This window comes from Amblyomma maculatum, chromosome 4 (genome assembly GCF_055883805.1).
Source record: "Amblyomma maculatum isolate TAMU_Amacu chromosome 4, ASM5588380v1, whole genome shotgun sequence".
In the NCBI taxonomy this organism is placed as follows: Eukaryota; Metazoa; Arthropoda; class Arachnida; order Ixodida; family Ixodidae; genus Amblyomma; species Amblyomma maculatum.
Window position 1 is genome coordinate 10,746,506 of NC_139347.1, and position 60,948 is coordinate 10,807,453.

The following is a 60,948-nucleotide window of genomic DNA, read 5'->3' on the forward strand; positions in this document are numbered from 1 at the left end:
GCTACGAGGATGGTTTGTTGTGTCATATTAATTGAGACCACGTCCTCTCTCATGAATACCTTGAGGTCGACTCCAGCTTCTTGCGCTAGCGCGCCAGCAACTTCTGCTTCTTCTATGTTTCCCCAATTCGCCGTAATGCCGCCCCTCGGTCTGAGGAGCAGCTTTATAGCGCCGCTTGGTAGATTAATCATTTTCCTCTCCACCGCTCTCTTCGCCAGCCTTTTTCCCAGTTTGGGCTTGAACTTGCCTTGACTCGTTAGCCCTTGCGTTCCATCTTCCTCCGACACGTATCTTTTGCCTTCACGTCGAAACCAGCCGGTTTGAAAGACCGGCTTATCAGCCTCATCTTCTGGCGCCGTCATATCGACGCATTCCAGTTCTTGTTCCTTTTCTTCTGTGACCATCTTGGCCGGTCTCGGCGTCTAACGCGCGTCGGGTAGCCCCGACCACGTTGCGACGTTAGGCCTAGCGCTAGGCTTAGCGCTCGGCTCCCACGAGGCGACTCAAGGGTGGCGATAAAATCCAAAAATTGGGCCTACCGTTGAAAAACCGGTATTTCACAGAAGCTCCGTAGCCCAGGAAATCGCCTTGCAAAGTCTGAGCGCCGCACGGCAGCTGCGTCCCTGTCTGTTGACTGCGTCGTGGTCAGACTCATGCAGAGCACGTCCGCCGGCGTCCGATCGCAGCACTCAAGTCCCTCTCAAAAAGCGGCGTCAGAGCTTAGCGGTGACGTCATCGAACGGCGGGCATAAGCAAAAATTATAAAAAATAATAATTATTCTCTGAAAACCAAACACCTGATTGGTCGACAGGGAAGTGACGTCACCAACCGCCAAATTCGAAGCGACCAACCAGGAGTCTCATCTTGTCTAGCGTTCCTGCCATCTGCAATCCCACAATTGAACGCGCGCCAAGGAACGCCACTACAGCACTCCTTTATCTCTTTCCACTCTCCCTCCTTCCCACCTTCCTTCCTTTTTTGATGGCGCGGTTCAGGTGTGCACAGAAACAAGTGTAACAGATACTGCGTCTTTCCCTTCCTGTAAACCAATTATTATTATTATTATTATTCTAACTTGCAAATTGGTTTAATAGAAGGAAAGGCGTCGTATATCCTGAGGGAAGGGAGGAAGATGGGAGTGAAAGGTAAAAGAGGTCCCGTAGTGGAGGGCTAGGGCATTATATCGGCCACAAGACAAGGTTTCGAGTCTGCGTCGTTATCGTGTGTGTCGCTATCTCCCCGACCTCGAGTCACCTGATTGGTGAAACGCTGGAAAATGATGTTGCCACCTCTTCCAGTTCCGCAGTGGCAACACCCAGTTCCGGCGTTTGGACCAATCAAATGATTGGTCCCAGGTGGTCGAAATGACTCCGTAGCCCTCCACTACGGCTCCTCTTTCTCTCTTTCCACTTTCACTTCCACCTTCCTACCTTCCCTGACGGAGTGGTTGCGGTGTCCACAGAAAACAAGTGAGACAGTTACTGCGCCTTTCCCTTCCTATAAATAAATCAGTAGCAAGTCGAGCGCACTAACCATTGCGCCACCCCGGCGGGGCGGAGCCACTATCATGCTGGCGGTGCCTGGCGGCCTGGAAAGAAATTACCGCCGGTAAAAGGTCTCATCTTGTCTACCGTTCCTGCCACCTGCAATCCCTCACTTGAACGTGTGCCAAGGAACACCATGCGACAGGAGGTGTAAGCATAACCGACGTTTAAAAATTCGGCTAACCCGGCTTGAAAAAGAAATCGAGGCTTACTCGTGGGAACTTAGCCGAGAACAGTGGCATCAGACTTGCGACCGCCTTAATGGGCAACTGGGCAACAAGAACACGTGGTTTTTACTTAGACATTTACTGGATCCTACGAGAACTAAGGCAGATTCCCACAAGAACCTACATAGGATCTCGCAATCTTTCCAAGGCACCGACGAAGAGCTCATGACCACTTTAAAAGATAAATACATTAACACCTCCCAGGATATACCCACGCCAGATGGGTACTCAGGATTGGATAATCCTCGCATGGATAGCGTCTTTACCGTAGCAGAGATTAGGGCTGCTCTTAACAAAATTAACACCACCTCGGCACCGGGGGAAGATTGCATCACCAATAAGATGTTGCGCAATTTAGAAGACCAGTCAGTAGAGGCTCTTACGGACCTCTTCAACAGGTACTGGACAGAGGGCAGCGTCCCTGAGGAATGGAAGCACGCTAAAATTATTTTCATACCTAAACCGGGCAAAAGACTCGAGATGGGGAACCTCCGCCCAATCTCGCTAACGTCATGTCTCGGGAAGGTAATGGAACACGTTGTCTTAAACAGGCTCCTTATGCACACCGATGCGGAAGGCACGTTTCCCCCGTCCATGATTGGGTTTCGAGCAGGTCTTTCGACTCAGGACATTATGTGGCAAATTCAACAAGACATTCTAGATACAAATCGCATAAGAGCCACGCGAACCATCCTGGGACTCGATGTGAGTAAGGCCTTCGACAATGTGTCACACGCTTCCATCCTCAATCACCTCTCACAGTTACACGTAGGCAAACGGACATACGACTACATCGCTGCCTTTCTGAATGCGCGTACGGCTACGCTCCATTTCGTTGACAAAGTTAGCGACAAAATTACACTAGGGACGAGAGGAACACCGCAAGGCGCCGTACTTTCACCTTTTCTCTTCAACATCGTTATGAGCGGCCTCCCGCGTCTGTTAGATGATATCCCACACATACATCATTCCATATATGCCGACGACATCACCATATGGACCAATTCTGGCTCCGATGGAGATATTACAGATTCATTACAACGAGCTATCGACACGGTACAGTCTTATGTGCAGGAAAACGGCCTTACCTGTTCACCGGCTAAATCAGAACTATTAGTTATAAGGAACAAACAAGCTTCACAGGTAAAGCCAGATTCTCGAGAACCTATCCAGTTACACATTGACAACCATCCGATACCCCCGGTAGCCACGATCAGAGTTCTTGGAATGTTGATTCAGAATAATACGCAGAACACAGAAGCTATACGCCGGCTACGCGTCACGGCGCACCAGATAGGTGGGCTGGTGAGACGCATTGCCACACGTCGCAGGGGTATGAGAGAAGCCGACCTGTGCAGGATTATCCAAGCCTTTATGATAAGCAGAATCATGTACGCTTGCCCGTACTATCATCTGCGTCGTAGGGACGAACATGCACTTAATAGCATAATTAGAACAGCATACAAAGCGGCCCTTAGCTTACCAGTATACGCTAACTCAGATCGACTACTGCAGTTAGGAATTTTTAACACACTATCTGAACTAATTGAAGCCCATAAGACAGCACAAGTGACCCGCCTGTCACGCAGCCTTGCGGGACGCGTAATTCTCGACAAGCTCCACATCCACCCCACTGAGGAGGTGTGCGCAACATCCCATTTATCGGCTGACATAACTAGTAGACTAGTTGTTAAACCAATAGCCAAAAACATGCTACCAGGTAGACATGATGCCCGCAGGAAGACAAAGGCACAGACCCTTGAGAAACAGTACGAGGACGATCCACAAGCAGTGTACGTGGATGCAGCTCAGCATATCAAAAACGGAGCATACGTGGCATGTATGGCCACTCCAAAGTCAACCTTCATTAACGCTATAACATTTCATGCTAGCTCCATATACGAGGCAGAGGAAGTAGCTATCGCACTGGCCATCGCGTATCCCCACACCAAAACTATTCTAAGCGACTCAAAAAGCGCTGTTCAAAATTTCGCCAAAAATTCTGTAAGCGCACTCGCGGCGCGAATTCTGCGCAACCATCTCTCAATCACAACATCAATCTCGTATGGGTTCCGGCTCACGCGGGTAACTCCGGAAACGAAGGGGTCGACCGTCTAGCCCGAGGCTTAACCAACCGGGAGACGGGAGATCTATCGGGAACGGACGCGCCTGTGGAGGCACCGCGCACATACGCAGAGGTAACAAACTTTTATCGCGAGCTAAGATGAACGTACCCCGCCCCTCACCCCGACCTCGACCGGGCGCAAGCCACGACACTCAGACGCCTACAAACAAAGGCCATTCTTAGCCCCTACCGACTATCGTTAATTACAAACGGAGAATTCAACCCTGCATGCCGGCACTGCGGTGACGGGACGCAGGCCACTCAAGACCATATACTGTGGGAATGCGCCAGCAATCCCCCTCCAAAGACACTCTTGCCAGCTCCCTCAGCGGAGGAATGGGACAAGCTGTTGGCCAGCCCAAGGAAAACTACGCAACTGGCCCTCGTCACGCGAGCTCAAGAGGTCGCTCCCGACTGGAGGCCACCCTAGACTCGCCCCAGCCCGAAATAATTCCTTTCATTTCGTGGCAATAAAAGTTGTTACCACCTACCGTCCAAACGCACACTTACTGGTGAAAGTGTGAAATATACTTCGCCTTTCCTTTCCTGTAAACCAATTATAATTTAATGTAGCACTGCAACGAACGCCAATAAAAGGCAAACAGTGAGAGACAAATGATTCTCCTTTTAAGAGGAGGTCACCGCCGCTTGCGGCGGGGGCTAGCCTGCGACTGATTATTATCTGTTGTAGGCCGTCATTGCACCCGCCACCGCATCGGTGGTGGTGGACTACGGCTGTTGTTGCGGCGCGCGCCTTTCTCTCCCTGTTCTTTTATTGCGAAAGCAATACTACTTTAACTTTTCAGCCCTTCGCGTAGCGAGGCGGTAGCTACCACTGACCTTTAGCGTGACCTTTGGCGCGCCACCAAGCACAGCTGCGCAAAAACAGGGGCCCCAACTCGCGCCGTCAACTCACGCGGCGGTAACTACCAACCGCTCCTACCGTAGTTACCGCCGTGGGTGCAACGTTGGATACTACAGGAGGTGGTCTAGCGGCAGGTGGAACCAACGCAATCTCCAGGGATGCTTTCATTTCTGCTGGCGTAAAGAATGTCGTTGCAGCCGGTGCCGGAGCGGCAGTTGTACATTCTGCTTTAACCTCACCCACAACCAAGCATATTGTTGCAGCCACGGCACTCCTTGCTTCGCTACTAGTTATACATAAAATAACCAGGTAGCACCCAGTAATAGACAATAGTTGAACCATATGTCATGGCCAGAGTGAATCACTGCATAACAATAACCACAAGCACCACAACCAGCTACACCACCAGCTGAACCTAGGTGTAGCCATAGCTATTGCTTTCGCAATTACCAGGCTTAACCAAGCTAAGCCACAGTCAATTTTTTCTTTCTTGTTTTTTCTTCTGTCCGCACGAGGCAGCGGAGGTGGCTCAGCTACAGAGCCAGTAGCAGGCCCGTGCAGTTTCTTTTCTTTCTTCCTACAGCCACAACAACAACAACAACCATTCAAGAGACATCTAAGAGACCCTCTAAATTTTTTTTTTCGCTGCGGCTTCTACGACGCGCCGCATGCCGCCGCCACTGCATACGGCCCCGTCATGCTCCGTGCCGTCGGCGCATACATTTGAGACCTTCTGGTCGCCCACGCTCACTCGCGCTAACGGCAGTTTCTCCTCCTAAATGGTTTCTTGTTCCGTGGTCGTATGGCTATGTCGACGAACATTTTATTTTATTTTACATTTTTGGCGCTAATTAAGTAACTATTTATCATATCGACATAATTTTCTTTGTAGCATCTTCTGTTGATAACCATTCGTTTGATCCGAACGCTTCTGAGAACAACACAAAGGCTGCGGACACGTTTTACAGAGATTGATTGATTGAATGTCCTTTATTGAATGGGAAGGCTCATGGCCATGGATGGGGATAAAGGGGAGTAGACATAATCTTCATTGTTTATTTAGGTCGTCACTCGAATCACATTGCTCTAACCAGGCCACTAAGCGAGCCATACTTGGCAAATATCATCTGTGTGTTTGCATCAGTTTCTAGAAGGGAACGGTAGTTCAGGCGGTAGGGTTCGATCTCGGGGCGTCCAGTAGAAAAAGCAGGGCATTCCCAAAGTAAATGAGATATGCCGCCGCAGGTTAGAGTCGTACAGTGGGGGCACGTAATCATTTTCTCTTTATACTGACGCCAGCGGGCCATAATACGTGGCGTGTAAGCCGCATGGGCGATGAGCTTATTCAAAAAGACTTCTTGACTTCGGGTGAGGTGGGTTCTTCTCGTAAAAGGTGGGTCTGGTGTGGCCACCTGCATGCGATGCTGACTGAGGCTACGAAGACTGGTCCGAGTATAGTGCATAAGGGCAAGATAAGGGGTGAGTTGCCCGCCCAAGGTCGAATAAGGATGAAGCAAGGGGGGTGGGGAAGTAAATGTGGACATCCCACCTGCCAAGGCAGCCGCGGCGTGTGCCGCCGCATTGCCCCCTGATTCGTCCGAGTGACCTGGGGTCCAGTGAATAGCGACAGTTCTGGTCGCGAGTTGGTGGCGTTTAAGGAGGCGCTGTGACATAGCCATTTTCGCATTATTAATAATTGGTTCATAGGAAAGAAAAGGCGTGGTATCTGTCACACTTGTTTTGTGGACACCTGACCACGCTGCAACACACCACACTTACGGATGGATGGATGGACTAAACTTTGATGTCCAACAGATAAGGTGATCTACCCACCCCCCGACACGCAGGTCACGGGGCGGGTGCCGCCGCCTCAGAGGCAGGCCGGGAGGTCTTGGGTCCCAGCAGCCTCTTCAGCCAGTTGGACGAGTAGGAGCTGGAGCTCAGGGACCGAGCTGCACAGCAGGGTCTCCCAGGTGTCTCTACAGCCTATATTGTTCGTCCTCCTGGGAGAATACGGGCATTCCCATATTATGTGGTCGAGGGTCCCTCTCGCCCCACAAAGATTGCACTTGTCACTCCTAGCTTCAGGGAACATGTGGTTCGCCATAACCGGGTGCGGATATGTATAAGTTTGCAGTCGCCTCCACGCCACTGCTTGTCTGCTGTTTAATTTCGGGTCTGGTGGGGGTACCAGTCTACGATCCAATCTGTAGTGCTGCGTGATCTCCCCATATTTTAGCAAGCGCTCTCCGCTTCCTCGGTCATCAAGTGGCCCTGTAGCGGCTCGGCGGTAGAGATCTCGAGCCAGCTTGTGGGCAGCCTCGTTGCCGGGGACGGCTTCGTGCGCAGGAGTCCAAATTATTTGAATTTTCCTATCCAACTTTTTCTGGCCTAGGATTCTGGCTGCTAAGGGCGAGATCCTGCCCTTGCTAAAATTTTGTATGGCAGTTTTGCTGTCACTTATGACAAACTTCGCTTCCGTTCCGACGCAAGCTAACGCGATCGCAGTTTCCTCGGCTATTTCTATGCTCCGCCCGCGCAAAGTGGCAGCTGTCACGGGATTGCCCCGGCCGCTGACGACCGTTGCTACCGTGAAACTGCCACCACCTCCCGCCGCGTCTACATAGGCCACTTCATGTTCCGAAATTTCGCCGAATCTAATTTCTAATGCTTCGGCTCGTTTTTTCCTCCTGTCTTTGTTATATTCCGGGTGCATGTTTTTTGGCAGCGGGAGAATCACCAAATTTTGTCTGACTTCTCCAGCTACCTCCACCTTGACCGTGGGACCCCTATCCGGATTTATTCCAACTTTCGTCAAAATGACTCTTCCTGTCTTCGTGGTGCTAAGTCTCTCAATTTGAGAGGTTCGCACCGCTTCCACAAGTTCTGCCCATGTGTTGTGTACCCCTAGAGCCATCAGTCTCTCTGCGGATGTGCATATGGGCAGTCCCAGCGCTCTTTTTACGCATTTTCTCATTAGAGACTCAATTTTTTTCTTTTTCCACCGCTTTCAAATCTAGACACGGCGTTGCGTAGCTCACTCGGCTGAAGATGTAGGCCTGTATCAGTTTCATCAAATTTTTTTCCTTTAACCCTCGGCCTCTGTTGGCCACCCGCCTAATTAGGCTCAGGGTCTGCATCGCGTGATTCTCCAGCCTCTTGATGGTCTCGCCATTATGTCCGTGTGACTGGAGAATCAAGCCCAAGATTCTGATTTGCTCGACTATTGGTACCTCGTTACCCGCCACTTTAATTCTGATCTCCGACGGTGCCTTGCACCTTAAGTGCTTCGGATTGTATATAAACAATTCTGATTTCTGCGGCGAACACGCTAGGCCTCTCTCTGCCGCGTAATCGACTATAATGTCGGTGGCGGCTTGGAGCAGGTTTTCGACGCACGAATCACTTCCCCGGTTGACCCAAAGGGTGATATCATCCGCATATATACTAAATTTTAATCCTTCGAGCTTTGCCAATTGCTCGGGGAGTTCCCTCATAGCCACGTTGAAGAGTAGGGGGGACAGCACTGATCCCTGGGGCGTACCCTTACTCCCTAGCTCTATTGCGGGGGATTCCAGCGTCTGGAACTTCATGCAGGCCGTTCTACCCGTCAGAAAGTCCCTGATGTACCGATATGTCCTGGTACCTACATTAATCTTGTTCAGCCCTTCCAGGACCGCCTCATGTTTTACGTTGTCGAAAGCTTTCGTGAGATCGAGCCCCAAAATTGCTTTCGCATCTTTAGATTTTGAGTCTATTATGCCATGTTTGATTTGGAGCATGACGTCCTGCGTACACAAGTGAGGACGGAACCCGACCATCTCATGTGGCCACAGATCATCCTGCTCCATGAAATTCATCAGTCTGGTCTGGACGACGTGCTCCATCAATTTCCCCACGCATGAGGTTAAGGAAATTGGTCGTAAATTTGCTAGTTGAGGAGGCTTCCCTGGTTTCGGTATTAAAATAATGCTTGCCGTCTTCCACTGTTGTGGGAGCTCGCCTTTTTCCCAACATTCCTGCATATACTCCGTTAGATACCTAATGGAGTCATCATCTAGGTTCCTGAGCATTTTGTTCGTTACTCCGTCAGGGCCTGGAGCCGACTTCGTTTTAAGTCTTACAATCTCCGCCCTCACTTCCGCTTCTGTGATGGGGGCGTCCAGCGCCTCGTTAGGCGCTCCACCATAGTCAGGAAGTGGGGTTCGTGAAGTTTCCCCCACATACGTCTCAATTAATTTGTTCATGAAATCGTTATCGTTCCCTTCGAAAGCGTGCCTCACTTTTGCCAATCTTATACCAGATTGCGTCTTCGAGTTGTCTGGGTCCAACAAGTGCCGGAGGAAGCTCCAAGTCTTGGAGAGGTTCATGCTCCCCTCCATTCCGTCACACTTGTTGTCCCAATTTTGTTCGCATAATTTGAAAGTATAGTCTTCGATTTCCTTATTATGTCGCGCAATCCTTCTTCTGAGGTTGCGGTTCCATTTCTGCTTTTTGAGACGACGCTCCATGCTCTGCTTAGCTTCCCACATATGCAGAAGACGGCTGTCCGCAATCTCCGGGGCGTTATCACCTTCGAGCAATTTTGTTGCCTCTCTAACGTCCGATTTGAGCGCCGTCGCCCATTCCTCGATGCTTCTGATGGGTTCTAGTTCCTGAGCCCTCCTCATATCTCTAAATTCATCCCACTCAACGACGGCCGGTGCGCGAGCCCGGCGTGTTTTAACGCCTTTCCTCAGTGTGGAGACAATTATGTAGTGGTCGCTGCCAAAATTTTGATCCGAATTATGCCATTCTAGACCTTTTACGTTTTTCGAGAATGTTAGGTCTGGGGATGTATCCTTACTGACGCTATTGCCCACCCTCGTTGGGCTCTCGGGGTCCGTGTGCAAAGTGAGCCATAGGTCATGCGTATCCTCCCACAGCTGTCTACCTTTTGGGCACTAGTGCGGGTACCCCCATTCCTGGTGATGTGCATTAAAGTCCCCCACTATCAACAGTGGCTGGTTGTTTGAAATTTTGAGGGCCTTGCGAAGCAGAGCTCTGAACCTCACCTTCCTTTGCCTGGGTGAGCTGTATAAATTTAGAATGAATAGACTAGGGTCTTTCTGTTTTCCAGTTAAAACTTCTATAAACACGTTCTCGATCTCTCTCGACTCTAGATCGTGTTCAATGGCTGCAATGTTTCTTTTCACGAGTGTTGTGACCGAGGATTTCTCTCCCCTGACACTATGAAATGACTGATATCCCGACAATTTTGCGGGCCCCCCGGTTTCCTGGAGAGCAATTGCCAATGGAGTCTCATCTAATAGCAAAAGGTACTGTTGCAGAATCGGCCGCTTGCGCCGGAAGCCGCGACAGTTCCACTGCCAGATTTGATTTTCATTTGCGCGCCTGGCCATTTTGCAGTTGCGAGACGACCTGTTCTATATTTTGTTGCAACTTGCCACCCGTTTATGGCGGCCATCTCATTCCTTAACCTTTGGCATTCCTCGGCCTGTTTCTGAACTGCCCCGAGGACAGCTTGAATTTGGATGTTGATATGATTCATAAATTCACTCATCTTGGCATCTAACCTTTTCAAATTTTCCATCCTTTTCTCCATAGCCTGAATAGGGTCGGTGTCTTGAATTTTGCGTTTCACCGGTGGTGGGAGGGACGGCTCTGTGACCATCTTATCCTGTCCCTGCGGCTGTTGACGTACCGCTTGGGAGGTCGTTTGTCTAATGGGTTGTTGCGGAGGAGGTGTTGCCTGCCTCTGTGATTTCTTTAAGTTTTGGATCTCGGACCGCTGCGATTCGACTATCCCCGTTAAGTTTTCGATCATTTGCTTTAATTTCTCAATTTCTTCGTCTCGTTTACCCCTGTGATTATTTTCCTGGGAGACCTTGCCCGCAAAACTCACACCCTTACGTTCCATGCTCCTACCTCGTCTCCATGCGTTGGCAGTATCCCTTGAGCTTGAGCGTCCCCTGGACTGGCTCCTGGCACAAGAATCGGAGCGGTCTCTGGGCGGCGGCGGTGGTCTGCCTTGTTTCGTTTCCAGAATCGGGAAAGAGTCCTCGCGGAATTCGAAGTCTTCTTTTACTTTCGGTTCGCTTTTTCGACTCTGATGTCCCCCACCAGTCGTCGCTGCATGGTCCATCTTCTCCCAATGTCGCTTCTTCACTTCGTAGGGAGTGCGGAAAAGTTCTCGACACTTGGGGTCTCCTAGTGCATGGCCTTTGCCGCAGAGCTGGCATGTTGGTTCACATTTGTGTTCTCTTGACGGGTTCTCGAGGCCGCAGCCACGGCACTTGACGTTCGTCGGATCCGGGCACACGTCCTCGCGATGACCGAGTCGGCCACAGGTGACGCATACTTCGTATTTTTTGCGGTACAGCTGGCACCTGTGCGGCGTCCCGTTCAGATAAATCCATCTTGGCACTTCTTTCTCCTTGAAGAGAATGAAGATCGACTTGGAATCTTTGCCCAGTCTGCGGACGCCTCGAATCTCGGGGTTGTCCTTGCGATCTAGGCGGTATAGAATTTCTTCAACAGAATATCCGAGCGGAACCCCGTGGATGACTCCCTTGCCGCAGTGCTCGGGGGTGGCCACGTAGGCAGAAGTGTCCACTTTTTCACCGTCGAACATGAGGTGTTTCACGCTCACGTACTTCAGCTTCCTCTCCGCACTTGTAGTGATGACCAGAACGGAGTGCTGCTTCATATTTGGAATTATTATATCTTCCTTCTCTTCGCGTGGATTGATCCCCGCCGACATTTTGATGATGTCAGTGAGATGTGCTGTTCCATATTTGGTAAGAGGCCTCCACGAGGTCGGAGAACAATTTTCTCGGCGCCATCTGGAATGCGCGTCTGCTGACGCTCGATCGACTTGGCCGCCATTTTCCTGCGTGCTTGCTTTTCCTTGGCTCGCTGTTTCGCAGTTTTCTGCCCGCTCTTCTCTAGCGGCACGTACCTTCCTCCTTCGCTCGTGAACCATTGTCCTGGTTCCGAAAATTCCTCCGGTGTAATCGTGGTTCCTTCCACAATATCCATGATTCACAGCTTTCGCACGACCACGAGCGGCAAACGATCCCCCGGTAGGGACGCCGTGGGCCCGGTCGGCCGTTTTAGGCTTAGCGCCGTTAAGCTCAATTCAGCTACGTGCTGCGTCGAACAAACAAAGTCAAAAAATGGCAAAATAAAGTCCCACTTGCCGAAAAAATGGTATCCTCGTGGTCCTCTTCTCTTCTGCCGTCGATTGAGCACAAAAGCCAGGAAAGCAAGATCGACAGGCTGCCGAAAAAGCCAAAAAGCCGCACTTACGGAACGACGGGTACGCATTCCAGCGCCATGGAGATGCGCCCTCCGCGTATGCCCTGTTCTCGCCAAAATGACACGATGAATATGTTGGCCGGCGCTTAGCGCGGGCGGAAGCTCTGGCACGCCATTATGGTTCTAAAACCCGGCGTTCATTATGCAGACGCCTCTGGCCCCCAATGGGGAATGGTACGCGGCCGCAGTCGTCCACGAGGCGAAAACAGCCAATGGTCCTAGCTTCAAGGCCCGTAACATCTCTCATGCGGAGGAGGTCGCCACAGCATTCGCTGCGTCCTACTCCGACTCAAATTATATAATTTCCGACTCGTGAGGGGGCTGTCGGAACGTCGAGCAGGGTTGGACCCATTATCTATAGGAAGCCTATCGAATCTTTCGAAATAGCTCCTACATTAGGGACACCGCTCACCGATATATTATTTGGTCTCCTGCTCTCCAGAGGCAGGCGGAAACGAAGCTGTCGACGCTTTCGCCTGCAGGAAGTGTCCTCCTGTTCCTCCGACCAGGACGCTTATCCTAACCCGGCTTACACATCCAAAGATATCGCAAATTGCTACCAATATGGCCACAGCTCTTACCCTCGCCCATGTAAAAGCCTTTCAAAGGCAGATGAGCGGCTCCTGCTCCGTCTCTATACCAATATATTGCCGTTCCCGGCAGCTCTGAAAAATGTTAACCCTGCTTTCTCTGGAAACTGCCCGCACTGTCGGGCGGTGTCTTCAGACATCTAACACATCGTGTGGGCCTGCCCCCCCCCCCCTAATCCCGCTATCCCACCTCACCCGAACCCACTCCGGGAGAAGTGGGAGGCGACCCTGCTCGGCTGCTCTGACCTCCAGGCCCGACGGGCCTTTTTCGGGTGATCCCGAGCGGCAGCAGACGTCACTGGAGTCCCGAACTAGAGACCTCCACCTAGTGTTTTGTTGCGAAAACAACACTACGCTAGTCGATGAGCCATTTCGCGGAGCTCTCGATGAGCCAAGGTGTGCATGCGCGAGGAGCGGGTGACGTCACACGGAGCACAGCTGAAGAGCCGGTTCGAAGCCGCCGCTGACTCCTCCACTACCTCCACTGCTCGGGTGACTCGGAGCAGTGCCTCCTTGAGTTATCCGTGCCTGCAGCGTTGGGGGTTTTGCCCCCGCCAAACCCTCTCCTCTCCCTTTCCAATAGGGTGTAATTCTGGCTCCGCCTCGAGGCCATGTCGCGAAGTTCTTATCTAGCAGCATGGCTTCCGAGATCCGGAAGCCATGCTAACCGACGCTCCTCGCGCCAGCGGAGCAGTCGCTTGCAGGAAACTTCCGCGAATTTTAATTAAGGTGCTTCAAACCAACAAAAACAATTGAAAAAGGGCTACGAATGCAAAAGCGTACATGCATATGTTTCTCGCGCGCGTAACACATGTATTGGTATAGGGCGTGACGCTAGCGCCACCACACAGTTCCTCAGCGAAACAGACAGCCAATTTCAATACTATGAAAACAGGCGCGACGCTGCAGGCATACTGCAGGCACTGTTCTCCAGGAGGCACTGCTCAGAGGTGCCGCCTGAAGTGCCGCCGCCGCCCCGCCAGCCGCGCACGCTAGATCATATAATATGGCAATGCGCCGATTCCCCAGGCGCCGGCATTAACATTGATAGTAGAGAAGCCTGGGAGGTTTGGCTGCGGAGCGGAGATCCCACCGTTCAGTGGCACGCGACCCGCCTGGTGGCTGAGGCCGTGAAGAGTGCTTGTAACCTCACCTGACCTCAGCCTGCGGGGCCCCCCTGACCCGCTCCTCGGCCTGCGTGCCGGGGGCGGGAGATGAAGGGCTCCTTTTCGGTGGAAATTGATTGATTGAATGTCCTTTATTGAATGGGAAGGCTCATGGCCATGGATGGGGATAAAGGGGAGTAGACATAATCTTCATTGTTTAGGTCGTCACTCGAATCACATTGCTCTAACCAGGCCACTAAGCGAGCCATACTTGGCAAATATCATCTGTGTGTTAGCATCAGTTTCTAGAAGGGAGCGGTAGTTCAGGCGGTAGGGTTCGATCTCGGGGCGTCCAGTAGAAAAAGCAGGGCATTCCCAAAGTAAATGAGATATGCCACCGCAGGTTAGAGTCTTAGAGTGGGGGCACGTAATCATTTTCTCCTTATACTGACGCCAGCGGGCCATAATACGTGGCGTGTAAGCCGCATGGGCGATGAGCTTATTCAAAAATACTTCTTGACTTCGGGTGAGGTGGGTTCTTCTCGTAAAAGGTGGGTCTGGTGTGGCCACCTGCATGCGATGCTGACTGAGGCTACGAAGACTGGTCCGAGTATAGTGTATAAGGGCAAGAGAAGGGGTGAGTTGCCCGCCCAAGGTCGAATAAGGATGAAGCAAGGGGGGTGGGGAAGTAAATGTGGACATCCCACCTGCCAAGGCAGCCGCGGCGTGTGCCGCTGCATTGCCCCCTGATTCGTCCGAGTGACCTGGGGTCCAGTGAATAGCGACAGTTCTGGTCGCGAGTTGGTGGCGTTTAAGGAGGCGCTGTATAGCCGTAGCTGTTGCATCTTGTGAACCCGGAGTAGCGATTTCCTTGTAAGCTTCAAAGGAATCAGTAAGAATACGTAGTGGCCCAGTTCCGGTGCAAGGCACTCCTGACAAGGCTAAAATTTTCATTCATTCATTCATTCATTCATTCATTCCACTGCGGCGGGGTGACTCGGAGGTGCCGCCGCGCCGCGCATGCGCAGTGAGGTCATTACTCTTCCGATACGCCGGAGCCACTGCGCATGCGCGGGGGTGGCACCGCGCCGGTACCGGCACAGTTCCTGGCCATACGGGGCTGCGACTGGTAGATCAACGCCGCTTGCGGCGGAAGCTAGCCTGCCAGCGAATTTTTATGTGTTGTAAGCCGTCATTGCACCCGCCACCGCTTCGGTTGTGGACGACGGCTGTTGTTGCGGCGCGCGTCTTTCTCTCCCTCTTCCTTTTCTTTCCTTCTCTACTCTATCTGTCCGCACGAGGCAGCGAAGGTGGCCCCGCCGGGGTGGTGCAGTGGTAAGACGCCCGACTACTGTGCCGGAGTACCCGGGTTCGAACCCGACCTCGGCGGCTGCGTTTCGATGGAGGCGAAACGAAGAGGCGTCGTGTGCTGTGCGATGTCAGCGCACGTTAAAGATCCCCAGGTGGTCGAAATTACTCCGTAGCCCTCCACTACGGCTCCTCTTTCTCTCTTTCCACTTTCACTCCCATCTTCCTCCCTTCTCTTACGGCGCGGTTGCGGTGTCCACAGAAAAAACAAGTGAGACAGTTACCGCGCCTTTCCCTTCCTATAAATAAATCAGCGAAGATGGCTCAGCGACAGAGCCAGTAGCAGGCCCGTGCCTTTTCGTTTCCTTCTTCCTACAGCCACAAAGAGCACTCAGCCATGGATAAGCTGAGCCGAGCAGAGGCTGATCGCCTTAGGTGAGCAAATCTTCGTAATTCGTTGCTTCCGCAATTCTACTAGGGATGGCCCTTGGTCAAACCACAGCAAATTTTGTTAGGTTGGCCTCCTCGGGGTCAGCTCGTACATAACATCCCGTATTCTGAAGCGAAAAGCTTCACCACGAGGGTCAGAGCCGAGCTTCGCGTATGCGGTATGCATACGCGAAGCGATATGCAGTGACGTCACAGCCAAGGCCAGCTGCACCACCCCCGCGCCAAGCTTTGCCGGCGCTGCAGATGCCCATAGGAACCCAAGCACTTGGAGGTCATCGTAACTATCACTAACCATCACTTACTAGTTAAGGGGTGTTTAACTAACACTAATCAGACATTAACTAGTACTCAGAAAGTGCAAGTAATGGTTAAGTATCCGTAACCAATGGTAATGGTTAGATGTTTCGCAACGTTCATAGCCGTCACATGGCGACGTCATCGGTCGTGATGTCATGATCGGGTGTGACGTCATTATCACGTCACATCCGGCCATGTATAATAACCGAAAGTAATAACTGACATCACATCCGGTCATGACGTCATGACTGGAAGTGACGTCACAAGGAGATTCACGGATACACGAATGTGGTTGCGTTCCGATGCAAGCGAGCGCTATAGCAACTTCTTCAGCCGTTTCGGCGTTGCGGCTTCTAATGGTGGCGATAGCAAAACGGCCATTTGAAATTTTGGAAAGGGTACACGGTCTCGCCGGAAGCGGCAAGGATTCTGGCCAGTAGACGATTAAACAGAAAAAATTGCCTAATTTGCACCCCTGCACATACGTCCGTTCCTGGCAAAGAAGCGGCCCGCGAGTAAGCCCGAGCTCTCTACTTCCGGGTAAATGTGGAGCCGCCCGACTGCCGGAACATGGGTCTGAAAAATTATACGGAGATTCTTCAGAATTACAGGTTAAGCAGGAGACTGGTGACACCATCGGATAAAAGTCTAAGCAATAGGGAGGCAGTCGCACGGCGGCGCCTGCAAGCTGGGAACTTTGTAAACCCTGTCTGGGCATATTATCAGACTATAGAAAAAACATTAAATGCAAGCACTGTGGGAAGAGAAGGACCCTCAACCATATAATCTGGCAATGTGCTAGCTCCCCAGGGGCTAAAACAAATATAAATTGTAGAGAAGCCTGGTATAGCCCTGCTGCGGAGCGAGGTCCCTGCTCCACAACAACAAGCCATCCGCCTGGCGGAAGAAGCCGCGAAGAGCCAAGACCTCTCTGCCTACTTCTGGAGGGATCTCTCTAGCGCGCGTAGCGAGCGGACGCATGGAACATCGGCTCCGGCGATTTTCGACCGTAGCGGTGGAACAACGCGTCGAATCCCAAAACTATTGGACCTTGAAGAGCCATCAAGTCATCCGGAACGCAGGGAGACCACTCCCAACGCGGCGGACGGAGTTTTCGACTTTTTGGAGCACTTTTGCTCCTATCCGTTGTGGAGCCGTGGCTCAGCCTATCGGCTGAACACCGGCTTCCCACGGCGGGAAGGCCGCTCCTGGCGAACATGGCAAACGCCAACCAGCAACGCGGCTACGACCCGGAAGGCATGACATGGACAACCTTGCCACAGACCAGCCGAGAGCAAGCCTGCAGTGAAAATGTGATCCGGGCTTTTGAAAAGCGAGCCCAGAAACTCCAAGCCAGCGCGCAAAGGAAGGCCACGTCAGCACACGGAGGCCGCCACGCGCAACCCGACTCAGAAGCGCAACCGGAGGCCCAACGCAAGTCAGAGCTGCATGATCGAAGCCCAAGTTTCTGGGCAGATTCAGACTAGACGACGTGGTGCTAATCATCAAACCACTAACGGCCACAAACTTGAAGAACTTGCAACACGGCGAGTTGGGCCTAGCTCTACGAGAGCGAGTCGGGGAGGCCGAAGCAGAAAATTTTTTCTTCACAGTGTCCCCGGACCAAAACCTGATCATTGTGGGCACGTCAAGCATCCATGCGGCAGATAGACTGGTCGGCGACTTTGCAATCCGAACGCAAGGGCAAGACCTCTATCTGCGTGGACACGTAAAGCAAAGTGAGGACAACGTGGTACACGGAGTCATCACTGTGGCCAATCTGGAGACCACCGAATCCCTGCGAGGGAAGGTGAGAAGCTTTCGCGGAGAGAGCAAAATCCTGGAGATCCGAAAGTTCGGCACTTCGAACAAAGCAAGGGTCCCCTTCGAAGGGAAGTACAAGCCCAGAGCTGTGCTGTATAACGCAGAAGTTATACCGGAAGCCACTTACCGTCGCACCATACCAGCGTGTAACCTGTGTGGCACGGTGGGACATAGGGCAGACGCCTGCCCGACACCGAGGCAAGAAAACTGCGCACTCTGCGGAACGCAAGCTCCGTTTGTGGAGGGGGTGCGGGCCCCTCACGAGTGCAATCCAAAATGTGCGGTATGTGGCGGCGAACACGCCACGAACTCTAAAGACTGCACTGCGAAATTCCGAAGGAACGAGCAGCAACAAACCAGTAACAAGAACAAGAAAAAGAAGAAAAACAAGAAAAAGACAAGAAGGAGCGAGAATCTCCCGCCCCCTTCGATTAACATGGAGCCAAATTCTAAACAAAACAATCAAGAGAGGAACTGGGCCAGCATGGTCAAGAACGGGAAGCAGCCGGTGAGTGAGGTCGCCCCTCCTCCTCCCAACACTACCTCTCCACCTACACCAAATTTGGTAGAAATTGAATTAAGAAAACAGATAGCAGCCCTAAAAGCTGAAATAGAGCTACTAACCAGCAAACTAGAAACTGCACTAGCTAAATCTCAGCCGCCTCAGCAAGAGGAGGCGATGGAAAGCGACGCAGAGCCTAGCATGGAAAACAAACTAGAAGCTATGATGAGGAAGATACAGGAATCCATACCCTCCATAGTATCACGACAGATAGCGAAAGCGATGACGATTCGCAAGTATGCTAACACAAGGAGACCCACGAATCCCGTAACTCACAAGATGCGTAGGGTGATCAGTGAGGGTGAGAAGCTGCAGCAGCTCTCCCTCCAGAATAACAATCTTCAGGTACAACATGGCGGGACGAGCTAAGGAGAGTCCTATAATTTTAACACAGTGGAATAGTCGAGGCTTTAAATCAAAGACTAAGAGAGCGGACCTTAGGATGTACCTTTCCACGTACGAGCATACTCCGGCAGTGGTGGCCGTACAGGAGCCAGGCGGAAACGCGAGCCTCACAAACTACAAAACGTTCCAACTCGACCCCCTAACATGCATCTTCGTGCACAAAAATTTCACGGCAAATCTGGTAGATCTGGAATTACAAGCCAGCTTTTCATACGTGATCCGCCGCTCCACATCCTGAATGTGTACTGCCCACCTAAAGCAAAAAATGTAACCTTCTCCACACTCCTGAGTAGGGCTGTCAGGGAAGCGGGACGAGAACCGTTACTAGTGTTAGGAGATTTCAATGCGCAGAGCCTCTCATGGGGCTACAACCGAGAGGACGTACGAGGACGGAAGCTAGCGGAGGCAGCGTCCACATTAGGCCTAACCCTACACACCGACCTGACGTACCCCACGCGAATTGGGAACTCGGCGCAGAGGGACACTTGTCCGGACTTAACTTTTTCAAAAAACGCTAGGCGAGTGGAGTGGACGAATACGGAGGAAACATTCGGTAGTGACCACTGTCTGATTAACATAACGATCCGCACTAAACCCCTTACCAGACCAACAGGACAGACTAGGATGCCGGACTGGGCAAAATTTAGAAAATAATATAATGTTAGTTCTATCCAGGAGCAGGGATACCAAGCCTGGACCAAACAGCTGCTGACCAGTTTCCGTTCTACGGAAACGCGGGTAAAGCTCTCTGAGGCGGTGACGGATGTGGACACCCACCTTCTCCACCTCTGGGAATCCAGACGCAGCATGGTTAAAAGATGGCGCAGACAGAAACAACCGCAAGCTAAAAACCCGGATCGCGGCGATAACAAAAGAGGCGGCAGAATACGTGGCGCAACTCGCGGACGCTAACTGGGTAGAGAGGTGCAACGCGGCAGCTAGGCAGATGTCTGGCAAAAACACATGGCGTCTCTTCCGAGCTCTCATAGATCCAAACCAGACGCGCACCGAGTCGCAGAAACACCTGCAGAGAGCAATACACGCGTTTCAAGGAAATACGGCCCAGTTAGCGCTGAAGCTCCGAGACCAGTACTTGAGCACGACCCAAGACCCAAGGGGATAAGCTTACAGGTACAGTGGAGACGAAAATGTTGAGCTAGATGAACCTTTCAAACTATACGAGCTCAAGGCAGCCCTAGCGAGAATGAAACGCGGGACCGCGCCAGGAAGGGATGGGATCACGGTAAAACTCCTAGCAAACCTACCAGACCACGCGTACCAATCCCTGCTAGAACATTTCAATTCGATCTGGACGGGCGAAGTTCCTCTTCCCACCGAATGGAAGACGGCACTCATAACTTTCATCCCAAAGGCAGGCAAAGCCATAGATACGGACAACCTCAGGCCCATTTCTCTCACGTCGTGCGTAGGCAAATTGATGGAAACAATGGTCAGAGACAGACTTTCCGAGTATCTTGAAAATAAGCGAGTCTTCGCCGACTCGATGTATGGCTTCAGGCCAAATAAATCGGCTCAGGACGTCCTGCTACAGCTTAGCAGAGAAATATTGAATCCAATAGAACATCCGAACGGGGATAAGATAGTGCTGGCCCTAGATCTGAAGGGAGCCTTCGATAATGTGACGCACGAGGCCATCCTGACACACCTTTCGGAGACGGGGTGTGGAAAGAACGCGTTCGAGTACATAAAACGCTTCCTCTCAGACAGACAGGCCTACGTGAGGATCCAGAACGCAGACCACGGTCCCTTTCTATTAGGCACGAGAGGTACACCACAGGGAGCGGTGCTATCCCCGCTTCTTTTCAACATGGCAATGAAAAATCTCTCGGTCCACCTGGAGAAAGTCTCGGGTGTGCAGTACGCGCTGTACGCGGACGACATCTCCATATGGGCCACGCAGGGCTCTCTCGGAGAAATGGAGGCCAGCTTGCGGGAGGCAGTCACCGCTGTAAATGAGTACGCGAAAAAATGCGGCCTTCAGTGCTCACCCAAAAAATCCGAATTCGTCCATATTCGTCCCTCCAAAAAATGCAGACAAGATAGAATTGCGACTTGGATCAGACCCAATACCAGAGATAGAGTACTGGGCCTTTTCATTCACCAGCGTAAGCTAGCGACGACCACGCTCGACAAGCTAAAAAAGGTGGGAGACCAGGTGGGCCGAATGGTCCGCAGAGTCTCAAACAAAAAAGGGGGACTGAGAAGCAAAGATGCTCTACGGCTGGCCAATGCCTTTGTAACAAGCAGAATCCTGTACTCGACCCCCTATCTCCACCTCAAGAAACACGACGAGAACATCCTCGAGGTGATCACGCGCAAAATAGCGAAGAAGGCCCTAGACCTCCCTATAACCACGTCGAACCTGAGACTCCAAGGTCTGGGTATGACGAACTCGTTCGAGGAGCTGAGAGAAGCCCACCTCACGAGTCAATACACGAGACTATCACAGACACCGTCGGGGCGTCGCCTATTAACCCGTCTACACATACACCACACGACTGTAACCGAGGAAAGAGTAAGGCTTCCCCAGGAGTGGCGATAGCCCTGCAAGTAAAACCACTCCCCACTAATATATCCAAGGACGACCACGAGGGTAGGCGCATGGCCAGGACAGAGGCCATAGCTCATCACTACGAAGGGAAACCCGGAGTGTACTATGTGGACGCGTCCGGCCCGCACCAAGGCGGTTGGTACACGGCGGCAGTGATTCACGAGTCCAAAACGGTAAACGGGCTCACATTTAAAGCCCGAAGCGTAACACAGGCAGAGGAAGTCGCCATCGCGTTAGCAGCAACACATTCTGATTCCAAAACAATCATAACGGACTCGCGAGGGGCGTGTAGGAACTTTCAACAGGGCTGGGTCCCGTACCTCGCCTACCGGCTACTAAAAAACAGCTCGGACCTGACCTACCGACTACTGCAAAACAGCTCGTACGTGGAAAGTCCATCCCGCCGCTTCATAGTCTGGGCTCCGGCCCATTCTGGGCTAGAAGGAAACGAGGCAGCAGATGCCGCCGCCCGCGCGCTTTTTAACCGGGCAACGTCGTCTCCTTCCTCCTCAGAAGAATTTACACCAGCCTACACTTTCAGAGAAATTACGCAGCTGTACCAAGACAGGCACAATATTTACCCCCACCCGTGTAAAGGGTTAACAAGAGCGGAGGAACGCGTGTTTCTTCGCCTCCTTACGAATACTATGATGTGCCCGGCGTCACTTAAACATTTTGACAGTGCCTTCTCCGGGGAGTGCCCACACTGCGGGGAAATGTCCTCGGACCTTTTCCACATGGTGTGAGCGTGCCCCTCCAACCCTGCCTTTGCACCTAACCAAAACACCACCCGGGAGGACTGGGAGACGACCCTACTCGCCTGCTCCGACCAGAAAGCCCAAAAGGCCTTGGTCAAAAGAGCAATGGCGGCAGCGGAAGCCACTGGGGTCCCGTACTAGGGACTCCACCTAGTATTTGTGAGGGGAAGGGCACTAAGCCTGACCCCAGAGCAACCTTCATGTAACTCCATATTTTATTAAACATTTTCACCACCACCACCACCTGCCTACTTCTGATCGCAGAGGTCTCGGCTCCCGTCCCTTAGGCCTCCGTGCCGGGGGCGGGGATTGGGGGCCTCCTTATATGGTGGAAAAATAAAGTTATCACATCACACGCATATACGAAGCTGACCCCGCCGGGCGTTCCATCCCTGTGTCCATGCGGCGCCTTTGGTTGGTTGGTTCATAGGAAGGGAAAGGCGCAGTATCTGTCACACTTGCTCTGTGGACACCTGAACCGCGCCGTAAGGGAAGGGATGAAGGTGGGAGTGAAAGTGGATAGAGAGAAAGGGGGGCCGTAGTGAAGGGCTACGGAGCAATTTCGACCACCTGGGGATCTTTTAACGTGCGCTGACATCGCACAGCACACGGACGCCTCTTCGTTTCGCCTCCATCGAAACGCAGCCGCCGAGGCCGGTCGGCGCCTTTCATTTGGCGCTTCCTCGAACGCCGCACCACAAAGCATGAAAAAATTAGCTGGGGTTTAGCGTTAGTTAAACCCGGTTGGTTGCATAAGCAAAGCCGACGTAGCTTCTCTTTCTGTTCTTTCTTTTTCTTTGAGTGACGACCTGTGCAAACCAATGAAGGTTCTGCCTACTCCCCTTTACCCCCATTCATGGCCATGAGCCTTTCTATTCAATAAACGTTCAATCAATCAATCTTCTTCTGTGGCGCGGCGTGGCTACCGACCGGATTTACCCGACGGCTTGGAGAGGGGCCCAATCTGCGTTCGCTCTAAAGGTCAAACGTGGCTACCGGCCGGGTTTACGCGACGGGCTGAAACCTGCGTAGTATGCTTACACAATAAAAACAGTTTAGTCACTGAATTAGGGCGACGTCAAGAATGTGACGTCACCCATCTGCCATCATGTATAATAACGAGTGCACTCCAACGCCGCCGGGCGGCGCTTCTTGCCTTCCGCAAGCGACAGATGCTGCGCTTTTCTTTTCCTGTAAATGAATTATAGAACGCCGGTGAACTTAGACGCGCTCGACATGGAAGCCAAGGAGAGTTGTTGTTGTGGCTGTAGGAAGAAGGAAAAGAAAATGCACGGGCCTGCTACTGGCTCTACGACGGCTCTGTAGTTGAGCCACCTCCGCTGCCTCGTGCAGACAGAAATGCAGACAGGAGAGAAAATAGACAAGAAAAGGAAGAGGGAGAGAAGACGCGCGCCGCAACAACAGCCGTCGTCCACAACCGAAGCGGTGGTGGGTGCAATGACGGCCTACAACAGAAACAATTCGGTGGCAGGCCAGCCCCCACCGCAAGCGGCGGTGACCTACCTGTCCCAGCCCGCCAAGGAGAATTTAGCTGCTGGCGAACGGCGCAGAAGACTGGAGAAATTAGCTTCTTCTGATCCCGAGGTAATCAGTGCTTTTCGCTACGTATATCCAGGCATAGCAGAGCTAAGCCATCTTTCACTTTGTGTATCTGCCTACAAACGTTTTCACCACCAGTTTTTAGGTAAAGTAAAAAAATTGGCAGTGGCCTAGCTTGGTTAAGCCCGGTAATTGCGAAAGCAATAGCTATGGCTACGCCTAGGTTCAGCTGGTGGTGTAGCTGGTTGTGGTGCTTGTGGTTATGCAGTGATTCACTCTGGCCACGGCATATGGTTCAGCTATTGTTTATTGTGGGGTGCTGCCTGGTTATTCTATGTATAACTAGTAGCGATCGGCAAGGAGTGCCGTGGCTGCAATGATATACTTGGTTGTGGGTGAGGTTAAGGCAGAATGTACAACTGCCGCTCCGGCACCGGCTGCAACGGCATTCTTTACGCCAGCAGAAATGAAAGCACCCCTGGAGACTGCGTTGGTTCCACCTGCCGCTAGGCCACTGTTGCACCCCCGGCGGTAGCTGCGGGAGTTAGGCCGCGGTTGGTAGCTACCGCCTCGCGAGTTGACGGCGCGAGTTGGGGGCCCTGTTTTTGCGGCAGATGGAATGACGTCACTCCGGCTGTAGCGCTCCCTCACGGAGGGAGTGGGAGTTAGGCCGCGGTTGGTAGCTACCGCCTCGCAAGTTGACGGCGCGAGTTGGGGCCCGTTTTTGCGGCAGGTGGGATGACGTCACTCCGGCTGTAGCGCTCCCTCACGGAGGGAGTGGGAGTTAGGCCGCGGTTGGTAGCTACCGCCTCGCAAGTTGACGGCGCGAGTTGGGGCCCGTTTTTGCGGCAGGTGGGATGACGTCACTCCGGCTGTAGCGCTCCCTCACGGAGGGAGCGGGAGTTAGGCCGGGTTTGGTAGCTACCGCCTCGCGAGTTGACGGCACGAGTTGGGGCCCGTTTTTGCGCAGCTGTGCTTGGCGGCGCGCCAAAGGTCACGCTAAAGGTCAATGGTAGCTACCGCCTCGCTACGAGAAGGGCTGAAAAGTGAAAGTTGTATTGCTTTCGCAATAAAAAGCCAGAGTACAACGCGGAAAGGTGTGATGATCGCTGCCTTTAAGACAGGAGCCCTGCATGGTGCACTTGAGGACATCATCTACCAGAGTGGAAACCAGACATGCAGAAGGGAGGCTTCACCTGCAGGACGCTCACTAATTGGCTCTAGATGGTGACAACTGGAATGGACTATGTTATACTGTGACTGAATGTGTGTACAGATGGTGTGTCATCTGGAATGGAATGTGTTTTACTGTGAGCGAATGTGTGCATAGATGGTGACTTCTGGAGTACTATATGTTATACTGTGAGTGAATGTGTACACAGATGGTGACTGCTGGATTGAAATATGTACTGTTATAAGTGACTGTGCACATAGTGAGGCAGATTTCACAGATATTAGGATTTTTTTAACACATAAGTGACGCTACAGTGGAGCAATTGCCGGCAGAATAAGTAAGGGTAATTCCGCCTGTAGCATACAACTCAACTCACAATGTAGTTTCACAAAACAGGTCGCGCCGTCTGGTGGCTAAGAAGCTTGAAGGCGCTCAAGCGCACTGGCCATGTTTTACTGCCGTTCCATATGCGTGTGTTTTTGATCCGTCTTATGCACTGGAGAGTTGTTTCCCAATTGGCAACTGCTAGTGGTGCACTCGTTTTTGTACTTGAGGGCCTGGTGCCGTAACCGGAAATGTGTAATCACTGATTATCAAAGTTCAGACGAAGAAAATTTGGCGTATATATATGCTTCGAAGGATGCAGCAGTCACGAACGATCGCCAAGTGTGAGGCTGCACAGCTCTCTGCTGAAGCTTTTGGAGGAGACACGAATGCAAAATGAAATCATCGTAGTGCGACAAGTCAAGAAAGTGAACTGCTACCTGTGAATCTAAATCGACGAACCAAATAAAAAAACTAAGCACGGAGGTAGCATTACTTAGCGACAATCAGATAACAAATTTTGTTTCTCACGGTGTGCGTAATTTTCACGAGGCAGTCGATTAGATGTCACAGTTCACTGTTTCATTAATGTTTCAAGGTTCGTTGGTCGATAAAATTCCCATTAAAAATGCACCTTGCTGAAATAAAGAGAGCACATGCACATAACTCGGGGCTAGTTTGCCACGCCTCATAGCTTAATAAACGTTTATTTCACAGTGGCGACTGAACTGGTTGGTTGGTGTGTGGGGTTTAACGTCCCAAAGCGGCTTAGGCTATGAGAGATGCCGTAGTGGAGGACTCCGGAAATTTCGACCACCTGGGATTCTTTAATGTGCACTGACATCGTACAGCCCACAGGCGCCTTGCTTTTCACCTCCATCGAAAAGCTGCCGCCAGGTGGTCGAAATTTCCGGAGGCCAATCATTTTCGTGGCCACTGTACAGTGAAGTGAAACAAATTTGCACCACTGACGTGAGTACGCTATAGCCTGTGCGATGCAAAAACCGTTGTTGGCATTCGATCACATTTGAAGAGCGTTATAGCTCTTGTCACATTCTCGATTTCTTCAGGTCTGCTGTCACTTACCTTCGGCGTGAAATTTTGAGGTGAGTACGCAACAGCTTGCGTGATGCAAAAAACGCGGTTGGCATCCGATTGCATTTTAAAAGCGTTAGCTCTTACGTTTTTCGATTGCTTGGGATCTGCTATTGGCGAGAAATTTTCTGTCACCAAGCAACCCAACTGGTGATTGATTGGTGACGTCACTGATATAACCGAGATGGCCACCGATTGATGACATCACCAATAAATCCAAGATGGCGGCCTCATAGTAAATCAATATCAGCCCAATCGGTGACTGGTGACGTCATTGGTATATCCAATTGGTGTTGAGTGGCTACATTGCTTATAAATCGAAGAGGTCGGCAATTAATGGTAATTAATTGATGTCATCGTTAATCTGAGATGGCGGCCAAATCCGATTGTCACTTTGACATTATAACCCAATATGGCGGATTGAAGGGAACCCATGTGATTATGATGTCATAATAAAAATGGCGTTATAGTTTCGAAATTTAAATTCCAATATGACGGCTGAATTCGGGTGGACGTCATAATCCAACATGGCAGAGAGAAGTGGAACCACGTGATTATGACGTCAAGGGAACAAGATGATGCCATAGTTTTGGCTTACCAAATCCAAGATGGCGGCTCATGGTGCGACATCATAGCCAAAATGGTGACTACTAAAATTAGGATTAGTTGTGCCCATATAGTTTCTAAATACTACCTAGAGGGAAAGCTGGCAGCGCTGCATTTCACCCACCATGGATGCCGAAGGCATGACTTCTGATATGTGCCTTGTTCAGTTCTACGGATTGGATTTCTTGGTTCTTCTGTTGCATATTCATCTATGCTTTGTGCGTTTTGGCATCATGTGATTATTGTACAGCAACGCACACTGTTCATTTTAAAGCCAAAGCATCGAAAGCTGCAGGGAAATGAGTATGATCACAATAAAGGCGTAGGTAATAGTACAGTAGTGCTTCTATGCAGGAAAATTAAGATATCTGCTTTCGCTGTGACAGCGTCGATAAGTATGAGCTATGGGCTTACCCTTCTGTTTTGTGTTTCTGGCTGTACAGTTGCGAAACGAAAATGAATCATCTTGTTTCCTTTTTTGTATGGTAGCTGTAATGACTTTACCATTGCTTACCTCATAAATAACGATGTCTGCAGGGAAAACTTCGATTTGCCTCATTTGCAAATAGTAGGGTGCACATGTTCTGCAAACTGATCGAGGCAACAAACGAAAATCAAAGAATGCCTTTGTCAGTCCGCTTTTCCGAGTTCACAAGAGTTCACAAGGAAGTCCGCAGTCTTTTTTACTGCCGTCTGCATGGTTGATTTCAGTCTAGGCCAAAAAGTTTGGCGACTAAGCGTGAACACGGAAACGCAGACACCAATTAAAAGTTAACATCTTTAGCAATGCCAGAATGGAAGCACCAAAACATAGGCATTAATAATATTTCTGAAAGAATATTTCCTGTGAAAAGTATGTTTAACGAAAAAATTGTTTTCTGCTTTTGGCTATAATTGACATGTAAAAACCTTTCACCACCGACAAATTCGGGTGCTCGTTTACGCCTGCTTGCTTTTCTGCTCTTTTGATGCAATGTACAGTAGGCAAATTTTACTTAAGCACATTTTAATAGTGAAACAGTGTTTCGTCATGATGCTTTTTTTTTACAAATGTTTACATTTCTGGAGTCATATATATTTCAGAGCCAAGTCAAATAAGTAACCTAGTTTTCCAAGCATTCCCATGTACGGTAAATGAAGTGCCATTCAAGAAACTTACATAGATGGTAGCGCCAGCTTTCCTTTAGGTAATATATAGAAACTCTATGGTTGCACCCATAGACGCGTAGATTTAAACTAATCCCGTGATCGTAATTTCTCCGATAAATAGCGCTAGGTGTCAATCGCTCCGCTAGGTGGCGTGCGCGCGTGCAGGCATATGTAAAGTGCCATCTCCCTCGGGACCTTCTCTCATATAGATGCGCTCATTTCGCCGATACGTTCACTACCCGAGTGCGTTTGAAGAAGGACATGGATGATCCCAAACTATCGACATCATACGGCGCTGTCAAAGAAGATCCGGGAAATAAGTCCAAATAATCAGACATATTGTACAAATGAAATGTTTGTGAGTGTGTTTATCATACGGGAAAATTACACGTCACGATTGAACACTGAATTATTACTGGCCCTTGCCTTGAAATGAACTGTTGAAAACACAGTACTGAAGGCTTCACATGACAAACCATGCTTCAACTTCTTCTTTATTAATCTTTGATTTCAAAAGGGGCAAGCTTGTTCATGATGCAAGGAAATGAAGAAAAGAATGTCTAGTCTGGCACTATAGCCATTCGAGGTAGGCAAGTGCTTTGATCGACGACACTTGACCAGTCACAGCTAACAGCTCGGTGCAATTTTCGAGGATGGAACAGGCTCAGGCATAGATATTTCTCTGTATTCTGGTAATTGCAAGCCAAGGCTTTATTTCCTGTTACTGAAATTGCTATCAGAAGTATGTGGTTGCTAAGTATGTAACTGCTATGGCAACCACTAGCCAGTGACACCAAAGAAAACATAGCAGATTTTCTGTGCATTCATCAATGAGAAATAATAATGTAAGCATGAAGATGACTGATTAAAAAGCACCTGCAAACTGGGTGCAGGTCCTTGTAAAACCTGCTTTTTACCAGCAGAACCCCAGAAAAAATTTGGAGGTCGTAATTTGGATCCCGCCGAATTAAGATGTTACATCGACCTATGTGGTGACGACAAAGGCAATACAGGATGCATTGAACTTGTATCCCACACGTTGTGCGATGCCAAAACTTCCCACCTGCCAAGATGTGTAAATACAGAGACGATCAGTGAGAATCCTGCGGCATATAAAGATGTGATCTCTGCTTTTCTACAGGATTTTATTGTCAATGCATTGAAGTGACAGAAACATTAATATATGCCCCTTTCTGAGGGGCACTGTTGAAGTTTTCGAAAATGTACCAACTAGCTCGGAGCTCCATTCAACTACAGCTTTTGACATCGTTTGTTACACACAATTCAATCACTTCGAAACCAAAAGGAGACCGGTCTGTGTATGCCCAGCAACTACCATGAGCGAAATGGAACAGAGAGCAGGCGTGCCAGTGCACCTCCAACTACACTCAGTGCCCTGACATGTCCCCTGCCATCACCTGTTGGAGGCTCATGATTTCTAGAGGCTGCGAGTTCCGAAAAGGAGATGCAAGGAACCCAGTGTGTTCAATTCTCATCTAACCCTTCCATATGAAATGAGGTACCCGAGTTACCGGCTCCTTCCAGCTGGACCATGGGCGTGATGTCAAGCTCACCGACCAATCAACATATTCAGCAAACGAAATTACTAACATTACTAACATGGGATTAATTTTTCGCGGCTTTAAAGGGAAGGCAGACTTTAACATCCACGTTTTGAAACAGAGAAAATCAACAAAAATCGTAGCGTTGCCAGAAATTAGCTCACCTCCCAAGATCACAATCTACAAAATCGAAGTAGTCACAGATGAGAAATTCAAGTGAGTCGCAACACTGTACTACAAAGACATCACAATGAACAAGATCCACACCAAGGAGGTCATAGAACACATCTCTATTAAAATCATTGTTAAGAGACGCATGTTGTTTTCTCAACCTGCAAGTACGACCCCAAGACTCGTAGATATCGTCGGGACCTAAGCAAATGGCAGCCCCCCCCCCCCTCGCTTTCAGCGGAGGCGGCGGGACGTAGCGCCTCGCGTGTATTGCTCTGGGTCTGCTCGCACAAACTCCCGACTTGAGTTGTGCGCAAGATAGCCATACTTTCCCATGCAGCGAGCTCTTCTACGACATTTACTGCCCGCCGCAGCGTCTTTCAGCTGGCCACCACTGCCCTTGTAACCCATAGCTTAATATTGTCTGCATAAAACGCCTGTTGTAGCCCCAGAATCTCCTCCATCACGGCAGCAACTTAATTAAAGCAACATTAAACAGTAGCAGGGACAGCACCGAACCCTGCGGTATCCCCCAAACCACCAGAAGAAGGAATCTGATTTAATTTCTCCCACCGAAATTTCAATACAACATAGGGTCCAGCCTCCTGGGTTTATATCCGAAAGGTTGCATCCGAAAAGCAAATGGCTGGGAATGCACAGTTTTTGTTGTGTAGAGCCCAGGGGTACTGCTTCTAAGCCGTGTAGCGGCGCTACTCCTGCATTCATGGAAGTAATTCCTTTTAGAGATGGCAGAACAAAAAAATCTTACTTTCAGGAGATTTGGAACACTGGGAATGCACTGAGCTACATGATGTGGCTCAGAAGCAATACCCTGGCCTCTAAACTTTTGACAAAGACTGGACTTCATAAAGGGCATGCAGTCATGCACAGTCGAACACATTGATAATGGCTGCTGTTATAATGAATGCTTGCCGTCTACGAATGAGAATGAAGTTATCATAATATGTATTAGGGATAAGGCACTGCGTCTAAGATAAAACGAACAACTGTGACCACACCATCCTGTTATAATTAACCGCCAGCCAAGCTCGCCCCTACAGGCTGTTAGGTCAATCGGTATGTGTGTGCCCTGGTTGGGCATAACAGCTAATACAGAAGCAAAGCAAAAGAGAGTTCAGTTCTAGAAGGGGCAGCATTGAAAGGAAAAATGCTGCACAAGGTCAGTAATAAATCACCATTATCAATCTGAGGTTTGAATTCTATATAAGATATGCCTTGCTAGCTCACCTGGTCTGTGACCTGTCCAGTCGAATCTCTGCCTTCTGTGTTGCTGCCATGTGAAGGCAGTGTACTGACAGCATACATGCAGTACATCCTGTGCACACATGGGCTATGGTAGTTTCGGTGTTTCTTCCTTGTCGAAAATTGAAGACATAGATGGTGACTTACCACCAGATGCCGTAAATGCCTCAATCATTATTGCTGTTATTGCATTCCTAAAGCAGCTACAGTAGCCGAGAGTTTTCAGACTCCAATCATTCAGACTCGCAATATTTCAGACTTCATTCAGGAACCATTGTGCACCCCCTAAAAACCTGTACATATTCACAACTGATATTTCGAACTCAACGGTGTCCAGAAGTTTGATATTTAGAACAAAATTTAGCGCCAGCATACTGTGGAGATCGTCTTCTGGCCAAAGGCTAGTTTTTTCAGCACAACTCTGATGTGAGCAGGCATCATTGTCACAACTGGTCTAGAGGGGCTATGAAAGCTAGGCGAAGCAGAGTCACTTGAACAGAATAGCTTAGCTCTTTGTTTATCATTGCCATTTGAGGCAGCGGCAATATGTGAACATTCGTCGTTGTCATCGGCAGCTTACAAAGAGCATGCAGTTGGACTGAAAATGGTATGCCGCTCTGATACCCCGCTGGCCGAGGGGGAAAGTGGGGGAAGTGGTGAAAGCCCAGGGGGGGTGGGGGTGGTGGGGGGCATATTCAGAGAGGCTCTTGTTCCACTAACCTTTTTCTCCCAAGTTCCATCTTGTGGTATTCACTACCATCATTAATCATGGAAACTGAATGTTATCGCTATGCGCGGCGCGTGCGATCGTTCACGGCATGAGCACGACTTGCAGCAGCATCACAGTATGTCGTGAATTGGCATCGTCATGAAAAAAGCATGACTGCCCGAGATATTCCAGCTTGAAGGTTATAGTGGTTATAGCTTAGCACGATCCGCTTTTGTGGTGCACCACTACGCATGTGGTGACCACCTTGAGCGAGTTGCATGCTTCCGGCGGCGTGCACACCTGCCACGTTGGCACCAATCAGAACGTGCGCACAGGTGCCCGAGCGTGTGCAGATCCCAGTAGTATATCGCGCTATGCTATAACTCCCTATTATTGAAATATAAACAAAACATGGTGAACAGCGAAGTTCAGGATTTGTAAAGCTGATTTTCGCAGAAAAGTGATTTGTTGTCATGTTCACGGATTATTCGGACTGTTCGATTATTCGGTCGGCAACTGTAGTCCCAAGGAAGTATTTCGGCTAGGAGCTTATGTGATCACTTCGGAAAGTTTAGAATGTGACTTGGTAGTGCTTGCTTTGAAGAAACAGATGCACACAAACGGCTTCCTAAAGAAACAAGTGCCAGATCTGTAAGACTGCATTTTTGGCTGAAATAGGGGCAGCCCACTCACTACGCGCTTTGGATACAACAAATGGAATTCGTGTGATCGTCGAGTTCATTATGAGTGGGTCAACTGTAGTTTGTGTGAACAGAGTGAACAGCCAGCTTGGAAAAATGAATGGTATAAGAACTCATAATGCAGATGTCACAAAGGGCACTGTTCACATTTTTTTAGTCCCTACTTTTCTGTTGCTTCGAACAGCGTGCCTTAAAATTGGTATAGTAGATAAAGGGGCAGCCACTGTGTGAAGCAATTCTGTTTTCAGTTCCACATGATGCCTGTCGGTGGGCACTGTGTGAAGAGAAAGCATGTCATCGAATTCTCAAATCACAGATCTGTTCCGAGAAAGCTCACTGAAAACACAGCCCCCAGGTACTTTTTATGTGACACATAGCGCCCTTTAGGCAGCCAAGAGCCAAATGTTGTGTATCAATGCAATGAAAGCGTAGTGAAAGAAGTTTGCAAATTTCATTTTCCAGGCTGCAATAACTTCAACACTTATAGTACACTTCTCCTGCAAGGTGACTGCATAGCTTCTCCTTTATTGCAAATTATCGTCAACGTAAAAGCTTAGGCTAAAGAATATTCTTCGGCTGTAAGGAGAGTACAGTGCGATCGCTTGAGCACACAGCAAGATACAAAATTATAGGTTTATTTTTATAATTTACAAATCTTACGATGGTGGTGGAGGCAAAAACTTACAGCACTGCATACTGTGCTATCTCCTTTGGCTATTCGCCTCTAGCACACTTGCTTCCAATTTTTTCAGTTCTTCCATGTCACTCTTGAGGACCATGATCAACTTGTTAATACCTTTTTGCTGGTTTGCCAGGTGCTGAAAAAGACTCACAGTGAGCTGAAGGACCTTTTCTGGTACATACACCAACTCATCACTCTACTAAGCATAGCACTGCCTTGGTGTGCCTTCAAAGGTGCACTCTCTACGGTGAACCTAAATGCACAAGAAGGTTATGAAATTGTTGCACTCTAATTTACAGCCTACAGTAGTCTGCCATGCTTATTGTGTCCCAAGCAAAAGGGATTCCTCGACATGTGTCACTTGAGTCTAGTGTGGCAAGGCTATGGCAGCGAATACTTTTGCCTAATATAAAGCGCAAGAAATTATGTCTGACTGCCATGCACAAACACAATTAGGCCTTTTCCTAATGGCCCTCTTACAGTTGTTTCCGCAATCAGTAGCATTCTTCCTGCACATCTGTACTACTTGCTCAGTGTCACTAGCAAATACACTGCGAAAGCACTCTGCAACTGGCCACCACTGAACAAGAAAAAGATTAATATTATTGCGCGTTCCTGCTGGATAAAGAAAATTTAAATATGCCTTCACGAGTGAAAGTGCGGAACAGCCAAAAGCCACGTTGCACTAGCAGCAGCGAGTACCTAGTGCAGCATCAGAGCTATTCACAAGAAGACAAGCAGTAAGTTGTATCCTGGATCACACTGGTTGGTTTATTGGGTCTAACATCCAAAAGAGACTCAGGCTATGAGAGACACCGTAGTAAAGGGCTCAGGAAATTTCGATCACCTGGAGTTCTTAAATGTGCACTGATATCGCACAGCACATGGGCATCTTGCTTTTTGCCTCTATTGAGGGCTATATATATTTCAGCTATGGGGGATTTTTGATCGTCACTGCACCTGCTACACAGCTCACCCCTGAGGTATACTACTGTTCCAAGCAATTATGTTCAGGGAGACAGATTTGGACAAACACTGGCTTCGCGTGTCGTGCCTCGATGTGACAACCCGTTTGAATGAATGAATACTCAGTGCTACAGATTTACATGGGCGTCAGCAGACGCCGCACTCCTTGTTCAAATTATCTGGGTTAATAGGAGTCGAATTGACCATATTTTACTGTACCTCGTCTCTCCAGCACCAGCGCCGACCTGTCACAAAACACACTGAATATTTGGTCATCCAAATATACTACATATATTCGATTTGCACTCAATCGAATATTTGCACACACTTAATGAAAACATCTTATCCTAACAAAACATGAAAGTTTTTCTCCAAAGCCTGGGTACATTTGCATGCAAATCTAATGCAGTGATGCAATGCCCATCATTAGACAACCATGTAGGGAACTATCTGGAGCGCACAGCAGAACATCTCCGTTACAATACATGAGCATTGTGTTTATTGCCTTGTTCTATGCTAGCAGATGGCTTGCTCACCTCTTTGAGTTGCACCTGAAGGCTGGGATCAAGGCTGCAGTGGATGGTTGTGTCACTGCACGTCATCTGGTTGTTCTGCAACTTGATTTGCGACATCATCTCATTGAGGCGACCCTGCAAAATGAAGATCTTTGCTTGCTCCTAAAGCCACACTATGCTGGAGTGGCCCCTATGAGACCTATGAGTGCAAGGCGCACAGCGCTAACAGAATGTCAGGAAAAGTCTAAACAGACTGGATAAACAGGAGATTAAGGAAGAGCCAGTGTCACTCTTTACTGTCCTCAGCTAAAGCCCGAAACCCTGCCTCCCAAGACACACTTGCACACACCACAAACAATCGCTACCACTGCACTGCCGCAGAACAAGGCTGGTATAACACGACAATTCTATCCCATTTCTGCAATTCTTGTCCTTGGTCGCTGGCTGGAGGGTGTAAGGAGACGAGTGTAAATACAGGGTGTGAGGACTTTTCTGCTGATAATAAAAAGTGACAAATGTGAGAATGGAAATAGGACTGTGTTCAGTGGCATGTCAGGAAATGATATTTTTGTAGCTACTTTGTGGGAGAGAATGAAAGCAGTTCTTTTATATGTAAGTTGTCTAGTTTCGCAGTGCATAAGACACTATGGCTAACACGCTAAACCAGGGCGCGGAAAGTCAGCGGCACTTCCGTCCCGTCTAATTCTCCCAAGCGGGGGCGAAAGGAGGAAAGAAATAGCTGGGAGGAGGACTTCTCTCTCGCGCCTAAATTTTCCCCTCGCACTGACGACAACGCCGACTCCGCTGCGTGGCTTGCTTCGTCCTCACGTGAACCTCTGCAACCGTTAGGACTCTGCCTGGTTTGAATTGTAACCGTCGTCTGCGTCAGTCGTCTGCCTAGCCTACGCTGTGAATTCTCTGCGTGTTGGCTTATCGGCCAAAGTCGCGGTTTTTTTACTCTGTGCATCTCATTCCTGCTGGCTCTCCGCCCCTTCGTGAGACGAGAGATTTATCTGCGTGTAGCTCCAGTTCCATGGACCCATTTCTTCTGCTGATTGTGCTGGCCATTACCGTCGGCGACATCCGCTGTGGTCCGTGTTGTTAACTTGTTACCTTCATGTGCTATGGAGAGGCGTAAGTGCGTTTCGAGGACAACGGTTCTTCCAGGAAGGGTAGTGTAAATTTTTAATCATGTATTTTGGTTATGTATAGCACAGTAACACGTGATTACTTGCATCAAATACCAACCACTAGGTATGCTAGAACGCATGTATTTGCTCTAGGTTTCTACATCGCTTTCATGGTAAGGAATGCGCAGAATGAATATGTACATCATTTATTTAATTTTATATCAACAGTACACATGCTGAGAGAAGCAGTGTCGGCAAACTGGGTTCTTTTGTAATGATAAAGCAAGCATGCAAGATTACAATGTTAGCGCAGAACACAGAACACTACTATAAGCTGTTGGCTATGTAAAGTGTGTGTGTGTGTGTGTGAAGGATACCCCGTCGCATCTTTTCATTTTCTGTTTCACGTGAAGTTAATAAAAAAGGGAAACAATATCTGGTGTTCTCTGTGCTATTTCTTGCCGTGGTCGGGTATGCTTGCTCGCAAGGGCCTGCGCCCTCGAGAGCGCTATACCTGTGGTTTTTCTTTCCATCACACTGTTCCTGCCGCGAACTGGTCACGCCGCGGCAGGAACGATGATGCGGTAGAAAATCCACGGGCACAGCGTTCTCCCGGGTGCAGGCGCACGCGAGCGCGCGACCAGCGCTGCTTGAAGCAGCCTACAGACACCCCCTTCAGCGCGCCGTTTTTTTTAGACCACTCCGTTATACGGCCTCCCCCGTCAAGTCCATATTTTACGCGCCCCCTTCCGCTATAATGGGGAATTTGGCGCTAGCATTTGTAATTTGTGGCCGCTGGGAGTATCTTCCCCACCCCTACTATAACTTCTACAAGTAGGTGCACTATACTTTAACACAAAGATGAATTATATCTTGTCTTGGTTTCTTGTTTTTTGCAATTCGTGCTTGAGCCAAAGTATAACGCACCTACCTGAAAATGAAAAACCAAGTAGCCATCATTACAGCATTGCTCGCTATAACTATTAGGTTAAAGATACCACCTAGGCTGCGATAAATTAGGCTAGCAGGAAATTCGCAAGCTGATTTCTTTCACATTTCTTAATTTAATAAATGTGCTACATGACAAGGGAATGCATTGAACAGAAGCAGGTTTGTTGGATAGCTGTCAGGAAGTTCCAGTAACCCAGTGCCTAAGAGGAAGGACTGAGACTGTTCTTTAGGCATGCTTTTTAATTTAAAGGCCTCTTTAGGCTTACACTGATTATTGTTCTGGTTTAACAACTACCGAGAATCAGTATGGGAATGCGCACCCCAGGCAGAAACCTAACTGCTAGTATTTTGTGCTGAAAATTATCAAACTGTCCATCTTAAGGGCTGCACATACCTTTCAATACAGGGCAAAAAACAAAAGATAATAATAATAATAATAATTCTCTTCGCAGGAAACAATAAATGCCATCTAAGACGGTTGGTGGTGCCAACAACGAGAAAATACAGCTTCAGAATGAAGCACACCCAGCACAGTTATATGCATCTTAAATGCATGCATGCACACACACGCTGAAGTGCATCAGCGAACATGGCTGAACAGTCCCACCAAGATTTTTAAATGCTAACCCTGAACTGTGTTGGTGCGCTGAGTTCAGCCAGGTTAGACTCTAGCATCATCCGCCGATACAGGGCAAAAAAAAAAAATTCTCTTCACAGGGAACAATAAATGCCATCTAAGACAGTTGGTGCGTGTCAACAACAAGAAAATTCAGCTTCAGAATGAAGCACACCCAGTACAGTTATATGCATCTTAAATGCATGCATGCACACACACGCTGAAGTGCATCAGCGAACATGGCTGAACAGTCCCACAGAGATTTTTAAATGCTAACCCTGAACTGCGTTGGTGCGCTGAGTTCAGCCAGGTTCGACTCTAGCATCGTCCGCAACTCCTCCTCTTCCGGCTGTATGGCAAAGCCCATCTTTCGCGAGACCTCCTGGTGGACCATGACCTGTGGTGGAGTGAACATGACAGGTGGAGCAGCCGCAACTGTGCTCCTACGACACTGTGGAGGTCTAAAGTTCATCTTTCTCTCAGCTCAAATCTTGCCAATAGGAAGAGTTCCACTCGATGCTTTTTATAGCAAGGAAAACCCACATTGCATAACAAATGACAATGAAGGAGTGATTACAAGTGTGAAAAACAGACAAATTTTTCCCAATGCACCGCATCTTTAGCACTGCAAGTACCAGCCAGCATGAAATCAATCGCTGGTGAGGAGTCCTTGGTTGAGACTTTTCAGGCCACTGTTCACACACACTTCTGACATGAAAAGAAATTACAGTCTAGACAGAAATCTGCCCGAACAAAAGGCCAGCTATTCAGCAACTCTCCCAGCTCTATAACTTCCACCTGCTTACCTTTAGTATTCTCGAGTACAGGTTCTGCTGCTTCCTTTTACGTTCTTCAATCTTCCCCACAGTATCTGTGTGCCGGAGCTTGAGCTTTGAAATGTCCTCAGCAATCGCCTGTGTGCAAAAGGATGCAAAAAGAGAGGTAAGAAGACATCCACGCATCTGAGCAGTATTGTATTACAAAGAAATTAAGCATGACACATGTGCATAAAAATTCTAGGGGGGACTTTGGATCAATAAACTGTGATGAAGCGAAAGCCTCTATCGCGTGGTTTTCCAAAGCCCTCTACTAGCCGTCAGCACATCTTCCCTCTGTTTTCATTCCCACACTCCTTCCTTTTCCTTACAGCATGGTTAAGGTGTCCACGAAAAATTTTGACAGATACTGCGCCTTTTTTTCTCCTGTAAACCAATTTTAAGCCCGCTGATGTCTGATGTACTGCGTCTAATTCTGTATGCTCTGCGGTGCGGCGTTCGAGGAAGCTCCAAATAAAAGGTGCCGAACGGACACCTGGATCGGTGACGCAACAGTTCAAGCTACCAGCCAACATATTGTTATGTGGTGGCATGACAAGCGATGGAACACGGCGACACAACAGAAACATAACAACGTGATGACATGACGATGAAATATGCATTAATGGCCAGCGGGCCTGGCGCGAGCGCTCCAACTCGCGCCACTGCCCGCTTCGTCATCTTCATAGCATTACCCGGGGCTACCGAGCGATCGTCCCGATCGATTGCTAGAAACCTAATGCATGACGTGACGATGAACACAGACACAGGATTGGGACATGAAACGCTGGACACCACAATGAATGCTAAGATGGGAGGAATGCTTGAACCGGAGCATCAAGTTTAATCTTCACCATTTGCCGAAGGCCAAGGCTCATGGACACGCCGAACGGCTTGGGCAGGGGTGCTGTCTTCGCTCGAGTGGTCATGAGGCCGCTTCGTCGTGGGGTCGGTCGGGTCGGCTTTGGGCTCTTCCTGGTCGTCATGTGTTGTGGTTAGGGCTGGGGAAGGGGCTGGGGAGAGCGGCTGGTCGGGTCTGAGCACAAAGGGCTGGGGTAAAGCTGGGCGGCGATCTCCACGGGCTGTCGGCATATGGACCCGGCGTATGGTTGGCTTCAATGGTGCCAGGCACGGATGGGGATGAACCACACCTCCACCAAATGTTACGTGGTGGCATGACAAGCGATGGAACACGGCGACACAACAGAAACATAACGACGTGCTGACATGACGATGAAATATGCATTAATGGCCAGCGGGCCTGGCGCGAGCGCTCCGCCCCGCGCCACCTCCACCAAGATGACATGTAGCAAGAAGGTTAGCTCGAGAACGCAACGGCTGATAACTTAAGTGAATGTTCGGGTAGGCGCCAGCCTTCTCGTAGTAACAGCTACCGTTGCTCCAGCTTCGTCTTCCATTCGCGTCACTACTGTTGATCGTCCTCTTCTTCAACATCCAGCGACGCAGGGCATATATGTAACAATATAAAGCCCCGCTTTAACCGAGCCGTACGAATGTGCCTGCATGGCCTAGGGACAATGTGAATGCAAGGGTCTTGGCAGGCTGATTCTGATATCACCTCCCCCATATGAAAGGAGAGACCAGAGCTGGCAGCTCCTGACAAACGTGATGTCAGGAAGTCCTATGTCTAGTTAGTGCTCGGGCATTTCAGCTGCCAGCTACCTACCGCCTCCCACGTAACGAAACTGTTACGGACAGACAGACGGACACGACCGTGGCCGTGAGCATGAGTCATTAAAGGCTATCGTCTTAATACAGTTAAATCTTGTTAGTTTAACCTTAACTTTATAGAAATCCAAATAATTGAAATTAGGAGAATGGTACTGATCTATGCCGTATAAGTTCATGGCGTCGAACGCTTGGTAATTCGGACATGGGAGGACTAGCCCCCTTAGCTCGCATGGAAAGGCATGTCAAGGTACGATTCATAAAGCTAACAATCGTCGAGCCCGCCTTTAAGTCCAGTGATCCTGCCCGGGACCTGACCATATTACCTACACTTTGCTGTCTCATCTATGAGGTAAAGCTAGGGCTCAGCTGCCTCTTGTGAAGCAGGAAGCCTTGTAATACAGAATTGGAAGGCTGCCTGTTATACCAGTCCTTAAACCTGGCAAGCCATCAATTGACTTAAGCACTTACTGTCCAACTGCAGTGTTAAAGGGGCGCCATGACGTTTGCCAGACCACTAATTCCAGACATGTCTGTGATGCAACTGTACTGTCATCACCCATCCCTCTCTCACCCACAACTTTTATACCCATCTAACCCTCTCCCCCAGTGCAGGGTAGCAAACCAGTTCCTTTACCGGTTAACCTCCCTGCCTTTCCTCCTCATCTTCCTCCTCCTAATTCCAGCCGGCCTCTAGGTTCTTTGCACCTTCCCAATGACCAAAAGCCCTATCATAGCGGCGAAATCGCAGCGCCAAATATTATAAATCCGCTTCAATAATCAGTGTTTTGGCATCGATGTGAGGACACACGACGGCGAAGTTTGGTAACGGATATGACGTTTCCTTCTCGCTTGGGTGCTGCTTTGCTGATTGGTTACTTTAGACTTTACAATCGAATGCTCAAGTTACTACGCAGAAAACAAATAAAAGGTGTTTTAGTTCCGCGTGTGTTCTTGAAGTGCTTGGAGAGTCGTCCCCGAGAGTCGTCCATTCTTACATCTATGAATCAAAGAAAGCATGTGGTCAGCTGTGATCATGACACCCACTTTCAGCATTGCTCGCTTCAAACAGCATTTGCAGCTATCACGCTTCCAATGATTTTGTGGCAGTGGACTACACCCGCCCCAAGCGCGGTGTAATAAATCAAGCCAGGCTTGTGCAATCGAGCCAGGCTTGTACATCAAGCCATCACGGGCACTCTGCAAAGTTCGCTCCCTGCCACCGCAGGACCTATGAAAAGTATAGTCAAAAGATAAACACGTCTTGACGTTATCGCTGCGTAACATTTTGGCGCACTGCCAATAAATGAGCTGTGGATGCGACGGTAGAAACGGAGGGACGCGCCTCCGAATGCATTTTTTTTTAGTTCTCAGGGGAAAAGTGGGAGGTGGGTTCATTATGCAAGGGGGTTGTTAACGCGACAAATACAGTATCATTTTTCACGATCGCAAGTGGCGTCTGAAGGCAATTTCTGTATATCGAACTATTTTGCAATCCCCTTTGAGTTTGATATATATGGGTTCGATTGTATTAAATGTTTTTAATAACGGTAGTTCGATAAAAGCAGTTAGCCCCACAGTACTTTTGCATGGTTCTACATAGGTTTTCATCAAGGGGACATTCAGGTTTAGTTCACTATAAGCAACAATTAGATGTATCCAGGATCAAGTGTAGATATCTGAAGGAGACCCTTCTCTCGCACTCAAGTGTAAATAATATCTGAAGTGAATATATTAAATTCCGTGAAAAGGATTTCCAAGAATATTTTTCATTATCCAGCACAAGTAAGTATAGTGTCTTACAATATGATGTTTAAATGCCATCAGCAGGAAAACACCAATCTAAATTTGGGCACTAGCATCGATTATTATCCTGCCCCAAATCACAGGAACATCTACACAAGGATGCCCCACAATTTAGGGGACACTGAAACTCTGCTCATAAGGGTACTCATGACAGTGTTAATGGCTCCCATCTGCAGCTCCCCCTTCAGATCATTATTAATGTATATGCACTTTGCTACTCGCATACTAAATTCCTTAATATTTTGGCTTTATTATCTCCCACGTACACGTATTACCTCTCATGTAATAGTAAGCGACAATGTTACGCGAACGACTACCAGAGAAAGACATAAGGCCATGCTTTATAAATTCAAGCCGCTCGAATGTGCATACATGACTCAAGTCGGCAGCCCTAACAACCTGAGCGTATGATGTGCTCTTGCGATATCACACACCTCGCAGACCTGTCAGTGAACATTCATAGCATCTGCTAACAACTACCTGTCAGAGGCATGCTCATGATTTTTCATTCACAACGCCGACAGAGAAAACAAAATGCCAATGCCAGAGTTTCCAGAACAGGGCATTTAACGCTGTCATGTCAAATGTGACCACTCTGGGGTGTGGTTCCCACTTACAGTGCACTACGCAAGGCACAACACTACTTACGTCCAGCCGGCCTCGGTGCTGACTGAGCTCGTGTTCCTGCAGCTTGAAACGACTCCGAAGTTCTGTGAAGCCGATCATCGGAACTGGGATGAGTCGCTCAGGGTCCGGATTGTCCAGCTTAGCTTGGTCCCACAGCAGCTTATCTATGCCTGCACAAGAGCAAAGCATTTTCACTTTCTGTTTGTTCTGCATGGAATACGAAGCCAGAGGGTGAAGGCAACCAAGGTTATCATTACCCAGGGCTGTGCGCAGTACAAGATAAATTGAACCACCACCATCACAGGGTGAGCTCTGTGACCTGGGGTTCTCATACAGGGAGCTTAGACCGCAACCAAATTGAAATAAAGAAAGTGTGCATTTTTCCCTCGATTGCCAACAGTAAGGCACAGAAATTACCATGCCTAGTCTATACAAGCCAGTCCACCGGCACATTAAACCCAGAGATAGGGTCGCTAGAATGAAAAGGCGTGAATACTGTGACGCTTTCCTTTGACCGGGTGTGACCCCTTGCACACTGTGCCGCCAAAGGCACTGTGGTGCTGCTACTAACAGCACTGTATAAGCACAGCCATGTCGACCTCGCCTGCGCCGTAGTAGTTGTCATTCAGTCCAGTTCATTTTGTTGCCTGTTTTAGAGTGCGTCGCAGCGTTTTCTCATGCAAAAATGAGATGCAATTGGCAGCAAAATAAAGAAAAATTAAGACAAGGCGATGGTGCGTTGCACCTGGGCGTGACACGGGATACAGAAAAACATTAGAAAAAGTCTCTCTTCCAAGCCCCATTCCAAAGGCCTACAAGGCATTACAGGAGAACTGAGCAGTTAGTGAGAATAAGTAGACTACAAGAACTACGCTGGTAAACACTGCAAGGAGAGGATATTGGTGCTGAACTCAGCAAACATGACTGGCACGGCTACTTGTGATCGGGAAAGCCACCAAGCTGAGGTGTATTAAAGGTGCAAAGACGCTGCCTGTAGACTATGAGTTGAACAAGAAAGCATGGATGATGGCCGAAATCTCAAGAGCTGGATAACCAAATTGGACCACAAGTCTGCTTCTTCAAACCACAAGGTGTTGTCTCTTGTGGACCACCACAGTGCTCACATGAATGTGCCAGCCTTGAGTGCGATATGCCTTGCATTTTTGCCTGCAAACACAACATCTAATTTAGGCATCATAAAAAATTTTAAGGTCCTGTACAAGCGGCACCTCCTCGAGCGCATGATTTTGTGTATCAATAACTCCACAAAATATGAAGTAAGCCTACTCAGTGTCATCCATCCATATGATTAATAAGGCATTTTTGAAAGGGAAGCTACCAACCTGGCGTGCATATTATCTAAAACTAATGCATTGGTTTAGCGCGGTACTGCCGTCTACGAAATTATCGAATATTCACACACCCTTTGTCATGAGTCATGCAAAAACTGATATATTTGCTGCTTTTGTGACTACACCACTTGGCCACATTTGTCAAGCTGATCTCAATAAAACGAAAAAAAAAAAAAAAGTGACCATATGACATTTTTTTGTATGCCTCACACAACCTTAAATCATCTGTTACGTCCCAACCATTACCAGACTATTTAAACCAAAACTAAAACAGTACAGGAGAGAAAAAATCAATTATATAATACTAATTTACCACTTGGTGCAATCCCCATGCCTGTTCATGTTTCCTAATGTGGTGCACATTATAACACACACACACATACACACATGCACGCACGCATGCGCACGCACACACGCGCGGGCGCGCGCGCACACACACACACACACACACACACACACACACACACACACACACACACACACACACACACACACACACACACACAAAGCAAAAATTTGGCTTCTACTAGTATAATTCTTGGAAGTTCCAGCATGAAGACTGTAAGTGCATATTTGGGCCAAGTGGAGCAATCCGGCGGCAAGCACTGGGCGTGACTAAAATTTGAAAAGCAACACTGCATGAATGGCGGATGATGTCCCTCAGTAAAAGCCACATTAAATTTGCCCATTTTACAGGGGTTCCTTACCGCAGGGTGGGTTCTCAAGGTAGTGCTTGAGCCACTCCCTGGAGGCTGCCTTGGACATGGTTGCTTGCACACCGTGCTTCGCCAACTCTGCCTTAACGTTTGCCTGCTCTAGATAAGACGCCAGGGCATTGCACGGAGCCCGTTGTACCTGCCCCGTTGGAGAGCGCTCCATCACATACACCAACAGCTCACACCTGCACAGCACAAAGATAATTTGAAGACATATATTCCAGGACAAAAACATCCCTGCACTGAAAATAACACTCTGGTTGGTGCCTGCATAGCACCAAGGCATGGTCAAAAAAGTGCAACTCCCGTTTGAAAGAAATCACCACGTTGCAGTTCTCCACAAATTGTTTCTAGTGCTTTATTCAACATCCCAGTGAATTTGTGGACTTCCCTGTGGTCCCGAAACTGACAATGAACACAAATTTTATAGGTTAACCAGCCTAAAGAGTGCTTCTTTTGGAGTTATTTTTCATTTTTATCTATCTCTGCGATGCCAGAAGCAGGAACACGCTAGCTACACTGGCTCTGGGAAATTACTAATGTCGAAACAACACTGAGCCTACACATGGCACACCCAAGTCAATGCTTTCATGATTTTCTGCTCCTAGGCCTCTGCAGATCCAAACCTAAAGCTTTGGGCTTGTTTGCTTTACTTTCCTTAACTAGAATATTGGCAAACCTGGATATGCATGCACTTGACTTCTTTTTTTCTTTTGTAGAATGAAAGCTGCAGGCATTGCAAACAGTCTTGTAAAAAATTACACTGCTGTAACTCTAAATTTTGGACCATGCTTGACCCAGGACTAGCACCAATGTCAGCACCCCAATCTGCCTCCTTCTCATAGGGCTCAATTCACTAGTGTAAATGGTAGCCACATGTAAATACCATGCATGAAAACGGCTGCGAGTCTGAGGGCAACTTTCGGCAATGAGCATTGCTAAACATCTGAACACAGTCGGAGGCTAATGATGAAGCCAGAGGTGTTAACAAACTGGACATACTGTACCGAAAGAGGATGCGGAGAAAGTTTCGCATGCTAAGCAAAGGGCAAAAAAAGCAGCTGGTGAAGCTCAGGAGAGCAAGGATTTGTTGAAAAGTGGTGGAGACATTTTATTTGCAGTGATTGCCAAAAGCAAGTAAACACGAATGTGCTTATAAAGGTAAATAAAAAAAAAGGCACAAAGGGCCCACTCAAAAACAACAGTGACCCACTGGGAAAGGGGTTTCATAGCATATATTGAAGGCGGTTGGAATTCCTTGACACGAGTTTTGAGGATCACCGTCTCAAAGGAAGGAAGTGGATTGCAAGAAATGGCAAGCGTTTAAGGAGGCATAAGGAAGTCAGATGGGCCGATCAGAAAAGACAGTTTAAGGGAAGAAGGGGGACACAGCTGGCACAGAATAGGGTTAATTGGAGCATTATGGGAGAAAACTTTGTCCTGCACTGGATATAGTAGTTAGGCTGACAATGCTGCCATTATTCTCCATCATTCCTACCAGTTTAGCTGCATACTTGCATATCGCATACACACATCTTGGAAACGCGTACTTCCTGCCAAGTGCAGTAACGGCACCCAAAACATGCTACTGGACCAATACATGCTAGCCACAGCTTAACTGAGTGCAGAACCATCAGCAAAAAGGATATTGCTCAGTCTGCCTACAAAATAATATGACTATGGGTGTCGCAAAGAGTGAAATCAGTCACAGAGCAGCGACTCTTTGAATTGTTCCGTTGAAAAAAAAAAAAAAAAAAGAGAGGACAAACATGGCCCCATCCTTACACACACAAAAAGAAAAAGATTATTGTAGTTCTTTCAATCCTTTATGTCACAACATGTATGGTTGTACATATGACCTTTAAACTTTTTTTTCCAAATATGCTGAGCTGTTTTTACCATGTCAGCAATGCTGGCTACATTTGAAATCCCTGCTGAACAGTACCATAAGACCATTTTGCATGTAGAAGAAAGGATGGCAAAAACAAGAAATAAATATGGGCATAGCAATCTTCTACAGTGCATCCAGGAAGTGCTGTCTGGTGCTGCAAGTTCTTTTCTTCTTTCACACAGCAGAACGTTTTATTAAAGGACATTGTAGCAGGGTTTTCGTTGCAGAATTAGTTTGAAATAATAAAGATAAAAACTAATTTGGCATAATGTATCATTTTTTGGGGAGGGAGAACAAGGATGCAATTTCGTGAGAGTAGAAACGTGCATCATGCGTGAGCTATAACTGCACCATTGACACATTTTTGTCACACAGTAGGCTCCAGATAAGCAAGTGCAAATTTTAGCTTTTTCTCGACAGCAGAACATAATGTGTGTCCGAAAGGGTTATATCTTTTTACTAGGAGTGCGCAAATATTGAAATTTTCGAATATGTTCATCTCGTTTATTTTAGAACTGCACACCCTACTGAAAGACCCAGTATAAATTTTAATCGAGATTCAGTATACCGGTTCATTTCTACAGGATGCACATGTGTGAAATCGAGTGAAGCTGTCATATTGCAGCTGAATTTAATTTGGCCTTCAAGGGACCAGCAAAGAACGTTATGATTTTCAAATCAACCAAAAGATAAAATTATCGTAAGGGTCTAAAAAAAATTTCTGGAAATCCTTTGCGTCACAGTAATTCTCTCTGATGAACACCTGTATGAGTATGTAGGACTACAGTTCACTACTGCGTCAAACTCTTTAAGCGGAGCTGAAGTGCCCCATATTTTTTCCAGTATTTTTAGAAAAAATCCACTCAAATGAAATGTCGGAAATGGTTAGGCAGACTCGAATTGACGAAACCTTGCAATATGCTGAAGGTAACCTTCCTGCATATAAGTGAGGAGATTCTGCAGCTGTAGGCTCCAGAAGTTGTTAAAATTCTGCTCCGACATGGATGAAATTCATTAAGGGCACTGGGACTTGTCCTCCTCCTACAAGAAAGCAATGGACAGTCGCAGTATTCATCAGGAAAACTCCTTTTCTACAGCTGCAGTCTGCCTGGCCGACTCACCTGTCGGATGCCAGGCTTTTGAGGCCTTCGACACAGACAGCCAGGTTGGGCTTGCTGCCCAGCACGCGACCCAGCACTTCGACCAGCTGCGACTGCATGGGCTGCACTTCTTCCAGTTTCTTTTGGAACAGCAGTGCTACCAGGCCGTCCTCCACCTTGGCTTCAGGCATGCGGCTGTACCCAACCGCCTGCAACGCATAATTCACATTGCTCTGTACGTTCAAATATTAGCAGGAGCCATCTCTGTTAAACCAATGTAGCCTGAAAGCATGGGAAGCTTCGGTTTCAGCTGCACAATTGGCGCCATCTGGGAGCCGCTGCATTAAATGGTGCGTTTACCCTGCCTAAACCGGGTTAGAACGAGTGAAAACACCTGCCGCGGTGGCTCAGTGGTTAAGATGCTCGGCTACTGAACCCCAGTACTTCTTTTTTTCCGTATGAAGGCACTACAAGAGGTCATGTCATGGTTAGTCACAGTTTAGTGATAGGCTCCATCACTCTCTCTGTTGGCTGGCAAACAGAAAAGGTCCACCAGGGAGACTTGCAACTTGCGCATTGGAGCTGCTATACCGAGTTTAGTTTAAATTAGCCGTACAAGGAACATGGTTGTGACCTCAGGAAACAGCTTAGCTGATCAGAGTGACAGCACAATAAAGATAAGACAAGATTCTTTGTTGGTGGTGGTGAGCATATGAGTGCTCTCACACTAATATTTGTTTCTTCAGTTTATCTGATTCCAGGCCGACCTCTCCTATTCGATTCCAGGCCGACCTCCCCTAGCCAATTCCAGGCAGACCTCTCCTATCTGATTCCAGGCAGACCTCTCCTATCTGATTCCAGGCCCACCTCTCCTATCCTCTTGCTTGATACCGGTTCAACAATGTGTTAGAACAGCAACAGGTGTCAAAGCCAATGCTGCAAAATAACTTCAAATACTGCAAATAGAAACAGTTACAAGAAATAGCAACACGTTCTCAGGCTGTACACTTGGTCAACAGAGAAGCCCTGTATTCTGTCAGGGCTATCTTCTACTATTTCCTAAGCCTATATGAATAACAAAGATAACCCACTCTCCCACCTACACTCCCATGTATACAAAGTAAAACAAAGATGGCCTTCTTTATGCTGCAAGTTTGTTAGGAATTTGTGCATTTCTGGGAGCAGAAATGAGAGCCTACAGTATGTAATCGTGGTGCCTCGTCAGCAGCACTGCTACAAACCCTTCGTCATACTCCACCGCTGCTGGCACGCAACTCAGCCCAGGTCGAAAATTTCGCATGAATGCCTGTTCTCCTGGCTCCAGGTTAGTCACCCTGACTGACGTCTGGTTCCTGCTAATATTTTCGTGTAGCTGCTTCATCATGACTGCTTTTCCGAGGTCCGGCCGAAGCAAGTCAAGGGCTGTTTTCAGCTTCCAGCCCAGTAACAGTTCAGCAGGACAGCAGCCAGTTACCTCGTGCGGTGTTGTTCTGTATGTGAGTAGGATTCCAGCCAGCTGTGTACAAATATCTCCTGATCCTGCCTCCTTCAGTTTCTGCTTGATGGTCTGCACTGCCCGCTCTGCTGCGTCGTTGGACGCTGGGTGGTATGGTGGCACCAGTACCTGTTGGATGATGTTCTTCTGTAAAAATGCCTTCAACTCCTCACACACAAATGCCGGGCCGTTGTCCGACACGATGACGTCTGGCAAGCTCTGACCTGCAAAGATTTGTCTCAGGCTCTGGATTGTAACTGCTGCAGATGAAGTTGTCACCAGATAGACCTCTATCCATTTCGAAAATGCGTCCACCATGATGAACAAATACACATTCTGCACTGGACCGACGCAATCTGCATGCAAACAAGACCATGGCCTCTCGGGGAAAGGCCTAACAGGTGATGGCCTAGGCATCCGCTGGTTCTCCTCACAAACATGGCATGCCTGGGACCGCTGCCGTAATGTCTCTATCCAGTCCCGGGATGACTTTCGTGCAGAAGATGCAGTCACTCTGGACGCTGAAATCCGGGAACCGTGCTTCAAATGCTTTCCAAGGCTCTCCCAAAGGAGCCTTCTACACATCCACAAAGCTTCTCGCAACTGTACCAAACATGGGTCTTTGTCAGTGGCCGCCAACAAGACTGATGCTGATGCCACGACTGGCAGGGGCAGCCGACTGAGGCCATCCGCGTGAGGAGTCTGTCCAACTTATACCTCAAGACATAGTTGTATCCCGATAAGAACAATGCCCAGAGAAGTAGAACACGACTCTGGTATAGTTTTGTCTGCTGCCAAGAGACCCAACAGCAGCTCATGATCAGTCACAACTTCAAATCTGCGACCCCAAAGGTACTGCTTGAAGCGTGCAACTCTGAATACAACAAGCGCCTCTTTGTCCAGCTGACTGTAGTTCCATTCTGCCGAAGCCAGGCTTCATGACACAAAAGCTATCGGTCGCTCCAGTCCGTCTGCTTCCCTCTGTGCGAGAACTGCGCCAAGGCCACACGGCAACGCATCCGTGACCAACACTGTAGCCTTCCGCGGGTCGAAACGTGCCAATGTTGATGCCATTAATGCCTTACTTCGGCAGAATGCATCTTCCTGACCTGGCTCCCAAGACTACAATGTTCCTGGACTCAGCAGGTGACTGAGTGGGTGAAGCACTGTTGAAAGCTGGGGAATGAATTCCCTGTAGAAATTAATGAGGCCGATGTAGCTTTGGCGCATTTTGCAGTCTCGTGGTTTCAGAGCCAAAAAGACTGCTTCAATGTTCTTAGGGCTCGGCTGCACGTCTTGGCTTGTAACGATGTGGCCCAAGTACTCAACTGTTTCCTTCATGAACTCGCACATGGCCAGTTTGAGGCAGAGCCCCGATTCCTGGAGGCATCCAAAGACACTGCACACATTATTCCAGTGATCTTCATCGGTCTGGCCCATCATCAAAATGTTGTCAGAGTAAACAGCAGCATGCGGCAAATCACCCCGCAAGTTGTCCATTTTGCGCTGAAACAAAGCGGGCGCTGACACTATGCTGAACGGAAGCCTGGTGAATTGGAAAAGGCCTTTCAGTGTATTGATTGTGACCAATTCCTGGGACTCTGGTTCCAACTGTACTTGTTGATACGCATCCTTTAGGTCAAGCTTGGTGAACTTGACACCACCGGTCAGTTTCGCAAACAGTTCTTCAATTCTGAGAATCGAATAGCTTTTGCTGACCGTTACTGGGTTAATGGTGACCTTAAAATCACCACAAATGCATACTCTGCATCTTGTTTGACCACAGGCATAACAAGTGCGACCCACATCGATGTCCTGACACGGCGTACAATGCCTTGCATGCGTTACTGTTCTTCTATTACTTTGTCTCCGAGCGCAAATGGCACTTACCTTGATTTAAACTTTGGTTTTGCCCCTTCCTGTAGTGAAACCTTGGCCTGGATGCCTTTTAACGTACCAAGCGACCCTAAAAAAATGTCTACAAATTTCTTGACGAGGCTTGTCACGAAGCGGACTGCATTAAGCACCTTCGGTTTCGTTATGGAAATAGCGAACGCTTCCATGCAGTCTCTCCCAAAGACGGACATGGTCCTTTCACAAAGAACAGTGGCAGTGTTGCCTCGCGCGCTCCTAACTTTGCAGCGGCCATAATTTCCCTCAAGACTGCCAACAGCTGCCCGAACTTTTCAATTAGACGTCAGAATGCACTAACTGTGCTCCAGGAAACATGATGTTGTACTCTCATCACCTATGATGAAGACGCTAGCTCCGGTGTCCAATTACATCACCAGCGGTACACCATTCATGAAGACTTGGACCTGCATGGACTCGGATCCCGCCGTTTGTATTGTCCACATGTCGTAAGGAGCATCTGTGTCGTCCATCTGTGGCTCGGGAACCTTTCCCATTTTGTTCACTGAATACGGTCTCATCTGATTTCTCTGGTCTACCGTTGGGTCGCTGCAGACCCTTGCAAGGTGTCCTTGCTGCCCACACTTGAAGCGAAGACTAGTGCTGTGCCGGCAAAGCGTCACCGAGTGTTTGCCCCGGCACTGCACGCAACCTCACCGCTCAACCGCAACTGTTCTCTGCGGTCGTTACACGAAATTGGCTGTTCCTATCTAGCCTGTCGACGCTGCTTGCGTGCACAATACGTTTGCATCCTTCCTCACGGCTTCAATGGCAGTCACCAACTGCTTGGCGGATTGCAAGGTTAAATTCGCGGCTTCCAGGAGGCGTGTTTGCATTCCTGTATCATTAATACCGCAGACAATCTGATCCCTCATCATGTGGTCACACGATGCCTGTCCGAAATTGCAGTCATCTACAAGCCTGTTAAGTGCTGCAAAGTAGTCACTAACAGACTCACTTTCCTTCCTCCACCTCAATAAAACTTGAAACTTGCAACGACTTCGAACACCTTCACCTTGAAATGAGAACTCAAAACTGCGAAGATTGCCATGAGCATTGTCAGGAATATCGCTTTCTGCTTTTCTTAGGTGACGTCGTTGGCAGCGAAGTACAGCTGAGCGCGCTCCTGCTACTCTGCCCACTCACTTGTGTCCGTGTCGAACGGTTCCAGCTTGACGGTGGTCATCTTCACCTGTTAATGGCGCGTGCTTGCCACGCCGCACACTAAACCAATTTGCCACTGGATCCCATCCTCGTTGCCAGTCCGTCTAAGGAATGACACAACAATGTCAGCTGCTCAGTGCATGCGTCCAAATGAACAGGCCAACCGCAGCACGTTTATTAATAGCTGTTAAAAAAGCGCTCCCTGCCAGATCGGCAGGTTCTCGTAATATAACAAAGACCTCTCTCTCTCTTTTTGTCACACATGCACAAACACAAAAAACCTCTGCTACTCTTAAGCATACTCTTTAATTCACTCCTTACCCCTCCAAATACTATTAGTTTGGTTTGGTTTGGTTTGTGGGGTTTAATGTCCCAAAACGACTCAGGCTATGAGAGACGCCGTAGTGGAGGACTCCGGAAATTTCGACCACCTGGGGTTCTTTAACGTGCACTGACATCGCACAGCACATGGGCACCTCGCTTTTCGCCTCCACCGAAAAGCGGCCGCTGAGGCCGGGATTCGATCCCGCGTCCTTGGGAACAGTAGTCGAGCGCCGTAACCACTGCGCCCCCCCAACGGGGCCCAAATACTATTAGTATTTAAAAAGATATATATCTCCAGAAAATCCAGCACTGGCAATCTGAGCAAAAAATCGCGGACATGCTTTTTGGCAGGTGGCAGATGGCAGGTGACATGACCAGGCACTGACGACTAGTCTTTGGATTGTGCAACATCACGTGACTACATAACTTGCTCGATTTGGCAGCAGCTGTCAACACGGGCACCTCTTTTGATTTGGGAAGGTGAAATGAAAATCAAACCCTTCGGGACGCTTGGTTCCGGAGTCAGGTATGCTTCTCGTAGGTCATGAGACGTTTATGAACCTTGGTCAAAGTGGGATGTCATATGTATGTCCAGTGGTCTTTCGTAAAATGAGGCAGCAGCTTAAGACTGCACGCCAATTGGTATGTGTGTGAACATAAAGACACAGAATAAGGGATTAGTGGTTAGACGAGTGGAGAACAGCATGTAAGTGAGCAAAGATTCGCAGACGTGACCCATTAATGCTGTCACATGATATCCTCCCTCCACATCAAAGGTGGTGCTACTCACCTTGAAGCGACAAAACTGATTCTCAGGGGTGAACACCACATGTTCTCCTCCGCCGGGTGAATAGTAGCCCTTGCCAGTGCCCCAGAAAGCCTGCAGCTGGTTCCACTTGGCCAGGATGGTGTCCCGCTCATCGTTGAACACAGTTGGCAGAGACACTGCTGTCACCAGATTGGTGATACTGCTGGCAGAAGGTGCTCCTGGGGCAGTTCCTAGGGCAGCAGCGCCAAATGAAGGAGCTGTGCTGCTCCCAAAACCAGTTGAAAAGATGGAGCTGCCTCCAAATGGATTGCTCTGGGTGGTGGTTGTACTTGCACCAAATCCTGGAAGGGGTGGGGGTACAATCGACAGCAATTTATTTACACAAACTTGCATTCCTCTCCAATGCCGCCCTGTTATTTCTGGAATACCGAAACAACTGTCCTTAGTCCTCATCCTCACTCCTTCTTAATGTATATTTACAGCCTACCTTATTACATCTCGTCCGAAATTTGACTCCTTACTGACGACTGCATCATATATTGCCCAATAACTAATCACGCATATGCTTCCAGCCTGCAAGAGGATCAGAAAGTGCTAGCATGGTCATCGGTGTGATCATGATCAAGATTTCTCAGCTATAACTCCACTCGTGTAGTAACTATGAGGCTTGTACATATTTCATTAGTCCTTTTGTCCTTTCCGACTCCTGTAAATAGTTAGGTGTCCATAGCTCTTGAACTTGTCATGTTAACAGCATTATCAACTTCGCTAACTGGTCATCAGAGGTGGAACTGGCAACTGGCTTCTTGTAGCAGCTTTTGTAGCAGAAGAAATTGCAGTTTGTAGCAGAAATTTCAAATTTTGTAGCAGAAAAAAATGGCATTTTGTAGCAAATATTTCAGCTTTTGCAGCAGAAAAAAAAAATAAAGAAGGCTTGCTTTATTTCTGGAACCCAATTCCTCAGATGTTTATAACGACCACTAGCCATACAAAAACAACTTCAAGCTCAAATGCAGTCTAAAGTGCTGTTCTTTCCTTAGAAAGCCCAAGTTAAGCAAACACGAGGTTTTGCTGAAAGCAAAGCAGTTTTTTTTTCAGAGGAAAGGCATAATGATATATGCAACAACCCTATAAACACTGTAGCCTTGGAAAGAAGGCAGCTAGCTGTCTTAATATAAAAACTCCCTGTAGAAATTCAGAACTGCCGCTTCTTAAAAATGCAACTTTAAGGCACTATTTCTTCTCTTGCCTTGATGACTCCAGCTTGGACAATGTCGCTGCGAGCCTCTCCTGTCCATTCTTCTGAAGGGCTTATCCACTCTCAACGTCAGCAAAATTTTTAGACCTGACGCCTTTTGCGAAAAGCAGCTCAGCATTGGTTCTCATATTCCAGGCCAGCCTGATCTCTTCCTGTACCTTTTCCTGATTCTGACCTCTTTTCTGGGTGTCCTTGTCCTGTACATCAGGGTAACCTCGATGCGCCTTTTTTCTTCAAGGCCCGTGTTGATAGGAGGGAAAGGGGGAAGAATATTTTTGCAGGTCCTGGGTAAAGATTTTTTTTCTTCTTTCCTCGAGAGAGGCACTGTTGGTGCTGCTGTCAAAAAGTGCGATACGCGGGGATGTAGAGTGAGCACCGATTCCCTGCCTTCTTCCAGTTCTTTCCCTTCTTCCAGTGGTTTGGCGGGGTGGCTGGTTAATCAAAGCGATGCAGGAACTCAGTCGTGATCTGTTTCTTTGCAGCGCACTACAGGGATTGTGCGTATGCTTTCCTCAATGTAATGAAAACGTCCAAGGGTACTTAATGACCATATGCAGGGCTGCAAATATATTGAGTACCTGCACATGAGTTATTTGCACACGCGCGCGTGCCCACAAACATGCAGTTTCGTAGTGGTAGAAAAGAAATAACTGTCAAGACTGAGATAATCTTTTAAAGGATGCATAAATGTTGACGTTTGGAATTAAGCTGTGAAATTATACAAGATGCTCCACATAAGGGGTTGAACTTGAGGTACAAAAGAAGTCATCAGAGTCCAGTGCGCGCACACAGAAAGAGTCAAATTCTTAGAGCTCCCTCCGCTGCTACTCAGGCCATTGCAGCCCATACCTCGCCGGTATGAAAAAAAAAGGGGGGGGGGGGGGGGAAGCAAGCGTTCATACTGCTCCAGCTGTGCTTTGCTGAGGGCAGTTCCGAACTGTGACTCGTTTGAAACCGCGCCGTCTACACACACACATGCGCGCATGCACGCGTGTACGCAAATTAGGCGAGCACCCAAGGCAGCTCGAAGTCGTCACGCATTCGAACGTGCTTCGACCCTTCGACGGCCAGCCTGCCAGCCCCTCCTTTCCTTCCCGCGCATTGGACTTCAAAGAAACAAAAGAAACACTGGCAGGAGATGCAGAAGTGACGTAGACAAACGTCAATTTTGTGTCGCTGCGATTGTCCGCCCAGGAACTGCAAAAATATTCTTCCTCCTAGCACAACGTTGCCAGCAGATGTCAGTTTTGGTTTCGTGACAGTCAGGTTTTGCTATCAGCAGAGTTATTCAGCGACTTTTGGCACGAACGTGGCGCAGAAGCAGGAAAAAAAAAATCAATTTTGTAGCAGCATGTAGCAGTATTTCTGATTTGGCGCAGTTTGGCGCAATGGCCGCAGTAGTTTCACCACTGGGTCATTGAACCATTCGTGTTGCAATCTGGCACTTGCACCAAAGACCAGAGCTAGAATATGCTAATGCTGTCTTCCTCATCATACTAACCTATAACAATCCTCAAATCCATTCAGAACCATGCCACTACTCTTACAGCAGCAGTATCGCAGCATTGAAAGCTTAGCTTGGCGAGCTGTAACACCGTTACATACTTATAATGAACCAGAAAGCATATTTGCTTGCTCTTGGTCACATCAAAAGAGTACTTCTTTCAATAGGATGGAGAGTCGGGTTAGTTGGACGCTGTTCACAGTGTAAATACGCAGGCACAAAGTGAACGAGGCAAAAAGAAAAGAAGACGCAGGACGCACGCCACCTCACAACAGGTTTATTGGGAACAAGCGTGTTTCAAGCAGCGACACAACAACCAAACAAAGAAAAAACGCAAAGGAAAAAAATCAGTTGTACTACACACTAGTCAAACTGTAAAGAGGAAGATGTACGTTCGAAGATGATGAAGAAGCTTCCAAGCGCTGTCGCCAGTGACATCGCTATCGGTGTGTGCTCTTAACCTACTCGTACGTGGACTGTTCCTAACGGGCTTCGAGATCGTGTCCCAGTACCTCTAATAAACTCCCATCCTACAAAACCAACATTATAACCTCCGAAGATACCCTATCTCTTTTTTGTTAGTGATCTAGATGGTGTGCTTACACAGTTACCATATGCCATCTCTCTGGTGAGTAGGCACGGGTGACGAAACAAGACAACAATGGTCGGCAGTTATTGCATTTCCGGCCGTGTTGAGCTACTCCAAACTATCATTCTTATGCTCTTTAAGACGCACATTAATGCAACAGCTGGTCTGGCCTATATATACTAGTCCAAACAAGAAGGGAACCTTGTAGACTGCACCAGACTGACACTGTACAAATTTCATTCTATTTCATCTTGCAGGAATGGGTGTCACGATTAACTTTTTCTATCTTTTTTTTGCATAAGCAGGCATAATCTACCTAATTTTATGAGTGCTGGAAGAGCTACATTAACATCATATCTTTTTGCCATGTGCTTGAGTACATGTGATAGACGGTGAATATACGGAATGACAGTGAATTTCTTGGTGCTATCCTTAGTTCTAGAAGATGGGCCTTTTGTCCATTTAGTTGGTTTTGTGCAAGACTGGACGATGACATTAACTGGGTAACCTGACTTCGATAATGACTAGTGTGTAGTACAACCGATTATCTTTGCGTTTTTTCTGTTTGGTTGTTATGACGCTGCTTTTACGCAAACGCGCTTCTTTTCAATAAACCAGTTCTGAGAAGGCGCAAGCCCGTGCCTTCTTTTTCTTTGTGCTTTGTTCAGTTTGCATTCACATATTTACATCGTTAGTATTTCTTTCTATTTCAAGAGTTAGTTTCTGATAGCCATAAAACCACTGGAGAAAACGAGTTTTAAAAGATCTATAACACGAATGTAGTTCTTAATTACTTCCCAACAGTTCCTGTCACTGCATATGAACACCATGTTTAGCAAGTGGTGCCTGCTGCCTGCTCGGGGTGCTGGAGGTCCATAGGGAAGCTGCAGACATGTTTTAGGCTTCCCCTGTTGGAGGAAAGCTATGTGGGCAGCTAGCTCCGGAGCCGGCAGACCCCGTTTTACAGCAGACATTGCCTGAGGCTTTGCCAGGGCATGGGCCACATCTCAACGAGGTGTGCCCCCTCTCCGCCCACCCACTCCCCCGCCCAACCGCATCGCGCTAGTGTAGTTCCGATTTAGCTATGAATACAAACATGTTCTTGTTCTGAGATCATTTTTGTGCTCCCTTGGAGCTGATGTTCCCTTTTCTTCAACAAAACATAGCACTTACACAACACTCTCCAACAGCTGTGACCCTCTCAGATCCTATTTAAATTCAGCTTTTTAGAAGACACCTGAAATATTTAAAATGGACAATGAGTTTGCTTTCACTTTCAAGGTGTTGCCCGACTAGTTCTGTTTACTGACCTGAAGTGATAACACTACCGGCACCGACATATTTCAATTTGAATTCAGCACCATTGGAAAAAAAAAAAAAAAGGAAAGCCACTCTTTAAGCAAAGATCTTACTTTAGGGCCTCCTTCATGAAGTCCATTCATGAAGGAGATATTCATACCTGTACTTATAATAGGAGCAAAGCCTGAAGCCTTACACAAACAATGCAAAAACAATGGAACATGGGTACGGAGCTCTTCATAGGCGGTAAATAATGGACAGTGCCCTGCACAAATACACTGTACTTAGCGAGGAGCAGTCTCACTCTCACCTCCAAATCCAAACCCAGTGCCAGCTGTTGTGCTTGATGGGGCCCCGAAAGAGAATGTCGGTGCTGTCGTCGACGTCCCCAAACCACCACCAAAGTTGAAGGTAGGTGCAGAAGTCTGTGCACCAAACCCGAAACTAGTGCCTGTGGGCTGGCCAAAACCGAAGCCAGTGCTCGTTGTGGCAGCTGCCGTGGGCTGCCCAAATGAAAATCCGGTTGTAGTTGTAGTGGCTGGCTGCCCAAATGAGAATCCCGTGGCTGTTGTAGTTGGCTGACCAAACCCGAAGCTAGTCTGCGCAGCCGGGGCAGCTGGCTGGCCGAAACCAAATCCCGTAGCAGTTGTGGTAGTTGGCTGGCCAAACGTGAATCCTGTGGTCGTCGTCGTTGCTGCTGGCTGCCCGAAGCTGAATGCACTGGTGCCAGGAGCAGCTGTGCCTGTGGGCTGTCCAAACATTGTGCCAAAGCCCGTTGTTCCAGGGGCACTTGTCGCTGGTGTTGCGCCAAATCCAAAACCTGCAACAGGTGCATTTACTAACATGATTGTCGGCGTTGTGAGCACAGTCACAGGATCAGGCGACTAACATGTTGACCAACACCTTCCCTGTTAAGAATGCACATTGAAGAAAGCTAAAATTGAAAAGTTTTCATCTATGCTACAAAGCTATGCTAGAGAGAATGTGCTGTGATGTGTTCACCACAGCCCATCAGCAACAAAGGCCCAGCGAACACACCATAAAGTTAGGCTATAGTTTTTCTCTGCATTTTACAGCCAAACATTTAGGGCCATTATAAGTTGCTTGAGACGTCTGCACCTGTTAAAAAGCCCAAAACAACACAGGGGCTTTAAAACACCTTGACACAAATAGAAGAGAAATATGTCTTCCTGCTATGCTTTCCGCATGAGATGAAGGTATGGCTGGCAGTGCCACTACACCCTTACAGTAATTGCATATAGACTGCTAATTAATCTTTTTTTTTTAGTATAATGGACATGCACAATGAGCATGAGCAGGCACAGAACTATACCACTGGAAAAAATTTGGGTTAAATATTAAGCTTTGCCTTTAAGCCATCATCTATGGCTCTCCTTACAGATTCTTCTTTACCTACATGCACTTTGCAACTTCCTTTAATCAATAATCCCTTGATTTGCATCTTCGTTATCTTGCACATACTCACCAGCATATATTCGCAAGAAACGACATTATGTAAAAGATCCCTCGACATAGATAGAAAGTACCCTTTAAACAAGCTATGCAAATGTGCCTGTGTGGCCTAGCGGTAGTGCATCTGTGTCAGGATCCACGAGTTCCAGGTTTGATTCCCATATCACCTTCTTGCCAAATCAGCCATGTCATGAGCTCTCATGACGTCGCATGAGAAGCCTACCAAACAGCACCCAGCCATGTCACTTGTCAACTACCACCTGCCAGAACCATGCTGCCAATTTTTTGCTTACAACACCATCAATGCCAATGCCGAAACCAGATTTTCTGCACATATCAAAACAATTGATGTGTGCACTATTCCATATTTCACAAGTCTACAAGTTTGATTTTTTTTTTTTTCCTTTGCTACCTTTCAGTTTACCAATGTTGCCAAAAGTAAAGGTTTAACCATCTAATGGTTTTCGTTGTGCATCTACAGTGGCAGATTTTAGAGTTTTTACTGTACAGGAATGATGCTACGCATATACCACAATCCATTGTAACTCATGAAAAGACCTTCAATCAATTCACTGCCAGCGTTATATCAATGACTGCCCTAGAAGCTGCCCGCATGCAGGTTATGCCTGACTGGACATTATTTACAGACATCCAGTTCCAAAGCCGCTGCCCACATACATATGAATGGTAACCCCAAATAACAATAACATGGTGAGAATTAAAATCGCCAGCAAAAATTACTCTGTTGTTATCACCTAAAAATCCCATAATCGATCCCTTAAAAAAGCTAAAGTTTGAAAAACCCTTATCACCAACCAAATTATTTATTAGAACCCCCCGACTTTTCGGGGCCAACTCGGTCCCTTACACATCCCCCCCCCCCCCCCCCCTGTCGGGTTCTAAGAAATCATTTGGTTGGTGATAACGGTGATAAGTATTTCTCAAACTTTTGTTTCAAGTACCCAACCAAGTTGAATTCCGCCGAAGATGTTCTCGTTCAACTTAAAAAAGCTGCTCCACTGACGCCTGCTAGGAAATAGACATTTGCAATAGTAGGGCCATTTTTTTTTTTTTTTTAACATGCACCAGCTACACCAGTGTAGAAAATTTCCTATACCTCCAATGGTTTTTCGGTACACTAGTGTAGCTGATGTAAGGTAAAAAAAATGGCCCCAGTGAGGGAAGTATATGAACTGCAAGCAGTTCGCTGTCTGGTCGCAGAATTTTGTGTGATATCTTCGCCCGATGAAATGCTTTTGAAGAAATTAACGTTAGCAAGTCTCCATCCTGGCCGCTAGTACAATTGGATCAGAAAGTTAAGAGCAATTGCCCGCTCGGTATGTTACATCGGTAATTCTGAATCCCCCTCGTGAGCACAAGCGACTGTTCGCGCGGATGCTGTTCACGCCGCCTCCAGACTTGGTTGTGCGTATATTTATGACGATCAACAAGCATATCATTTAACCCTATTGTTTGAAAAATAAAAAAAAACAAACAATGAAACGGAATAAATGAAATGTGCTAACCTGTAGTGGCGGTTCCGAACGTCGGTGCTGTTGTGGTTGTAGAAGTGCCAAATGCTCCAAAGTTGAACCCAGTTGTTTTTGCAGGTGCACCGAAGCCGAAGGCGGACATGCTTGTTCAATTGCCGAGTTGAGCAGCGAGGCTTGGAAAGAAAGCACAAGCACAATTTTTACCTTACAGACACATAGTTACAAAACAGTGAACTAGAATAGTTACAAAACTTGCTCAAAAATGCCAGCAAGAGCGCGCACCGGCGCCATGCTTGGTCCACTGTGGCCCGTCTGTGCCTGCAGCCACGCCATAACCAGCCATAACTGTCGCAAACTGTTTTTATGCAATGCAGTTTATAATGCTTAAAAATAAATAAAACCTCTAAATCTGCTTCATAACATTAGGTTTAAGTAAAACGGGGAGGCATCTAAATTCTTAGCAACTTGTTACTCACATTACAACATTTATTTAGAAAGTACAAAATGAAAAGTGCAAATCGTTTGACCGACCAATGGCGTTAGTT

General features: G+C 48.2%; 1 protein-coding gene across 1 annotated transcript; it reads right to left on the reverse strand.

The window, feature by feature from the left end:
• Positions 1 to 32,887: 32,887 nt before the first annotated feature.
• Positions 32,888 to 60,730, reverse strand: LOC146190293 (nuclear pore complex protein Nup54-like). The gene is made up of 10 exons (XM_084600740.1): positions 60,437 to 60,730; positions 57,748 to 58,257; positions 52,809 to 53,128; positions 47,146 to 47,333; positions 44,125 to 44,318; positions 42,087 to 42,235; positions 37,935 to 38,042; positions 37,406 to 37,525; positions 34,453 to 34,566; positions 32,888 to 33,086 (listed from the first exon to the last, which is right to left on the reverse strand). The coding sequence occupies exons 1-10, from the start codon at positions 60,543 to 60,545 to the stop codon at positions 32,970 to 32,972; spliced, it is 1,929 nt and encodes a 642-aa protein (XP_084456866.1). The 5' UTR covers positions 60,546 to 60,730; the 3' UTR covers positions 32,888 to 32,969.
• Positions 60,731 to 60,948: the final 218 nt, after the last annotated feature.

Excerpts from the sequence above, each read along its gene's own strand:
- LOC146190293 (XM_084600740.1), bottom strand. The coding sequence starts at position 60,545 with ATGTCCGCCTTCGGCTTCGGTGCACCTGCAAAAACAACTGGGTTCAAC. Across the intron at positions 58,258-60,436 it reads GTTCGGAACCGCCACTACAG|GTTTTGGATTTGGCGCAACA; the intron begins GTTAGCACATTT and ends CACCTGTTGCAG. Across the intron at positions 38,043-42,086 it reads AGCACCGAGGCCGGCTGGAC|GCGATTGCTGAGGACATTTC; the intron begins GTAAGTAGTGTT and ends TTTTGCACACAG.